Raw genomic sequence first — 72,089 nt, 5'->3', positions numbered from 1 at the left:
TTGTTAGTATGTCTGGTGGTATCTTGTTAGTATGTCTGTGGTATCATTGTTAGTATGTCTGGTGGTATCATTGTTAGTGTGTCTGGTGGTATCATTGTTAGTATGTCTGGTGGTATCATTGTTAGTATGTCTGGTGGTATCATTGTTAGTATGTCTGGTGGTATCATTGTTAGTATGTCTGGTGGTATCATTGTTAGTATGTCTGGTGGTATCATTGTTAGTATGTCTGGTGGTATCATTGTTAGTATGTCTGGTGGTATCATTTTAAGTATGTCTGGTGGTATCATTGTTAGTATGTCTGGTGGTATCATTGTTAGTATGTCTGGTGGTATCATTGTTAGTGTGTCTGGTGGTATCATTGTTAGTGTGTCTGGTGGTATCATTGTTAGTATGTCTGGTGGTATCATTGTTAGTGTGTCTGGTGGTATCATTGTTAGTGTGTCTGGTGGTATCATTGTTAGTATGTCTGGTGGTATCATTGTTAGTGTGTCTGGTGGTATATATGTTAGTGTGTCTGGTATCATTGTGTGTGTCTGGTGGTATCATTGTTAGTATGTCTGGTGGTATCATTGTTAGTATGTCTGGTGGTATCATTGTTAGTATGTCTGGTGGTATCATTGTTAGTATGTCTGGTGGTATCATTGTTAGTATGTCTGGTGGTATCATTGTTAGTATGTCTGGTGGTATCATTGTTAGTATGTCTGGTGGTATCATTGTTAGTATGTCTGGTGGTATCATTGTTAGTATGTCTGGTGGTATCATTGTTAGTATGTCTGGTGGTATCATTGTTAGTATGTCTGGTGGTATCATTGTTAGTGTGTCTGGTGGTATCATTGTTAGTATGTCTGGTGGTATCATTGTTAGTATGTCTGGTGGTATCATTGTTAGTATGTCTGGTGGTATCATTGTTAGTATGTCCGGTGGTATCATTGTTAGTATGTCTGGTGGTATCATTGTTAGTATTGTGTCTGGTGGTATCATTGTTAGTGTGTCTGGTGGTATCATTGTTAGTATGTCTGGTGGTATCATTGTTAGTATGTCTGGTGGTATCATTGTTAGTATGTCTGGTGGTTTTATTGTTAGTATGTCTGGTGGTTTCTTTGCTTTGTACCTGGTTTCGTCGACTCTCTGTTATAACTTGATTTCATTTTGATGTTCATTTGCTGGTCAACCCGATGAGACAATAAACACTCGTTGTAAATGTAAATATCGTTTTTGTTAATATGAATTGTTAGTTATAATTGCATTTGTTTAACTAATAAGGTGTTCATTATCTTAATATAATTGATAATTCATAATTCGTGCATAATATCTCTTAGACTATAATTTGACCGAACCTAAAGCTAAAATCGTGTTTTTGGAAACAAGTAGGTATATTCTGTGCTCTAACAAAAGTTAGATATTTAGATTCCAAAAATTGATACATGGCTGGTTTTGATTTTTGCTCATTATTGCTATCAGATTAAAGGCAAAAACTCTGTAGATGATGAGTGTAATAGATGATTTCCCTCCGAGGGCCTTTTTGATTGTTTTTCATTTTTTTTGGCATTAAATCGATTTTGTGTTTATGTGTTTTGGATTCTTTTTTCACCGAGCCTGTATCAGTGACAAGTGGAGATATCAACTTTACTACTGCTGTCGTCAATCTTGTTTCTTTTCTTTTACTTCGTGTGCTTTGGTTCGAGTCAATCGCTTTATTTGCCTTACAGTTCGAATACGTCATAACCCATTAAAACTATCTTTTTCACTTGCCGTCTTATACATCGATTAAACCACAGTCTTTCTTGTGGTAATGATCTCGCCTACATGTGTGACATGAAAGTAATTACACCCCAGCGGTGAACAGCTGTGACGATGAAAGTGGTATCTCTTTTTTTTCTGATCAATCACAGATTCGAATTCAGACATGGCTTAGATAAAAGTAGATATAAAAAAACCTGTCTGGATAAAATAAAATAAAATCCGGATATATTTGGCTTCCAAGTGTGAACATGTATGTGATAAATTAGCTGTGTAGGGGTGTAATTCAATTAACATTACGTGTACATGTTAAAAAGTTGATGTATACTACTAAACACTTTTAAAGGGAAAACATATCATTATAGAACTAGTTAAAACAATAAAAAAAACATCATGATCAACATTATCGTGATCCACACTCAAGTTTCACAAATCATGGCAAAAGATGAACGAAAAAGGTTTACACGAAATCTCCTGAAGACGTACAAGGAGAATAAGACCAGGAATTCCGGAAGAGTAAGCGTATTCTGCTTCAGCTTCGGCACCTATCATGTAAACATTGGTCAATCCAAGTAAGTAATTTCACGTTCTCAAATGAGAACAATGTATAAAGCAACGGAACCAACAGGTAAACTGACGAGCCTCAAACATGTCCAACTTCATATCGCGGAAATAATTGAATATTTCTCAATGAAATCACAATGATGACCATAAAACTTCCCCAAATTATATTCCAAATCACTTTACTGTTTAACACTATAGTGTTCCGTATAGCATGAGCTATCCAGATCCAGTTTTTTTCTTATTTATCCTGTTTATATTAATGCACTTTATATTTTTTTCCCAGCAACTGCTATAAGCAATGATAATGAGTGTATCAAGAGAGTGTTATCCTATAAAATGATGCACTTCTGTGGTTCACGAGCACCCACGCTATGTTACGTGAATAAAGAAGATAAGAGTTGAAAAGATGTCTTAATGAAATATTCCAATATTTCTCATTTTTTGAAAAAAAAATTAGGTAAATTGAGGCCTCTTCTGAAAAAAAAACTAATTTTGCAAGTCGTTGAAAACAGGTTATATATATTGAATAATTAAAAGCATAACTGAATGATGATATAGCTATGAGACGTGTCAGCGATAGGAGAGTTTTATTTTTTACTTTTATCAAGTAAATGTGTTTTAAATTTTGCACTTTTAATACATTGACGAGGGTTCATTTAGGCACTGTTGATATGAAGTATAAAGGTAAAGCTGAATGGCATGACTCACAACCTATAAATCGATATCAGTATGAGTTTAAATAACTGGACAGGTACTATATATATAACTGAATTGAAGATTCGACTGGCAATGTATAAGTAGTAGTCAGGCTACGTGTAAATACACAATGCATAATATTCTGCATAGGTGAACCTCACTCCCCTACAGGTGCTAGACACTGCCACTGTCTGAGATTTACCTGTAGAATGTCTTACATCAGTTATCTATATACTGATAGCAGTGTCAGTAACCGCGTGTACTCTTACGTATTTGAGAAATGAGCGGGCCATGACACTTAATGGTCATCTAACAATCGATGAATGGATTGACAAACCAGAGAATTTGCAGATGGTGGTCTGACAAATCTAATGATTTCCCACAATGATATTTCAAACGATATTAAAAATAAATTCATTCGAGCATTTTGAAACCTCCGGGTCCCTAAGGGTCCAATCAACTATCTATGTGTCAGCAATGATAACCCACATGCAATAATGTGTCAGACACAATTTGGTTGAAATCTACCCCGGCATTGAGAAGGAGTAGTGTTTTGAAGCAAAATATTGCATTCCCCTCACACACCAACTCCAACCATCCCTCGACTCCAAGGGGTCAAATCATGATTCTGAATTTAACAAATGATAAACCTCACCCAATGATGCATCTGATCAAATTTGGTTGAAATTCATCACGGTATGAAAGAGGAGTAGGGTTTAAAAGAAAACGTTTACGCACGACGCATTAAGAAACCCTCTAAAACTTGGTGTACTTTAAATTCTGAGCACGTGAAGATTTCTTGGAAATGTTAAATCGTGTCTCTCATTCTAATATAAAACTTCAAATATCAGCATTTTTACATTCAGACATTTCATTGATATATGAGGTAAATGACGTCAGCAATGATATAATTGATCTTTTCCAAAAAGAAACAAATACTAAATAGAATAATGTGACGTCATAATTACACATAAAATAATGGTAACCTACCATATAGAAGAACAATTCGCACAAATGAAGTAATTTCCCCAAATTTATTTTTAGATTGAAGCTATTTAGGGCGTGGAAATTTCCAAGGTTGACTAGACAATAACTTCTTTCTCTCAATGATAATATTTAAGTACCAAGCTTTAGGAAACACAATAGTCTTACCTTGATTCTACAATTGAATGATGAATGAAAGTGCGGAGGCGTTTCTCTGCAACAGGATAAGTATGAGAAATGGCAAACACTACTGTTTCTTAGACTATCTCTGCCAACGAGTCACTTAGATTATTAGTCTTAAATGCTAATTGGGTAATTTGATATCCTTACTCAGTAGTTACAAGTGATGACATATAGATCTGTCTATTCGACACATAAAGACACACACACATATATATTTAGAGTTTGTAGCAATGTAAGGACATTACAAGGGACATTATGATTAGACCCCCACGCGATATGGTTTAACCATATAAACGTATATTCATTACAAACATCTACTTGGGCTGGATTTATGAAACGTTACATATTAAACGGTACAAAATAGTTACTGCTAAAGAAAGAGGATAGGGTTATGTTAAGGAGGTATGTTGGTACAACCAAATTTTACCTGTTATTATGTAGATTAAAGAAGGCCATCAAGTACATACAACGTTCACGTTTTAATGAAATAAGTAAAGACTGATTGTGAATATTGATAAATAGCGGTTTATATTTTCTGGTATTTTTCAAGCAAAAATCATCGATGTACGTTAGTGTTAAATTCTGACTAATTATTTGTCTTGTATAATTAGGCAGTTAGAGAAAGCGAAATTGAACCTGTCTGTCAGGAGGTGTACATGTCAAGTTATGCTACTTATTTTATAACGGTTTTCTTAAGAACCGAACTAATAAAATTATATATTATTGTGAAAGACCTTTAATCTTCTATATAATACATGTGGATGTTTACATGATATTAAACGGAAAAGTCGCATAATATTGGGAGTTCGTTTTGTATCAGCCATACTAAACAGAATGACACGTGCTTAATGACTCATCGTTAACTGAATCAATATTTTAATTAACATTTTTCTTTCTTTTTTAATGCATCTGAAACTTTTAAATGTTATAAAGTAGAAAATAATCCTTACAAATCATTTGAAACAGAACTGCCCTATAAAAGATTTACAACACTTACATATAAGGTCGTGCTGACAGAGGTAGAATTAACAAAGTAAGTAAATGAGAGAGATTGCGTCTACTTTCAGAAGTAATACAGCGGAACCAAGAGAAACTATTGTCAACCGAGATTTATGATAAGAGTAGTGATTTCGATTGCACTATAAGATCCGATTTGCTACAGATATACCTTAATCTTCATTTAGGTATGAGTTATTTCCCTTTAAAATAACCTCGTTTAGCGTGTCGTTCGTCCGATTGTAGCACGATTGTATTGTTTTTTCTATCGTTCTCACGTCGTGCTAACACCGCGCATGCAGGATGGGCACATCACGTAACGTTTCGCAATCACTTTTATGTTTTTGGTGGTTGCATTGCATTTTCATGAGAAAATATGACATCGCTTTCATCATTTGGCCAAGATTTGCATGGCAGATATCTCCGATAAAGTAGAAAAGATATCCCTAGTTGTTATATCTCAACTTATGATTTGATGTAGATATCAACGCGACTGGTCATACTGAAACAAATGTAGATGAACAGGATTGACAGCATGTGTCGTATTCATGTCCTTTACTAGGGACGTAGACCAAAAACATCTCACGTAACTGTAAAATGACCCATTTTCGTGGTTCTCAATTTTCGTGGGTTTTTCCCTCAAAACGTTACTCTATCGTTGACACTTAGTTGGATAACAACAGCCCAACAACTGAATTTTGCAAAATCATATTTTCGTGGGCCTCAATTTTTGTGGTTTTTTTCCAAAATATTACTATGTCATGGACACTTACATGTAGTTGGATCAGAACAGCTCAATAAATGAATACTGTAAAATCACATATTTTCGTGGGGCTTACTTTTCGTGCTTTTTTTTCTAGAAAATATTACGATATCGTGGACTGTTCAATATCGAAAAACTTTGGCGATGATTTTTTTAAAACCCGAACCAACACCCCTCTGTCATTTGGGTAAAATCGTGAATTTTAGGACCAGAATACATGATATCTTGATTGGTTTGTTTAAGATTAGAGTTCGGCTACTACGTTAGGTAAAGACTCATATAAGGAAAGTGATTTAGTATGAAACAATAGATACCATAAGAATATATTTTGTTTTTAACTAACAGTACATATGACCTTTGACCTAGACCACAACAAAAGTATTAACTTATTACAACTATAAATTAGAGCGAATTTGCTACCTGGTTTGAGGTCAGACTCATCAGCATGGACGAGTCTATATTATTGTTGAAAACACGAGAGCAAGACGAGAAGAAGTACGAATATCCCTCAGACTATGTTCACGTAATGTCTGAGATCAGCCGGATGGATAACGCTGATATATGTATATATAATTTGTATTCAAGTGCACGATATCTGTAAAAGAAAATATTATCATACGCAATATTAACTCTCAGAATTTAAGAGGAAGAAGAAAGCATATAGATAATTCTTATATATGAAAATAACCTGATAGACGCACCTGTTGTCTCATTAACTGACAGACTGAAATAGATATTATTTTAATTTTACAATGATTAATAATTGTTAAGTACTAGAAAATTAAATTAAACAGAAATAATTCCGTTTTATTATTTTGTATCGTAGAGTTGTTGACTTATATAAAGCTGGCATGTATATGTAAGATGCTATGACGTGATAAGGAGCGGATAATGAGGTTTACACATGCACGTGTCTACAACTATAACTATCGAACTTGTGTGAGGAGAGTCAGATCCATAGAAATTCACAGAACCTTAATAAAAACACAAGGACGACATGCCGAGCTGTAGTGCTTATTTTTGATTCTTAACAATGTTTACGTATGGTCGCGCAAACAAAACATCGGTGCAACATCCAATCGCGTTCTATAAATAGATTGAGATCCCTCTCGACCATATGGTATATTACGAGAATGAGTTGGTTTGATACAGGGAGGCTGCGTATGTGGAAACGTGTAGCATAGTGATAGATTTAACGGTTGGGCCCTTACTTCTTTTCTGTACACTTAAATTCCCAAGTCTTACCGTGCTGAAAGGCAAATTCTTTCTTTTTCAAAAAGTCACCTTTGAAAGTAAGATACTCGTAAAAACCTTCGCAATCGTCAATTTTACGTTTTCTATCAAAAAAGCAGATGAATTTATTTGCTAGAAAGAACAGAAAGCGTTCTGACGATTAAAAGGTACAGAGTGGATATCAAATAGAAATAGGAAATGTGTATAGCTTGACAAGAGCTAAGTGGCAAAAAACCTTAGAGTGCATTACACAAGCTTGCTGTTTTAATGTCAATTAGACAGAAAACCCAGCAGAAAATGAAAACAAATATATATTTGGTTTTAGGTTGGTGTTCCCAGAGCTTTTGACATTTCACTTCTTAATTTTGAAGTGTTTTTGTTGGTTGTTTTTCAGCATCAACTTCGATGTCGTTAAACTGTTTCGTGCTTTGCCCTTGTTATTGTTGCAGGAAACTTTTACTGGTATTTTAAGAAATATTCGTTATAACTATATATGTGTGTGTTCAAACACGATGCTGTGTCCAGGGACAATCTAAAACGAAAAGTATTCATCAGTGCATTTATAAAGCGATGAATGCTTCAGAGTGATCGGTTCTATTTTTAAAGCTACCACAATTGGATGAAATTTAAACAACACTAACAAACATGAACATGATTGATTATCATATCAGATAATATCTTAGGGTTAAAAATCACAAAATAACGCAGACAAATTTTACCAAACAAATATTTGGCGACAAATAAAACCAGTTAGTTTATCTATATGGCAGAAACAAGGGCATCATATTTTTTTAAGCCGGGATATATTTATTAATATTATGTCAGTCAATCTGTCTCTAGCGTAGACTAATGTTGAGCTACAAGCAGGCAAAAACAGGACGCCTTGTTTTAATTATTACCAGAAATTCGGACAGCTGGACAGCTTTCTTATCATCAAAGTTTCAATTTGGATTTAAAGTGAAACATCTCACTGCGTAACTAGCTGATTAACAAAGCCAAGCAAAGGATCTATAAATAAATCTGCGGTGCACGTTCGCCCTTTAAATCTAACTCCTTGCAGAGCTTATGAAGCGTAAGATTTCAGCAAGCGTGCTAGCTATTGTAGTTGTTCTTTAATGTTAGATTTTCATATGTCATTCCATACAGCTTAATCGAAATTATTGACTGTAAATAGTCCATATGATACTCTTTGACGAAGAAAGTTAATGTGTGACGTAAGAGCCTCAATTCCAGGTACACTTAAACATCGACTTGAAGACATTTGTGAGTCTATATCAGATAACGATTCACGTGTGAAGTTCACGCAGTTTGTAAAACAGAGTAATTAATGATGTGCTTGACGTTTAGGCGCGTTATGAAAATATATAGACACACTTCGCACGTGAATACACATGCAGGACTGCTCGTATTTGATATTGAAAGATTTAGTAGGCCTATTTGTAGTCTTTCACCAAATCATTGATAAAGGTATCATACTAGTTAGCTAGTGATAAATTGCCCCTGTCATGGGCCACAAAAAACATTAGTTTATCACAAATCCATCTTTCGGTTCATTCCATGTTGCATATGTTTGAATAGGGGTTGCTTTTCTTGACTGTGAAACATTCTCAGTAGCATTGTTAGCATAACGACAAAGATTCATGAAATAATTTCGATTTTTTTTCAAAGAAAAAATAAACAGAAAACTTAACAAAATTATAAGTGAACATTAAGTCTGCTTCAATAATTAAGTATGTCAGAAAAAATTCAGTTTTAATTATATTATAATTGATAATTATAATTTTGATTAAAATCATTACATACTTTATCGATTCATGTTAAGCTGACAATACCATCATAAACAGTTTTTTTTCCATGCACGCTCACTATCTGTCATCAGGCGTCTGATCTGTAGATAGGTGTGTCTGTAACATGTACATATCGTTTCTTCTCCAACATAAATTTACATCAAATAAGGAACTCTGACATGTGTGGCCCGATTTTTGGTTGTACACTAGTCGTTTTAATATGCGTTATCAGCATCTCGCAAGTCCTGCACTGTTTTTGTGTTTTCTTCACTGTTCATGTGTCGGGGATATGCTTTCATTTACCAACGCGTTGTACATCAACATCGTATACATTTCGTAATGGTAAAACAGCTAAATGTTCATTAGATTGGCAATTTGATTTCATTTGATTGCAGATTTGTCTTCCTGTGCTATTGATTGCAGTTATCAAAAATGTTTTAACAATAGAATGAATCAGTTATCCATATTATGCCACGAAATGGTATAGATTGCACATGCGGTTAGTTATAATCTGCAGTTTTTTATATTGGCGTGTTGTCTTTCTCTTTTCTATGTCTGTATGAAAATTCATTTCCTTTGCACCTGATGAGAAACGTTCTGCGTTTCTTTTTTTTCTCGCATTGTTCCATTTGCTTTGAATTCTAAATCCGATAAATCATTTTACCGTTCATTCTTCCCCGTGTCTGTCAGTCATTACTTTGGGTGCCAGCCTCTGTATCCAAGAGAGCAATAAACACGGGAATGTGTTCCGGATCTTAGCGACCCGTACCGACCCAGTGGTTGCACAATAGCTCTGTAAGAGAGGATATACGCCCTATCGACACTCCTTATAATGGTCATTACAAAAGTAATATTCTGGTATACTCAGACCATGTGTTAACACTCTGGCGATAATCAAATCTCCATCAGAAGAAGCTGAGGTGGATGAGCCGTCATACCTTCGTTTATTGTTTCGACACAATGTGGACTATTATGATATCTAGGTGGCAGAGTTTAGTTTATGAACCGTTATTACAATATTGGTGGCAGCGTCGGGAGCGATTTAGCTCGCGCTCCCGACACTGACTGGGTCGTCAATCTGTTTGTTGTAGGCGGTATTAGAAAAGCGTTTCCTTGATCCAGAGTGGAAACTGATGAGATGCTTAACTTCGTTGTAAGTGGTTGTACGGTTAAGGTGATATGAAGGTTGTAATTCTCGCCAAGCAGTGCTTGACGAAAACAATCCAGATGGAGACACGTTGAATATAGGCCAAAGCGCACGTAAATGTTCATGATAGGCAAATACCAATAGAACGTTTTACTTAAATGTTATTTATATCATCCTCATTGTTGATAACAGTTTGTCAAAGTTCACTTTTTCTGCCATATTTGTCATTTCAATAGTATACTTCCTTTTAACATTTTTTTAATTTCAAATCAATGTTCTGTGTGTTTAAAAACAAAAAACACTAAATATATGGATTAACGTTTAACATTAAAAACATAATTTTTTCCATTGCGTTGCGAATATTTATCATGGCTTCGATAAATTGATAAATCTATCAGTTTATAATTTATTCAAACGTAAATGACAGCTAAAGTAAAAAACGTAAGATAAATCTGAAAAAAGTGGATGATTTCATTTATTTTTTGTCTTTGTCACACTGAAGATGTGGGTATTTCCGCGGAAGATAAATTTCGTGATTTCAATAGGCAAGCTGTACGCGCGGACGTTAGATGCGAAAATTAATTTGGCGATGAATTGACCTTTGCATACCTAAGTCATATTTTTATATGAGTTAAGATACATTTACACGTCACAAATGCATACGCGTGGGAGAAACTTATTCGGCCGAATGACTTCCGCATAATTTGTGCAAATATACCTCACGTTTACTGTAAGTAAGTCTGTTATCTGTCATCATAATAATTGATGTGATTATGTTATGTTTATCCATTCGGACTTGTAGATGGTTCATGTACTTGAAGACATTAGTACGAATAATTATGTGTAGAATTTCTAATGTGTTTTAAATTAAATAAATAACAATAAAGCACGCGCTCTCGATAAACTTGACAAACAACAACTATAGTGTATGCTATTTTGTTTTCAAGTTTTCAACACGACTGTAGTAAACATAGCTTCCATTACGCGGTCATGTTTTGTTTATGGTGTTCCTTAAAATAAAAATTTATCTTAGAATTATATGTTATATCTTTAACAAGATTAGTCTGCACTTGTTTTTGACGATATTTGAATTACACCATTAGACAATATGCCGTAAGCATCCTTCACCAATACACTTAAGCAAAAGGGGGTATTCTATCCATTACAGCAAAGACGCACAATTACGTGTACACATGCTCCTTAATTTTGGTACTTTGTATTTCAATTTGAGTGACGTCGTTGCAAATTTTGTTATTTCTTTTTATTTCAAATTGTTGATAATGATGTTTTCCGTGATTTTTGCTCCCTTCATCCTACATGTTAAATGATGCTGAAATCTACGATCTTTTATTGTTCAGTTGTTGAATGATGAAACACATGGTGGAAACCATTCAGTATCGCTTCCGTGTTGTTGTTGATCGTTCCTTTGTCAAGACGCTTCTCTCTACTCCCACATGATTAGCTTCCAAGCATCTGCTTCCCTTTCAGCAACCCTACTATGTTTACATTGTCCAAAAGTCTCACTTTCTATCGCCAGGTTATGTTTACCTCTATCACGATGTTGAACAGTTATATTTGCTTTCGATACAAGTTTTTACTTTTCAATTGTTGCTTTTTTCTTACTTTCCCCTCCTTTCTTGTACTACAGAGCTATACAGGTCTGATACTCTCACACATAATGTAAGTTATCACCGTTTTCAATAATCCTAAAAGCGTTGGCACGAAAACCATTCAGTTTATAGCTAAACGTGTTTTATTTCGCAGTCAACTTTCTAAAATACAACCGTGAATAAAAAAACATCAATATCAGAAATCTATATATGATTTGAATTCTTCAATATATTTTTCAGAAGAAAAAAAATCAGATCAGCTGAGGGTCCTGTGACCCCATTCTAATATGCGGTGTCCGGCCGCAAACATTTTTGTTAACTATTGGATCAACATATCAGATTGATATAATGCTGGATTTTGTCTTTTGGAAAGATTTTCGGCTGATTTCAAGATGACAATAAGACGTGTTAAAACCTTTCTAGTAAATAAGCCTAAGTAACGAAGACCAAAGTCAGATAGGATATTACATTTTGTCAACAACAAAATGTTATTGACGGTTTAGATGAATTCAATGGTCCATTGGTTTTGTTTTGCTGTTTCGGCAAATATTAAACTGTGGTAGAAATACTCATATATATGACTAGTACTACGACAGGACATCGTATTATCTCTGTGATACAATTTTAATTCGGTTTTCTAGAAGTATCATTTCCTGGTCTCATGTACTTTGTCCAATTTTCGTGCTAAACACTTATAAATTATCATCAACATCCTTATATTTGGAATAATCTTATTGTTACATTTTCAAGCTGCTTTCCAGAACCAAAAATAACTTCTTTTAAGCGAGGAAAACACTAACGTGATGTAAACATTTAGATAATGGTAAGTAAACATGGCTTTGATGTTAGAAAAGCTATCTTTTCCAGAAGATGTATTGTCTTTGAGTACGGCTAGGTCAACATATACATATATAAGTGTTAACATATTGTTGCGTTTAGACCTTATAGAATTGGTTTTTTTTTCATATAGTTTATTATTTTCTGATCGAAATCTATTTTCCCTGTTGTTTATGTTTCATGTTGAAGGCAGTCCACACTTGATAAACAAAAAGGCATTTTTCGTCCTACAGGATGGTTGTTGGTGTTATGCAAAAACAACAAAGAAAAAACTGGCATATTAATAGAATTTCAAAATTAAATATAAACAAAAATAGATTAACTGCAATACCCCAGAAGAAGTACAAAGAGAAAAAATACCAAATGTTCCGAAAGGGTTAGCGTCCTCTGCTTCATTGAGGACAACTGTCATGTAAACTTTGGCCAATCCAAGAATATAATGTCACATTTTCAAATTTGAACTTTAAATATATTCAACTTTATATTGCATACAGAAATAAAATGTTAACTAATGAGAATATGATGGCGACCAGAAAACTGCTACACGAAATTATTTTGTCTTTTCGTGATGGAAAATCATCTACTCGTCTAAGCAGGTATTGACAGTTACGTTATTACTTCGCGTGAGAAAATTACGTGGTTTTCTCATGACGTTACACTCACGAATAATGTAACAGTCAGTACATGCTGACAAGAGCAGATAACTCGAAAAGACGAAATAATAGACACAGATACCATATATCTATCGACATAGTTCTAATACATATGTGTACAAGTATATCGTAATTGGGACATTGTCTTACTTACAAAATCTATAACTTTAAAAGATAAAATAATTCAACAAAACAAATACGTATGAAATGTAAATGGTTCTCACAGACATTCATCTTGACATCTTATTGGCAAAATATCAGTAAAATATCAACCATAATATTTTTAATAGGTTCCTCGTGTTTATACATGCGTCCATACCCTACAAGTTATTAAGTATTAACATTTAGAATGCAAGGTGAATAAACATGTCATATACTAGAGTTTGTATGTGTGGAGCGAGCACTCTGGATGTTTTTTCTCGCATGAAGTGAATCGGCCATCCATTTTTACTGCTATTTCTTGTATACTCATTGTTTTATGTGGTGTTCTTAGGGATCCGTCGTCTACCTCTGGTTGCCTTTTTTAAGTGACCTTAACTGTTGCAATGCAATCATACTAACAATAAAAAACGAAAGAGAAAGATTTAATCATGTGCAAATCTATAAATAGCTTTACTGCGTCAGCTGTATATACAATAAAAGTCGAAAACAAATATGTTGGTGCAGGAGTTACCGATTTGTGTTATCGTTATTCACCAGAAATGATAACAAAAGTTGATCGACGAACGAACCATTCAGACATAATGACCAGTAATTTTGTTCTTCTTGTATATTGAGAAAGAAATTCCTCTTGTTGAGGAAAGGGCACGTTTTCTCGAGCTGTTCTTGAAGCTATTTATAAACTAATGTAATCTTGTTTTTATATAAGTGTTCGAAACTAGTCAGGTTTATTTAGGTTAGGCAATGCTTCTGAAACACTTAGTAACTCTTTATATCAATTGCAAAAACGTTTTGTGCACAATAATGGCCGTCTTTAAAATGCAATGCTTGTTTGCCACCGGGACAATTATATCATGGAAGGTCGGAAGTCAGTGTTTACATTACTGATACATACTAAATGAAACAAATATTGATTGAGCTGTAGATAACATCCCGAACGAAAATGCTGTCCAATTCCCTAAACTATGTACCATTTTCTTGATACATTATTCAAAAGCAAGGAACAATGACAACCTTAATTTGGACACGTTTAATAGTCCCGCCAATCACGTTTGATCTGTCACTCAATCATTTCTATCCGACGATCAGTAGAAAATAGTTATCTCTCACAAATGGAACAGTTGGCAAAAAAAGAAGATAAGAAAAATGCGCCTTCTAGGTTATATAAAAGACCCATAAGTGAATATCACAGATATAAAATGCCCCATACATCTATTGAGATTCTAGTACTTAGTAGTGCTAAGAGTTTAAAGTGCTGAAACTTTTGAACATTTGAGAAAATCTAAACTGCTCAAACCTAAATGTTAAAAACCAGCTGAGGAGTTGTAATAATTCTAAAATTGAAATTTCTTATTTTTCGATCTTTAAAAAGAAACATAAATATTAATTGTTATCAGTAGTTAAAGCTGTGATATTGTTTCTTTTCGGCGCTGAAAATTTATAATTTCATCCCTGTTGTACTTAAACATCGATACAAAACTACTATACCTAACTGTAGATAATACAGTAACGTAGACTGCAATGTTCAAGTAACGAACTCATTTTCACATATGTACACGGCTGAAGCAGCGAGAATCTTTGATGTTGTAAATCCCCCAAACAATCTAGACGCAATGTGCGTCATAGAATGCACTGTCACGTGGTAAAGCTTAAAAATGATAGGATTGTACTGAGAAATGGAATACAAAAGGTCAGAAAGGTCATTTCATCATTTAAGCGGTCAATTAGCCAATGGATAAATGTCAATGTGCACGTGCGTCTGTGTATATACATGTACGAAAAATGCGAGCGGATGGTTCATGTCACATAGCGGATATATTTACCGCTTTCTGTACTAAGCTGTGAGCATTATGCCTTTTGTTTATTATATAAGTGTTTTGTTGTTCCGTTAAGACAAAAATACACATGCACTTATGCCTGTTTGTGATACTGGTCAGAAAAGCAATATGGCGGTAATGATACTTTGTCCTAACAAAAGCAAACTCCTAATACCTTTCGCGTGTAGTTATAATTTACAGACTCCTGTAGTGGAATTTTCTTATGTGTTATATATTGCTTGCTTCGGATGTTGTGAAGATTTGAAAAAAACCGAAAAAAATAATTAAGCGATTTGTTGTATATATTCTCTTAAGGGTGCACAATAGAATAGATATATTTGAAAGTTAGATTTGCTCTAAATAGTTTATATACAATAACAGCACAAACGTCTCCTGTGTTAGACTCTCTAACGCAACCAAGAGCAGATATCAATTATCAACCCCCATTGCGCATGTTTCAAATTGAACCTGATTTCTAAAAGTTCTGCTAGAATAACAAAAATACATTTTGTAATCTTTTAAAACAAAATGTCGCTTCTTTGTATTTATGATATCATCGTACTCGTCAAATATTTTAATTTTCCATGAGAGTGATATCGTAATAAGTATCATATTAATTCTCTAGTCTGTGTTTGAGACGACCCCTTTACGGTCCCAGACAATACCTATTGAGAAGGCCCGCCATTAGTCTGAACTAACCAATTATCCTGCAAGTGTACTAATTGGTAATTGTCCAAATTATTTTCTTGTGCCATACCTGTGTAAGACTGTGTCCATCTGGTAGAGATTTTCTCCTATAGCCTTATCTTACCTGCCAAATGCACTGACTGTCGTTTAGTCACATATACTCCACTATAAATATAATCTGACTATCATTTTCATGTTCCGTACCGTTTCCAAGAATCATAAGGATATGGTATATTTTAGAAAGCGGCGTAAGTATTTGTTAATAATAGAAAAAAAGTTGTTGCAGGTTCGTAATCTGGACGTTTTAAAAGAGTTACGTTTTCTTAACAGTACTCTCAAGCTACCTTGGTGTCTCCAACAACGAGATGTTTCTTAACATTAATTGTGTGTTTCATGTTTAAACATTACAAAGGTACATTGCTATTTTAAAAGTTTTCAAAAGAGTGCTTTGTCTTATTATCATTTGCATAATCTAGTAAAGAAATAATAAAAACAAAACTAAAATTATGTAGCCAACCAGAGAGAGCTTGCTTCCAGGAGAGGAAAGTGAAGGGCCGATCATGCAATAGCTACGGGGATGTACTTTAAACAGTAACACATGTAGAAAGGGTTAAACTGTCCTTACTGTCCTGTAAGAAGCAAACTGGGGTAATTTATGTGTTGCTAGCTGTGGTTCAGAGCTTGCTAGCTCTCAAGGAACAAGCTGTTAACAGTTCTCGTCCTTAACTTCTTTAATCAAGCGTCTACGCATCAATGGTGGTTCTTTGAAGAAAGAAACATATACATGGTGAAGTTTACTTCATTATTTTTTTATCATGAAATATCTTATACTCAATCTGTATGAAAGATGCTATTTATGTACGTGTTCGTACAACCTTTATCAGTGACAAAACAATAATACTTGCTTGTATGCTTTAGTTTAGGCTAAAACAGCGATTATCGTTAACAAAATACATTAATGCATGTTGTCATTTTTGTTGAATAAGATATGTTGGTGAAAATAGAAAAGATATTTCTGATTAACTGAAATCTGACAGCTTCAGGGGGACTTTGCCCGTGGACCCTCTCTTGCAAGAATACTCTCCTTAAACACATTTGCTACGCCGCTGTTTTTGATTACATGTGAATTTATAGGCCTCGAGGTTTGACGTAACCTGCAGGCCACAATTCATTCAAATAGTGGCACCCACATTCTTTTGAAATCATTCAATGCTGAAATCGAAATTATATGTTTAAATATTATTCTGTGTTAAATGACCTATGTAGTGTTTAATACAGCATGGTTTAAACTTACATGGTTCTTACTTTGATGACATGATATGGTACATTTATACTGTTTTCACAGGAAATTTCATTCGCGAAAGGAAAATATCATCTCTAGGGACACCTTCTTCATTTTAGAAGATATTGATCTATTTTTTCTCAAATTCCTCCGTTCTTTCAAAAATCGATTTGAAATACTTTTTTTCTAAAACAAATACAAATATGCTTTTCACAAATTTGCTACCTGTGCATTACTGGTAATCATGAAGGATTTGTATTAAAGCTCTGAACATTGGCTCAGTTAAACATTTATAGATCTTATTCTTGGTCGTCGATAAATAGATGTCATTTTGAGAAGACTCATTAATTGGCAATGATAATGGAGAACATGTTCAAAAAATGATTTTATGTATTTAAACTGAAACGTTAACATGAGAATTCTTGCACAAATAATCACTACAATTTTCACATCTTTCACACTTAATTTGCATATTCACACTCATTAAATTGGTTTATATATAAATACATGTTCATATATACATGGACAAACCATTGGAAGCTGAAAGACACTGTTTTATACTCGGGTTCCACAGGGACTTGAAATGAATAGTATATTCTGAACATATATTTAAAAATTATAATTAGCAATGAGATTAACTAATACTCTAAATACATCATTCTCTATATCTAAACTGCCAGGAAATACACATCTTTTCAAGTCCTTGTGTGGTAGCTCACTCTTGTTTGCAGAAAAAAAAACACCTTGTGTACATATATACATAAACATAAGTTAGCGGTGAATGATATACTTGCTAATGTGATCTCACCATTCATTTAATATTCAATACACCTTGTGACCATTTTTTTTGTCACCAAACACTGTATTTGCAGTGTGATTGTCCTCCACAGAGAAACACATTTTTTCACTGTAGCTAAATGCAAAGTACATAATAAGCCCGCATATGTTTTAACTACAAAATTGACAAATAACAGTTAATATATATTCTTAGTTTGCAATAGAAAAGGTATTGGGGTTTTCTTTTTAATCTGTTTGGCAAGTATATATTGAATACATATCCAACCTTTATGATGGCTGACTTCGATGCAAATGTTTCATTACCATATCGATGCTTAATATTGTATGACTCTATGTGCAAGCAATTGCACTCAACATCGATCGTTTGTCAAACGAGATTGACAGTGTAGCACCAGAACGTCACACATACACTTATAACTTATTTATGGTATATGAACATTTGATCGTTTTTTAATACCCCGTAGGAAGTCTTCTAATGAATAAATGCCAAAATTATTTTATGCCTGTGTTGAAAGATTCAATACACACAAACTTATGACGTCACAGATACAATGACGTAATACTATTATAACCATTGATTGGTTCCTCATATTGAACAAAAACTGGCGGAGAAAGGGGTCTGTTATTACTAAATATAACATATTACTGTCTTTTTCACCTTTCAAGTTGAATTTGTTCTTTTTCAATATCGCTCTTTTCAAGTGAAAATTGTTTTTGTAATCCGAATTAATCACAATTGTCAAAGTACAAATCATGGATCATTTATCAATAGTCACATGACAGGAAATGGTCACGTGCTACACAATTTGAACAAGATACTAAGGATACATTTCATAATCTTTCATTCTTCTCATTTTCAAGTTAAATACAATGTTCAACGTCAAAACAAATTAAATGCGTTGGTATTTTAACCACACGTGTTCTAAAAGCATCCCTTCTTTACAAAAAATAATTGTAGAGGTTTATAACTAAACTTTGCATAAGAAAATAGGCGAACAAAAATATTTTTTTATCGCATGATGAAAGTACACTAGAACTTAACATATCCTTTTATCTAAATGCAATTATATTTGTTGGATAACGTGTTTGTTCGACAAAGAGTGCATTCGATTTGAGATTAAGCAGACATTCTCGAAGTATACACTTAATCTTTGCCTCCAGTTTAAGTAAGACATGCTGACTTCAACAAATGTTATTAACCAGAGTCTTGTCAAAATTTATCGCTGATTACTTTCCATACAGAAACGTGTGGTGTAACACTCTGCTGATGAATTTTTTTTCTTTTTTTTCTTCAAAGCTATTTGTGTGTGATTTTCCTATTTGCAAAACGTCCAAATGTAATATGAAAACATGTTATCAATTTCTCAGTTCTTGAGGTCGCGTAAACTTCTTATGTATATTATTTTGATGATATGGAGGAGCTCGTGATTTTCTGTTACCCCAGAAAGTTTTGGTACGTTTTGAGGCGTCAAGATAATTATAAAACATGAACTACGCCATCTCACAATCAATTTAATACCGAAAATGCATAATTTGATTTATTTCACCCAGATGCCGATTTTCATTGGAACTTCCATTGTTATTTCATCACAAAATAAAATGAAACGCAGTGTTTCTGACACTGTCTTATCACTGATGTCACATGATTATCATTTTAACGTTTGATCACGTAGTCCTTCAGCTTATCAGAAGGTTCATAACACCTAATCATACATACATTTTTACATACATTTACCATGTTACATTCTTATGTAAGAGTTTTGCACCACAATTCACAGAGTTGCGTCCCTTCGTTAATTTGATAACGAAGTTCTACCGCGGAGGCATAGGAACCGGGATCATTCATGGTAATTTTACTGTTGTTTTCTAATGATCAGGAATTATTATTTTGATTATACACAAGCCTAATTTAACTCATATAAATAATATATGTAATAAATATTAATAAATAAAATTAACCACTTAACAAATGATATGTCAATAACTGAAAACAATTGTTCGAATCAAATGGGCAGTTAATAAATTTAGAAATTATCTATCTAATAAAGACTCATTTCGACCTGTCCTATAGCCTATACAGGACTAACGGATAGATTTGTGACAGTGCTTACTTTTTATTAATATCTATGTTATCCCCTTTATGCTCTCTTTCTACTTGAATATTTTCATGCTGATTCTGTCACTTGTTTCTTAAACCCAATGGATTTTCAGTCTGTAAAGTCTAATTTTATCACCGGATCAACCATTTATGACACATTCTCAGGACAAATTTTTAATATCTTGTATGGGCCATATATGGACACATATTACATTACTCTGGATTGTCAACATGTTAAGCCCAATCGTCTACACTGTCAGTTTATCAAAACATAGTCTAACCCTCATGTATTGCCCATTGAATGAGAACAGTTTCATACCCGTTCCTTTCATTGTCTGTGTACTTGTTTAATATTGAGCTAGTCTAGCATACACTCCATTGCCCGGGTTTCTATTCACATCCAGTACACCTCCCATGGATAGTCAATCTGGTTATCCAGTTAATTTTTGTTCAGTAAGATATATTATTTCCGCTACAGACTGTCGTACTATGAAGACGGATTCCATCGTCCTGGACTATCAGTCTATTAAGACATATATATTCTAACCCACAGTTAATGCCTATTGAGTGAAATTGACCTAATGTTCGGATTAAATGCATACATGTTAAGACTAAGCTATTGAATTTTTATAACGGTTTCTTAGATGTTGACGAAATTAGCACAAACAGGCAGAAACTAAAAAAATCTGAGAAAAAAATATTTATGGAAAGAAACAAACACTTGGAACAGATGATCATTCAAACTGAATATAAATATGTATATTATGACTGAATACAACTCACATATTTGACTTAAACTATGCAAGCATTGCGAAAAAATATTGATATGCACACAGATATTTTTTTATCACTAGCTGAACAGACACACTATTTCACTCCATCTAGCAACAAGAAAAAGAAACAAAAATCATCTTTGACGTACCACAGTTTTCATTTGTATTATCTATCCGAATAGTGAAACGGTTCAGAATATGCACATTGTACGTGATGTTGATAAGAAGAAATGGGAATTCTACAGTAACTAGATGTAGACACCTTCAATCTTCGGTTATGTATTGTATCTAATTAAAAATTTGTATTGAATGGTGCCACAATCCGTTGTGCCTTAAGATATTATATATTTTATTCATATTACTATGCACAGTGATATATTAATTCAATAAGTAATTTGATGAATATCTTTATAGTTTTTTCAGGTGTGTATTTCCATTTATTATATATACTTCGGCTCAACGCTTAGATGTTTTCACTTATGATGACATGTTGGTATTTTCTTGAAGATTTTTTGAAAAAAAGGAAACTGCATACATTTTTGTAGTTCTATCTGAATGACTCTAATTAGTTAGTTGTTGTATTCATATTGATGACGATTAGAAATATGTTGTTCTCTCTCTCTCTCTCTCTCTCTCTCTCTCTCTCTCTCTCTCTCTCTCTCTCTCTCTCTCTCTCTCTCTCTCTCTCTCTCTCTCTCTCTCTCTCTCTCTCTCTCTCTGTTTATCTCTCTCTCATCCAAAAGCAGAGGAGTGTACACACTACATAACGATTTATTAAATAAAAAAGATACTCTTTCCATTCATGCCTAAGAGTGGAAATGAAAAACATAAACAGTTTAACAAGCGATGTAGTTTGGAGTTTAGTTTATATAACGTTGTGTTATTGCTCGTGACTGAGTGATGTACCGGGGAGGTGGTCATGATTCAATGTGTTAATGAATCATACGTAACGACTTAATCTCTACGCCACATGCTCGCCTTGTAATCATGAAATCGATGGACTGAAATGATGGTTGTGTTATCATGTACTTGAACGAACTATATAATTACCAATATTCACAGCATCCTAACATATATCGTAGGCCAGATTTACAAATATTTACAGACTTTAAAGGATTAAAGGATTGCATGACATGCACACATTTAAAGCCCATCCCAAAGTAATTAATGCGCTGAAGGAAAAAAAACTTACTTGAAATACAGAAAAAAAGTATACATATTTTCAGAAAAGTTTACAATGTCAAATCGTAATTCATCAAGAGATTCTATATTCGTTTGAGATTCAATTTTTATAATTCAAAGGCAACGCCCATTTTATTTTCTAAAGTGTTGGACATTTGGTAGTTTTTCTTTTCTATAAAATTTGCAGGCATCTTTACATTAGATATCAAATAGGTAAAGGTCAGGATATCATTTAAAAATGAACTTAAAGCATTAAGATTATATAGAAATATCAAGCGGACGAACTCATGTTACAAAAAATACGTTTCCATAATTGCAACCGCATATTTCAACACATTAGCTTGAAATAGTCATCCTCTGTTTTTTCTGCCTGTGAATAAGATTCCACACAACGCATCAGGCGTTTCAACGTCCTGAAAAAACCAAGTTCCATTTTTTCCCTTCTAAGATATTACACAATTGTAACTTCCAATCGTAGTTTCTTTAGTTTCACATGACGATCAACTGTGATGACATTTTTGTTTTGTATCTTTTTGTTTTGCTTTATAATGAGTTATGTCACGTGGAAAAACATTATTTGTAAATCATTTCCTGTATTGATCACATACCAGCAGACAAATGTGCAATTGTTGAAATATCAAAGAGTGACTACATATATAATACATTACATGGCAAGTACCTTTTCCCTTCTTATCTTTTGTTCAACCATTTCAATGTATGGTACCAAACGAAGAAAACCTTCATACTCTTCATTCGACATTGATGTTAGTTAGCCAAGCGTAATCTAACAACTGATTTGTAAAGTAAATATATTAAATAATGCCAATTTTGGCACCAAGCCACCGACATTTAGCTTTCACGTCCTCCTGAACTAAGTTGAAACACATAGCAATAAGAGAAAGTCCAAAAACGAGGTACATCGCACACAGGACAAGTTTCTGTTCATTCGCCCATTGGTCCATTGCAGTTCCCGGAACTACGTCACCAAAACCAATGGTACTGAGAGTAATAAAAGAGAAGTAAGTTCCGGTTATAACGTCCCATCCCTCCCAGATTGAGAAAAGAAGTGTTCCTAGTAAAATATATGCAGTCATTACTAGTATACACAATGACGTCGGCACATGTATAGTTTCTCCTGGTGTTTTCTCCTCACCTTGAACCACCATATCTTCTTCAATGCCTTTTTCCGGATCTGGTAGACGACGTTTGGTCGGACTGAACAATACACAACACACACCACAGCAAACTTTAGCATATAACATTCGGAACCCTGTGGCCATAAGGTCACCTATGTTTGTTAGACACAACAACGTCAGAGGTATTCCAAGCACAGCGTAACCAATTGTAACGATCCTACCATAGTCGGTCTTTGGAGCCACGTGACCATACCCTGGAAAAATAACAAATAATAAACATAACATATCAATACACGTATGACAGAAATCTGATAAAAAATGTTTATTCTAATTTATGCATTAGAATATCTCTATATAAAGCAAATCATTTTTTGTTGCGAATTCCTAAATTGCAAACGAATTTACAGAATATGACTTTTTTTCTGTTCTAAACGTATATATCGTCCTGCAATGGTTATAATGTTTTTCATCTTAGGCCTTGTCATTGCTACCTCATAATTCCTTAAAGGAATGATTTCATCGGGGATTATCAGAAACCTTAGAATATTGAATATATCTATTTATTATGTGTTTGTGGATGTCCTTGGGGATACAAGGATCAACGGGTGTCCTGGGAGATACATGGAGCGACGGATGTCCTGAGAGATACAGGGATGAACTGTTTATAAACATGTGCATAGATATGTACGCAACCCCGTTATACCAACGATCTGTCTATCTGCTTCGAAATTTATCAAGTGGACATGAGAGTTGACACAATTACTGATATAATTAAACTCCTCTTACACGACGTTACGACGTCAAAAGACGTTTTTATTAGTATGAATAGGATAACGCGTGACGTCCATTATCAGGAAATATTGTATCTTATCGGATTGAAATGGAAATTCAGAAACCTGCTCACAATCAGATCTCTTCGAACGTTCTCGCTTATCAACCGTCTGGGGTCTATTATCACGTCATTTTAATTTCATGAAATGTTTTTGATGTGTTTTCATCACCGATGTGATATCTTACTCTGTACTTATTAAACGTTTAACGTTTTATAACATTCCTTATCATGCTCCGAGTTTACATCACGCCCTTATATATTAAAATAATGATTTATTAATAAGTCATTAATCAATATGGGCATAATTTGTGGCATTCTTGTTCTGCACTCTAAATTTTACTTTATCTGTAATAAAGTTGAAGACAATTGTGTAGTTCAGGATGGTCATTATAATGTACTTAATACTTAATAATACTTAATAAACATAAATTGTTATTTGTAATAATAATAATAAACTTCATTTCACAACACTTGTGAAGCAAGTTATTCCAACTTATGTTCATCACTCTTTTGCCCGGATGGAAGAGCGCGACGGGTCTTACTGTTGGAGAAAACCGGAGTACCATGAGAAACCCCACTTAGTCGGGAAGGTGGTCCCATACCTTTTCACGTCCATTCCGGGAATCAAACCCCGCCCGGCATGGTGGAAGGCGAGTGCGTTAACACTGCGCCACCCGACCACCTGTTTATGGGATGGGGGATGAAGTCGAAACTGATAGTGAGTAATGTGTAAAGGATACCGATGTAGGCTATATGTAATTGTTCCATTGTAGATCAAATGTTGATCTCACCACCACACATAGTAACTAAATGTTTAAGTTACGTATATGCTTTCTGTCTCAACGAAAAAGCAAATGTCATATTTGTTTTGTTTGTTTATCAAAATTCAGTCTCAAAGGCAATTTTTTTTTATTTACTTAAAGTGCTTATATATATTATACTAATGAAAGTAATTTTATTATTGAGAGTTTACCAGTGATTATAAAATCTATTATCTGGGAAAATGGATAATTCAAGCAAATTGTAATTAGAGGTAGATAAAAAATCACTCGTCTGTACTTTTATAAGTTCGATAAGTTCATACAGGACTATATCAAATTATTTAGATAAACAATAAATAGTAAACAATTACATACATTATTTGTTGTTTGTTGTCGCTTGAATAAAACAAAAGCTTTTAGTGGATGAGAACTACTCTAAGGCAAATGGACTTGTAACTGATGTATATATATTAATAATTCAAGTGAAAATAAAAACAAATAAACATGAAATGCACAAACAACAAATCATAAATATCGCAATGAAACGAATTGTCATCTTTTATGGATCGTTAAATGAAACTAAATCTAGAAAGCATCGAGCTCTAGGGAGACGTTACTACACATATCGTTTCGTTGTTGTGTGATGACTAATACGTGTAAGCATATGATTTGTAGTATAAAATCATGTACTATCACAATCGTTACTATAAACTAAGAACATAACGGTGCAATAGTATAGTCCTGATTCTAACAGTTTGGCCCAGACAAGAATTCGTTTGAACCTAATCTGCTAAGATTGAACCTAATTCAATCCAGTTCTAAGTAAAAGCAAACTACACCTTGTTTTATTTCCAGGAGTAATTCGAAAAGCTCATTAATTCGCATAGAAAATTAAGCGCATATACACGGAAAACACGTGTTCGTTAATAAGAAAATTTGCATTATAGTGTACCATATGTATAGATATAGGTAGACAAGGCGAGTCCGACAAGTGTATATCACCGAGAATAGACATACTAAGATACTGACTATTCGTTGATGCACTACTATGAAAAAGAGAAATAGCTCGGCCTTGATTGATTTATACACAATTTTCTGACTACACTGTCAAACAAAAAATATCCTTTGCTAATGATTAGTGACAAATGGATACCGATAAGTGTTCCAAAGGGTTGATGCTCTTTTGATTACTTGCTGGGCGGGGCAAAATATATAGAGCACTTGGAAAACCTGGAACCTGGAATATGTCTGGCTCGTGTACCATGGGCCTAAATACAGGTTTTATTATTTAGATCATATCTTCAAATAATGCCAGTGTTTTGCACTATTTAGCTTTATTTTTTAAATAGTTGACCTCGTTTCATATAATATCAAGATGACGTCACATAATTAATTCGTATTGATTTAGTTTACTTTAGTCTACGGTATAGATCCATTTTGAATATACTTATTATTTCACGGGTGAAAGAGGAATAGATGCATTACCTATAGTTCATTAATATCCCATTATAGTTCGTCACAGGCACACACATGACTCTGTTTAACTTAATGTCTTGGGTTGGATCAATGTTATGTAACTTTGAATGTCCTTAAACACGTGTCTGAAGCAACTTAATTTGCCCGATGGTTTCATCGCAAAGAACCCATTAGGTACATGCTTAGGCAGTGATGTCGACTAACCTTGCAGCTTATGAACTCTGTGACATATGTGTGCTCTATTTATCTGCTTTTATCATTAGATGTATTGGCGAGGTTACAAAAGACAGACAACAGGTGACAGAGGTTCGAGGGAGGTGCGAACTACTGCTGAGTGTACTAGTGTGACACCAGATCCTGAAGTCAATTGTCCATCGCTTAGTAAGGTTTCAAGGTTGATGGTTACATCATATAGCTAGTGCTAAGTCCTGAATATTCTATTAATCAGTTTGATGACCTTGTTATAAAAATGGGAAACCTAGTGAATCTTGTGTAAATATTAACAAAATCAAACAAATACGGCGTATGATCATGTTCGCAATCAGACGTTGAACTGAATCAGAATAATGACAAATTCTGTTTTTAAGATATATTGGTTTCAGTCATAATTGACATAATTTCTCACTTTGTATACTGTTGCATAATACAAATCATGTAATTAATGTTTTTCCTTCCAATAACAAAAGGGTAACCTCCCAAAGAAATATATCAATAATTCATTTTGAACCCGTGCATTTGCGTTCCATAAAAGAAACAGTTCGAATGAAGAAATGGAATAATCTTCATTCGTTTCAAAAATGGTCTTTACAAAATACCTGTATGCTACCAAACAAAAACAAAAAACCTGCGTTTTATAATTAATGTATATTTAGAAAATACATCATAATGCTTGTATAGGCGATGTTCATCAACTTGGTTTCCTTTCTCAAGAGAATGAAAAAAAGCGATACAGGGTCAATTCCCATTGAGAAAAATGAAATTACCGTACTCCGACGATTGATAAATAGTTTTGAAGAACGAATATTATTAACGATTTGCAAGCAGTTCAAAAAAATGTTCTGGGTCTATGGTATTAGCTAATCTTACCAGTTAAAACACGTTAACTCCAGATAGCATGATAATGTACACTATACGGTGCATCGAAAGAATAAGCAGATACTGCGAAGGGCAACACATTTCTTTAGACATCCATTGATATACACATGCAAACCAATATAATACAAATAAAAGTCGTTTCACATGAATGATAAAGAAGATTATTTAATTTTAATATGAACGAGAATTGACATCCATATTACGTAAAGACTGACAAAAGTAGTTTCCAAGACAACAAGCAAAGAATTTGTTCTAGGTATATATATATATATATATATATCTACTGATATTTGTCACTGCACTTTTGTTTTAGATATAGTATTAATATCTATTTTACTATGAGGCTAGTTGGGAAGGCTTACTCCAAGCAGATCTGATGGTAATATCATGCTCACTGACGGACCCTGGTGCTAGTGAGATCTCACGTGTCAGTACGTGCATTGCTTGATTGTTGTATGGAACTATGGCTAAACACCGTGCAAGGATTCAGGCGCGTGCAATCTACGTGGTTGATGACAGAAGTCTTTCATCACATCGCGGTGTCAGTATCTACGTTGTTATATATATACACAGACACACAGGAAGAGGTGGTTGGAAAACCTGATCGCAATAGTAATGGGACATGAAATATCATCATTAGAGATAAAGAATGTTAAGCTTTTGATATTATCCTTAATTACTATCACTAAACTCTCTCAGATTTATTTAGGTTTTTTATTTAATTACATAGATACGTTTATGTTAAGTATACATTAAGATCTTTGTTTTTTGAAACAATACGCTGGACATATGCTCCAATATTAAATACAGTTTGATGTTTGTATATACATGTTTATATATAACAAAGGTGATAAAACATACAATGTTTGTCAACGAACGTCTTACTAATTTGTAACCAATGTGTTATCGTTGATTTTATTCATAAAGTTAATATATTTTAAGTTATATCGAAATGTTTTTGATCGCCTTTATTTGTACCTGTAACACTTTACCCTATGTTATATACAAAACGAGCTTCACATTCATTCCTTGATTATATATAATGGAATGATACTATATTACTTATAGATATTCATCATACCAACAATAGCACTTTATCAAAACAATTGATTCTGGTAGACTTTATTGGAGCGGGAAAAGTGAAAGAAAGTTCAATTATAAAGTGAAGGAGAAGTGGATCATTCAAATGTTGCTGCTATATTTGAAGTATAATATTAACTATTTGGATTTCAATCATTATTTATTTTTTCAGTAAGTGTCAGTAGTATAACAAACTAATATCACACAAATTTATCGGTCTTTCCTTCGCGTTGCCCCTTGTAAATCTGACTGACCACTATACTGTCGTTGACTGACAGTAATTGATCAAAACACTGCCGATAGTAACAACAACTGACGTATTGTTTTATATATAATTCGGACAAAGAAAAAAGTGAAACTGATCACAAGTGAAATTCAATAAAGACATAACTTTCTCGATTAAAGTTTATAACTTCGTATTTGATATATATTATATGTGAAGTAAAAATAAACAAAAGTAAAATGCCTTACAGTCATCATAATCATAATCCGAACTTAAACTAGAGCAAAATATGAACAAAAGAAAGTTTACACAGAGACTCGAAAACGTACGAGGAAATAGGACAATGTGTAACTTATGTAATGCTTATATCTTGATAAAGGAGCAGATGGCCTCGAACATTTGACAATTTTCTTGTTCATATTGTCATTATTACTTCATTGATATACCGGTCCCAGAAATATACATCTAACGAACATTTGTTTGATAGTATGCAGAATCAATATTGGACCATACCGTCGATATTACTCACTAGATTCTATATAAATTCTATGTCAAAACTCAAAAAAAAATATGATGAAATTGGGTATTGTAAATCAAAGTAACTGTAATGAGGAACAATATAAACTTTGACTTTTTTATTCACTTCATAACATCTACACTACGCATGGTCTATACAATAGTGTGCCGACTCTGCTTCGGTATCGAAGCCATTCTCGGGTTCCGCGAACATATGTTAAGCAATGTTTGACATTCTTCATGTAGAGTCGGGTCAGCACTTACAAGATATCTCTGTGCTGCCACGTTGTCTCTGTAAACAACGTTGTGTTTTGACAACATCGCTACAATATATATATACATTTGATCTGAGGTCAACACATTGTTTTCATTATCAATGATAACCGGCTATGTATAAATGCATTGGTAATATAGTCGGGTCGATAGGTATATTCTTGATGAAAGGCGAACTCTACCTCTATCAATATCAGTATGAATCATTGTCTGTTATTGATAAGAATGTGTCACTTTCCTTCCTTGGGTGGCGCTAGTTATTGCTTATCAATATGTTACATAACCTTAATTTAAACGTTTTGCTTGTACTGCAAACATACTGTGGGTTTACATGAAAATCCCACAGTTTAACAATATACGAAATATCACATTGTGAGTGTCATTATGGAGACACGTAACAATTTTTGAAGAAGGAAATCCTGGACAATGAAAAACAACAAAAGAAAAACGCTATTAAAATGGAGCAAAAAAACACCCAAAAGAAATGAAGAAGATCAAAGAACAAAAGATCCCGAGAAACAACAAACAAAATATAAGATACTCTGACCCTTTCTCCACCCCGCAAACGAAAGCAGATTCCCGGAAGCATAGTCTCTTCTATCCACATCTGGTGCTAATGAAATGAGAGCAGTTATCATCGATTTAAGACGCAGTAAACAAGTTTCTCCAACCGTATATTATACTGTTTGTCTTGTTGTCTTTCCTGACACCTATAAACATGTTGTAAACACGTTTCACTTGTTGTGAGATATTATCTTCTGTTCAGCTGGTCCTTATCAACAACTGTATTATGGGTGATTATTTGTGTATTTCTTTACTTGCAGGAGATGGTAAGGGGGAGGTTTCTCACTTTCTTTGTAAATATGTTTGATGTCGAATTAACTAAGATCAGAAATAATTTTCGTATTGTATGATGACACAACGTAAATGGATCAATGTGTCTTACAAAATTACATTTTCTTTAGTCGCCTACCACCGACGTTCACAGCATCATGGGCAAGACCTGCTACTGCAGCAGTACTCCTATTACAATCTATAAAAATGTTTGACAATCTTCATAATATTATTTTTGTTTAATGAGAAATATCTTCGGACATGATCTCATTGCCGCAATATGGACCAACCATTTCAGGTTTTAATTCGACTATTTCCTTTCATTTGTAGTAATAATAATGAGGCTTCATCGTCAAAAGTATAAAACAAAATAAACCCCAGGTTGTGAATCACAACAGTCATGTTGAAAATGTTTTTCAATATAAAGTAGTTATGTCCCCGTAAATGTTGAGAACATAATGTATCTATTCATCTTTCTCGTCAAGATATATCACGACATGTCATGTGCTTGGCATTGATAGATTAATATCATTCATAATTAAGGTATCTTCGCCAATTTTGTGAATATTGAATTGCTAACTTTTGAAGAGAAGTGTTTTTACTCATTCAAATTAAGATTACCATGCCCTAAAATCAAAAAACATATTTTGCAGTCAGGGGTTATAAAAAAGGGTTTATCAGCAGTAATGCTTTTATCTTATTCAGATAAATAAACTTCTTTCCTTGGAGTTACGTTACTTGAGCAAACAAGTTAAAATTATTACATACCACTTTCTCGACCTTGATCATGTAATAAGCTTACTGATAATCTTAATTTGATAGATAGATGAACGACATTTATTTTATTAAAATGTTTGAAATTTAATGTTGTTCTCTAGGATAGTTATATTAAAGATAACTTATAAAGCCCGTCGAAGGTCGATCACGCGTACATCTACATCAAATGATCTTTAAATGTAGATAAAATATATTGAAAATGGAGCATCAAACTTTTTATATTAGTTTTAGTGCAAAAATATCTTTAACCGTGGCAATTTGTTTAAAGAAATGTGATTACAAACGTTGTTGAAATCCTTCCTCCTTAATTTTATGATCACACTACCATAGTGTATGTTACAAATACCGGATGACGGAATGCAGCGCCGCCCAGAAAGGATCCTTGAGTAAACGAGGCAATCACTAGTGCATACAGGTCAAATGGAAATATATAAATTGAAGATATTGGTACATTTTTTTTTTTTTTACTTTATTCTTTTTTCCTGGGAATATGAATCTTTTTTTTTCTGACAAAGTCATTTCGATTTTATTTCAAGTATTGAAAAGAAAAGAAAATTATCCATTTTATTGTATACAAATTTCTACTCTGCAAGTGTTACATTACAAAGATATTGACAACATTTTGTATACGAAACGGTCAAATTTAATTTGTTAAATTCATGAGGGCAAATTGATTGTCACTGTTTAAGTAGACTATTAGAAAGTATACCGTGGGCTTTTAATCTTTCTACCTTTTAATGTCGAAGCGTTTCTGTTAATGATGGTCATTTGTGTTATACACATCCACGGGTACCCCGGTTCCTTCTCGCAAAGTGCTTCAGTGCGGGTCGACAGGGATGATTGATATAAGTCATGAGAATGTTTGGTTATTGTTGTAAAATGAATAGTTAATGTGTATCATTCATGCAATATAAATATGTAGAATAATCAGAATTTTGAAACATAGACAGGAAACAACGTATGGTGCAGGGGGATTAAAGAATAGGCTTCATAATCCAATAACATTGAAAAAGATTCGAAAGAGTGAAAAAAGTAAATGAGGGAATATATAAACAGAAAGAAAGTAATATGTATTCCGAAAAGAACCTAAGTCACTCGGAGGTGAATGAGGTCTTCCGTCACCTGTAGCATTTCTCAATCATGAGATATCCCATTGAAATTAATAGACGTGGTGAATGGGTATTCTATCGATCAGCTGTTCTTTTTCTTAATTTTTTTTTCATATATATAACAAAAATTCTTTTTCTTTTCGGTCAGAGATATTATGATCTATTGTATAAGAAAGTAATAGCAATTGAGCAATATATCGGCAGTTGGCTGCTCAGCGTTTCATAAAACATTCTATGTTTTAGTTGCTAAACAGATGATGTCAAAACGTTGTAAAACATGTTTTCTTAGAGAATGAGTTGTAAGTCGATGTGACTGCTTTTATCTCTACAGAAGTTGTACATTTTTCATTTTCTGTTTCACACGCGATACAAAATAAACGTAAATGATGAATACTTTAGTACCATTTAATATTGGTTTACTTTTTTAATCTTCATCATTTTCACATTTAGTGTACTTTAAAATGGTAGAAAATCGACGCATGTTGACGTTAATCGAGAGAGTTTCATAACACCAAAGAGGAAGTTTATCTTAGATGTAAAACATTTTTTCTCGTCTAAATATCTTCAGGGTTACTTCATTTTACAATTGCATGTAGTATTAGATTATTTCATTTGATACAAAATTTTTAATTTTGGCCTGTTCACAAGTTGTGATTTTCACCAAACCTCACACTTTTCCATAGTTTGTTTGACCATAGAGGTACAACATGGCATCACACAGGCTTCATGGTTAGAACTGAATCTGCTTAATATAGAAAGCAATTTCAAAAGTAATGCAACACAATTTTTAAAAAGTATATAATATCTTTGGCGTTCTTTCCAAAAGATGAGAATACGAATCTAAGATATCGGTCTGATGTTGAAGCATTGATTGCTCAAAATATCAAATATCCATTTACTATAAAGGATTTTTAGACATGAAACGCACATAAAACATGTGAATTATGAGACCTAATATTATGGTTTCAATTTTAACTTTAATCGCCCATTTTACCATCTTGTAAATATCAAAATATGATGTACTCTTTGTTAATGCATTTTCTTTGTATTTCATTTATTTATATTCTAAACATTATATTGCAGAAACATGTTAGTAACAGGTGAGAGTTTCAGGATAAATCGTTATCATACATTAGATATCATGTGAAGGAACTAAATGCTGCATTTTTAACTCTGCATTATCGAACGAGGCAACTTTCATGGTAATCAAGATATGGCTGATGGTCGTTAACATTTTAAACTAATGTAACTTTATTCTCTTTTCACTAGCCTTTAATGATTTTACAAAAGACACACAAGTGAATAGCATCTTCAGATACAAATAAATCTTGAGCTAGATACAGTGGAGCCGTACAATGTACTTAATTACATTATACAGCTTCTTCAAGGACTCGTTAGTGATACTTAGGGCCTGAATTTAATTCCCAATTCTACTTTACATTTGTTGATTCTCTATGATGTGGTCCTGTAAAACATTGCTTAAATGTTCTTCTGTGCCCCTAGATATTCAGTTCCAATTTTATAATACAGATCTTCCAATTTATCAATTTGAATATTTTGACCGTAATTCATGTCTTCTGATATGACCCTGAATGTAAAAGAACATGGTTCAAAACATTTTTTAAAGCTTTGCAAAAAATAAACAGTGTGTTAACATATCTCCAAAGAGCATTTTGAAATTTTAAAAAAAGAGTTACTTTCCTCGTCTAAAATATATTTTGCTTTTCTCTCCGTTCTATCACAATCTTTTTTTACAATCGTGTAATAAATATTGTCAAACAGTTGACAGATCAGTATTCTCTGAACAATATTTATATTAAAATAGTTCAATGATCATTACTATGAAATTATGCTTGAAATATCTATATTTATTAACCTAACCGTTCATGGTAAGTATCCAATAGCATGACTCTACATGTCGCGTTAGATTGGCTAGAAGAGACTCTACGAAACAAATGTAGTGTTGGGCTTTCTTGTTGTTTATATGTTACGCATCAGATTATTTTAGGCATCACAGAGCCATAATTTTGAAGAATGGAGTGCAACACTGTTTGTAAGTCCGATATTTACCACTATGGTTTTATTACATCCCCCTCCCTCCCCTCCAAAAAAAATATTTGTATATGTAAATAAATAAATAGATAAATTCTCAACCCGCCACCTGCAATTGGTCGAGAATTTAATCAGTTAAGTATTAGCTTCATTCGTCTGATGCAATGGATCCAACGCCTTTGTTATTGGTGGAGGATCATAAAATGGACGTTACAGCTGATTATAAGTAAAAAGATAAAATGTGATAATGTACAATTGTATTGAACCTATTAACGTATATTCGTCATCAGACAATAACCTCTTGTAATAGTCTAGATTAACAATAACCAGTACATAATATGATAATTATTTACAAGACTCTTGGTAAGCTGCCAAGTCTATGTTTACGGAATTATATAGATAACTAAAAAAAAACTAATGTTTATAGATGTATAGATAATATCGTCTGAAAGAAAACGTAACTATCAGGTTGGAACGACATTTAGAAATATATGTTCAGTCAAAGAAAACGAAATCTGAAAAAAATATTGAATTGTTCTTTGTTTATCATGTTGTTTCTGTAAGGTTTATTGAACAATTTTCTTGCGAGAAATTAATTCTAGAAAAATATAGATTTTGATAATGAAAATCTTAGATGTCCATTGCCCTTTGTATTATTTGCGCGGAAAATACATCATTTAACTTTGATGCCTTTGGCGTAAAAAGGCAAAAATATGGACCTTCTACAAGCTAAATGCTGAAATAAGATAGTGTTTTGTCACGAAACCCTTTGAGGCTAATTTAATTTGCTGAAATCTAGGACAGATATTCACTTTACATTCATTTTGGTTTATCAATGTTAAAAGGATATTTACACTGCAAAATTATCACCCGATAATAAATTAAAAACAGGCAAGAAATAATTATAGATCTGAAACACACCAATTTTATTTATAACCGTTAAAATATCAGCAAATTTATTGCAGCATTTATCTAATGTTAACGTTTCTTGTGGTATCGATACCTTATCACCGTGTATATGGACAAATCATTTTGACGTATCTACTCATCCATAATACTATAGGTGAATAGATGCGTCAAAATGATTTGTTCCAGTTTCATTATGATCTTCAATCTCTCTAAGATATGATCTATTACTCTTGGAGAATATGACTTTTATTATTCTGATACTTTCTTCTGCAACGAGGTAATTGTGAATAGTCTCATCTTCATTTAGGGAATTAACATCAGATTGTTCTGAAACAGGATCAGTGATCTCATTTTCAAGGCTTGTATAGAAGACGACAGCTGTTGTACTCTAATTTACAGAAACGAAAACATTGGCTATATTAAAGACATCAAATGACGAGGAAGAAATGTCATTTCTGCATGGCATCTTTCTATTCAGACGCCCTATTGTCTCCAGCAAATACAACAGAAATCTGGTAACACTCCGTACAAACATAGGATGTCTCTTTTGATAAAAGTGCCACTCATACTGTGCCATTACATCACTGCGCTCTTCCGCATTAGTGCCACTTCACAGCGGCGGAGGGACATTTTGTTGACGTCATAAGTAGCGTATTTACATTATAGTACAGATAATGACAGGCACTTTACATTGTCATAGTGGAAAATTATGTAAATATAATATCGTCTTCAGTGGATGATGTAATATAACCAGCTGTTAAAGTTATACCTTTGCTAGGTTTTGCTACTAAATATACACGTAAACGTTTGTAGTTGTGAATTATGATATCATAGCCCTGCAGACTTGTACTGTCATGTCACGAATACCTTACCAAGATATTATATTCGTACAAATCCATCAAAATGACATTTGTAGCGAAATTTTATATCTTTAAACATAGATAACTTTTCTCCTCTCGACGTAAACACGTGTAAATCATTAGATGTCTATTGCAATAGCAAGAGTTTACTCTTTATCTACCATTAAGAATAAAATGTTGTATGTTGTCAAATGTTCTTTTTGTATTTCATTTTTACGGCTTTAGATGGATAAAAATGCTTTAAGCAAAATACAAAAACTAAAAACAAACAAATTAAAACAAAAACAAAAATGCAAAAATTTGTAAAAGTTCATACATTGAATTATATAAATCTATAACCATATGTTTGAATTTTTGATATGGCCATAAACATTGCACAAATGTTTCAATTGCTTTTGAAAATAGCCATTAATATTAGTATTTTTGGGATGAAGCTAATTTGCCACTAAGTTTTCTCAAATTTCAACATTTCTTCCTAGCTGTAGGTATGAAATCTTTGATATTTTTGGTTTTCTTTACAGAGAATGATGACGTCACTATAAAAAGGTCGAGTTGTGGGTGGATAAAAGAAATAATTCGAACAACATAATGAGACACACATGTTACAAGGAACGAGTATGTTGTATATAATAGTTTTCTACCATCGGATTAGTTCAGGATAAATGATGCCAATATTCACATCTACCAATGGCAACGGCAGAAATAAATCGTATTGGCAGGATTTCATCCTACATCTAATCCGTATGCTTTGTTACATCTCAAACTAGTTCATGCTCTTACACAACAACCAGTAGAAGATTTGAGTATGACGTTTCGATGACTACACCGTAGCCATTATCGGACATATAACGAGTTACAGCTACAATGCATTTCATAAATCCATATGAAAGTGGACATAGTTTCACACGTTCAGCTCCTAGTATAAATAAGGAGTCATGGATGGATGAATCTTCCTAATGAAGCATTTTAAACCAATCTTACATTGAATGTATCTAGTACTGAATACATTTAAAGGTGCTTCTTTTTTGTATCATCCTGTAACACATTTTATTGTGTGCAAAGACTGACCGAGCATCTATTAACAGTTTGTGATGTCAATAAGAAAAACAGAAATTGAAAACATAATTATTCGGAAATTCTTCATGTCTGTGATATAGGATTGTATTTCTGATCTCAATTCAATTTGAACAAAAATTTTTTAAAAATATTGTTAACTACTATTGGTATTATTAATGCATATGACGTGTGTATATTCCTTTCCTAAATTTACACTGACGTACGTATTTTGTGCGTGTTAACACGCGACTTTGGGTACAAAAAATACATCGTTTATGTGTTACATAGTGACAAATTCTTAATATACGTGTATGATATGAAATACACGCATGTCTAGGAGACAAAATGATTACAAAAGGCTATTAAATAACGTCAGCATCGTTAAAAATTCAGCGAGAACGACGAAGATTTTCTTTCAAAAAACAATATCGATGTGCATGCATATAATAGTATAATGCCTGTGAATTCATGTTGAATGTAAAACAAAAAATCATAGGAATGCTAGAAACGTCAAGGTCATGTGTACAGACATAGTCAATTTCTAAACCACAGTACGTTTATATGCGAGCGAGACCATATGCTTGGCGCGAAATTAGCTCAGCGTCACCTGGCTTTGATTATTGTTAAAATGTGCATATCTCAATACCACTCCAAAATATGTCATTCCGTTAAGGTTCTTGTGATTTTGTACCTGTTTTATTGTCCATTTTATGCAGACTCAAAGACAGATAACTTTCACATTTTAAACAAAAATAAGATGTAAAATTTACACGAGTTTTGAATAAGACACGCTATGTATATGTATTAAAGGTATATACGTCACTCGAACTACTTCAAACTACGCCGGGCATGTTAAGTTCATGATAACAGACATTTCATTGCAAAACATATTTACTCTGGAATACAGCTTTCCAGCCCTAAACTCGACGCAAAATACTAATATACATCGATTTTTTTGGTCAAATAATAATTTCATTGATGTGATCAACGAAAAAACTGCGATACTTATGACGTAATTAATTTATCGTTTCGATTATAAATCATTATCAATCATGTTCGAGTTAAAGTAATTGATAAAATCGGATAATAATGCTGTCTTATATAATTACCAGTTATTAAAACAGAGGAAATATTAAATACTTCTCCTATATAAACTAAGAACAAGTTGTTCTCTTCCTTATCGTACATTTGCCGGTTTCACCGACATTTCGGAGATTCTGTGTCTTCTCTTTAATTAGTTCTATGAAAAACACATGCGCGAGCAGTAGTGTTCTATTAAATAGTGGTCTTCACAGAGATGCAAATGGTGTACAAACACATGTTTACTCCATGGTTGACCTTGCTGTGTCAAGACCGATTCCATGTTGTTTTTGCTCCTCCGCTAACATATAATTGTATACGTACATTGTACTTATCGGTTAGCTCTGAGATTTTGAAAACACAAATATCTGCGGTACAAATCATTTATTTATTTATTTATTTATCATCGATTATCAGAGTCACAATAATTAATTGTGTTTTTGTCAGAATTTTTATGAGTTAAAATCAATAACTACATAATAAAGTGCATGTGATTGTTTAACATTATTTAATATGTTTTAATGTATCGTAACGTTTTATTCATCACTTTGAACTTCCCATTTCCCCTGTTTTCAATGTCCGTATTATATGCTTTTTCCAAAACACATAGGCGAGAATTTGCAAAAATGATACTTACTATTAACCACTAAAGTCGCGAAAAATAAATGTAAAACCTCGCCATGCGCAATAGAAATGGTTGTTCATAAGGACATAAAATCTCCTTATCGAATAAAACGGCACAACACAGCAGTAATAGTGACATTTCCGTCTCAGTTAATTCATTCTTTTATTCTTACTTTAAATTTATTGGGAGTTTACCAAAACGAGAAATGTGACTCTCATGTCCTCTGACCTCATCGATCCAAAGCCCTTGTTATGTCACGTAAGGACATACAATTTTTAAACAGAATTTTTTCAAGAACTGAATCGGTGCCGTTATTATAAGAACTCGTTAATATTTTATAAATCTAATATTATTTGCAACCTTTATGATATAATACATGATATGATATATGATATAATATGATATATGATATAATATTATATGAGACCCGCTCGTGCATGTGTATATTCTGAACGTGCCACTATTCAAATGCTTGAAAGTAAGCTGATCAAAAACGAAAACTGACCGCAATTAGTGTCATTATCTCCAAGTGTGTTAAACTCAGGTTGATTCATCCAGATATCGTTTTGCCTAATGCCCATCTTAATGCTCTTACACAGTTCCTCTTTTACATTATGCCCATGTTTAACGCTGTATATGCATAACACCTTACCAGCAATACCGTATCATTTCACAGGGGACCGATAAATTAATTAATAAAACCTCGGCATGCCTTCTCCTGTAAGCTTGCTACAGCAGCTGTCTCTAACAACGTCTCGTCTCTGTTATTTACCCATCAAGTTATATACAAGGACTGTTTGATCCATGCAATCGGATACATCTAGTTACAAGAGTGCTTCTACATAACGAAAGTGCTACATTTGGAAGGAATAGACGGGAAATGGAGACTGATTCTCTTGAAAGCTGCGAGAAGACATCACAGCGTGTACTCAAGATTTATTGAAAATGCACTTAATAAGTGTTAACATGATAATCATTACAAATTAAGTTATATATAGAATGTATATAAACTTGTTATATTGAAAGTCCTTAACTATGATATGATAAAGTCTTTTTCTAACCTTTACGAGTACTCTAATGTTATTTTTATAACTAAAATGTAGTATATCGTACTCAGACACAGGATATCATGATACATTCAGTGCGATAAAATTACTAAACAGTTCCGTAAGGATACATGGTATGTTAATAAACCAGTGTTTAATGTTAATAAAGAACTTTTTATGATTTTTATATTGAACTTTTATGTAACTCTTAGTGAAAATAAAGCAGTTGCCACACAGATGATTTATATGGTGATGACTTGGTGCTAGATTATAAAAAAGTTGCTGTGTGGTTCTTTGATGGTTTAAATAACCAGACTTTCAGTAGATCTTTGTTATGCCGCGAATTACTCGGAACATTTCGGCCGGTATCATACATGATCAGGAAGACATTAATTTAATATTTTGGAAGTGAGTTATTATGCACTGCACACCTGTGGATTAGGAAATGTAAACATAAAGTCAATTTGTCAGAAGCGACTTATGTGGCAACCGCCTGCAGGAAAAAGGGGGTATGTTATTGTGTACCGAAGCTCTCAAATCAAATTAGAAAATAGTTTTGAACACTCGAGATCTACAGAACCAATATTTCTCCATAGACATTTTCATATATTGCCCTATTAGATATTTCTCTAAATTTCTTCAGTGCATTACTGCATTTTAAATACCAGTATGGTTACACTATACGTTTTGAACAAATCTTCCCAAAATATGTTTCTAAATATTGATTATTTCAGGTTTGTATCAGCCAGTACATTGTCTGTATCCTCTATAGTAATATCTGTCACAAGATAAGTTTCTGGGTGACCTCATAGTTAACGATACCAGCATAAGCACATTATTCGAACTGCAACATGTATCTCAGATATAGGGTCGTAAACTTAATTAGAACCTGAAGATCGGACGACGTTTAGTCCGGCTGAGGAATGGCTACTATGACTGGAAGACTTATATGTACCAAGTGTCATACACTTGTGAGGCCTGAAAGGGTATAAACTAATTTCAAGCATTATTGTACCAAGGTCCATTTGACATTGCTTGTTTATTCTTTAAAATATTTATATATATAGGTGTGTGTGGGTGTGTTTATTTCAGTTGTTTTCGAGCAAACTCTTAACAACGTAGAATAATCAGTAGTAAGAAGTCCTTGTAGCACTCCCCACTCGATGTGCCTCTTTTCCTCTTGACTATTGCTGTCAATGTGTGGCATATTTCTGATCAGCTTATAATAGATGGCATTCTCTACACGTGCGCAAAACCTATTTCGCCTTATGGAAATGATGCGCGTGCTTTAGGTCCACGCAAAGGTATGTTGGTCAACGCTTGAGCCGATTGTGGTCAACATGTGTTAGATTACAAAATATCTTTCTTTGATTGCTCTTTAGAGGCTTCCAAGAAGACAGCACGAAGCGAAATTAATCATAAAAATGTCATAAAGGAGGAACATGCAGAAGTCCCTCGCGAGCCCCATCGAATGAATCAACCCTGTTGTACATGGTATTCCCTATATAGTCCTTTGTAAATTGAATTACATTTACTTATATATATTGGGTATTAACGAAATGCAAGAAAGAAAAGATTATGAACAAACTTCCATCACCACAAAAAACAAACTAATGTATTGCTTATGCTTTAATCGATGCATAAAACACAAAAAGTCCTCCAAATCACGATAACAGCCCCTAACACGATCTTAATCAATACATAATTAAATAAATAAATAGATAAGCACCAACAGAAGATTACATATACGAGGTTGACCTGATACAAGTCAACCGGTGAACACAGTGAAAACTACTGGATTATAGTTCCGCTCAGGGTTTTTTCCATGATTACAGATAAAAGAAGGGAGATCCCATGTGGGGTCATAACCGTAACTTTTTTTTCTTATTCCAGTGTCACCTAAAGAAAATGTAAAAAAAAAAAAAAAAAATACTTGAAAAGACGAACCATCTAAGCATTTCGAAGGATACACGAGGACCTCGATATCCGCATATGTGGCTGATTCTCAATTTGTTGTGATCGCATTAATAACGATAAGTACCACATCTCATTTGTAATTGTATATATACATTGAAGAGGAGGTCAAATTCTGTATTGTTTTCGTTTTCCTTCATATCAAATACTCGTATTACTAACAAAAAGATATTGACATCTGACACAAATTATTATCACATTCACATTCCACAATAATAAAATGCAAACTTCAACATTGATCAAACGAAACGGAATAAATATTTGTTTTATAATATAAAATCTATAAAAAAAAAGAAAGGCACATTCAACGATTGATTTCATCATATTACTACGTACAGGGTTACATAGAAATAAACTTTATCGGAAACTAAAAGTCTGTAAGATTACATTCAAGTATTGGAGGTATCTGATAGAGATGAGAATCTGGATTTCTCTTTATAATTTGATGGTTATAGGTTGATGTAAGTGTGGATAAGTTAAAAATTACAGATGTTTAAGTAGTATTTACTGCACGTGAAATACTTGAGAAGAGATAGCGAGTTTACTGCTGACGTACATAGCAAGGATTACCTATTGCGATTTTAGAACACTTTGTTAGCTTGCGAGTTATGTTAACACTTCAACTCCATTTTTTATCGACTTCATGGTATGAATGAAAAATATACATCATCACAGATTTCCGGGGATTCATCAAATGTATTTTCTCAACATTTTTCACCTATATTTCACGTTTGGCTATCGGTTCATCATCTCCATCCACATATTTAATGCTAGTAAGATACACACATTTAAACACTACTGTCAGCAATTCAAATTCAAGCTGCTATATCTTTACTCGATACAATAGCAAGGAAAAAGGAAGTGATTTACATACACTAACAGACAAAACGGGAGCCAGTTTCCTACTCCGGATTTTTAACACTAACTTATATATATGTGTGTGTGTAAGTGAGTGTGTTGTCTAGCTTCAATTGTATTCTACTTCATAGGCGATCCACAACCTGCTGGATGCATTCTTTGTAACGTGAAAGAATGAAAATTCAATGTTCCTGCCTGGCCTACAGAACTTAACTGGAAACTGTATGGTACATCTTGGCTGAGTACTCCTTCAAACAGAGTACAGTTTTAGAAGGAGGAGAATATGTATGAATAAGGACCTGTTCGTATGTTGTTCTGTATTAATATTACTGAATCTGTTTTCAATCTTTTTCATATAGATTACACACAAATATTTTGCATAACTCATAAAATAGTTTCACACTTTCAAGTTAAGTGACCAGTATTTAATTCAACATATTATTTCAGTAAGCTCAGATGCCAAGCATCCTCACGACCGAAGTTCGAATTAATTATCACTGGGTGAAATGTCATTCCTGAAAATCACAGAAGTTCGAACTAGCAACCTGTCAGATTTATGGTAGGCTGTCATTAAAAGTTGAAAGGGCAAGCGCTCAGACATCAGCTACATGTTATTAAAATCATATGTGTTTTATATGTAATATGTTATATATATATATATATAAAGCGGCATTAGAATCATCTACATTACTTAGATATATCATCATCATCATAACCTAGCCATTTAAAGTTAATTATCATATACCTACAAAATACAATAAGAATTATCACAAAATGCATAAAACTATTGGTTAGTGGGCATTAGATATAATATCAGTCAGGAATATTGGAAAAATCTACATAAAAAAACAGTTATCTGTGATTCAATGTGACGTCATCAACTAATGATGGAATAGCGTCACCAGGTACAAGAATATCTCCTTCCATGGTATTATACTTGAAAACGAGACGAAGCGAACATCATAGTATTTTGTTTTAATGCACATCAAGTGTAACGTTGAATACATATATTGAGCATTATTGCTTTAGATCATTTAACAAAACATAATAAATCATACTAAGAAAAAGCAAATCATAATAGAATTGAAAACCCTTATTAATGAGCTGTATAGATAGCTTGAGCGCGGTTCAACCGGGAGCTTCAGTTGGTGTGGTGTATCAGTACCATCATTTATTCAAGTTGGCTGCAAATGTTTTAAAAGCATTTGTAAAAGTCTGGAACGTTTGAGTGGCAGAGACCACCCTTTTGAGATAAGAAAGCTGAGATTTTCAAAACAATGACGATCTTTAAAAAATTGAAAAACAAAACATGCACTGTTTCTTAAATAATAAAAGTGCAACAGCGATAATAAATTTTGAATAAAAAATCAGTTCTGAAATAGAAGAAGAGATAGTCGTTTTTGACCTTCACACAAAGCTATATAATCTGACTCACATTGTAAAAGGTTGGAATTTTTTCCAAGATGTGTAGATAGAAAGGGGTGTGTTTTGTTCTCCTATCTTCCGCAATGAAGTAGAACATTTAGCGAACGTAAGGAATGGTGCTCGTTTGCAAAGTCATCAATTCTCGAAGAGAATGCAGCTAGCATCGTTTTTTTTTCGAATGGTGCAACAATGTAGGTTAATGGTACCGGTGTATTTCATAGCAATCTACACACTATTAAAGAGGTCGTTCAAAGTAGGCAAAGTACGATGTACAATAGACAGTTCTTTTTAACCAAAATGTGATCTAAAACATCCAACCTTTTACTTAACAGTATCTATCTTTTATTTGTTCTTAGCTATTGTATGTGTAAGAGATAAACAGCAAGAATAATTGTTTACAATAGTGAACAATTGTTTCAAATGCTTTCATTGAGGACCGCAATTAGCTTTCCCCTAGAATATAATATCATGTGTGAGTTAATAGATTAGAAACATTTTAGAACCTTCTCCATCATCTGAAACCTGTAGTCACCAATAGAGAAAGAGAGATAACAAATGCAGAACAACTTCTTTATTACCTGTAACTTTTTTCACGTTTTCCTTTCCTACGAACTTTCCATTTCTTGATAATCATACACCTGCTTTCCTTCCTTGTCTACGGGATTTACGGTTGATTTGATATAAAAAAAATCCATAGTGATCTTCATGATTCATGAGGAAATACTCTTAATTTCATAGACACTAAAAGGATTTTTTTTCTAAACTTTTCTCTTTTTTTGTGACCATTACAACCTTTCCTGGAAACCCTGGACTACATATCCTTGACTTAAATTAATCATGGTTACTCATACTAATATATTATATCTTATTCTCGTTATATCGACTTCAAGTTAAAAATTTTGCTGGATAATTGACTATATGTCTACATTGTCAATAAGGCTAAAATTGTATTAAATGATTCTTTTCGTGTTTGTGTCTTTTGTTTTGTGAACAATATCTCGTATGTGCCGCCATATCATAGAAATCTTTATGATATTTTAACTCATTTTAGTTGTAATATATTCACATCTCCTCTCGATAACAAGAAGAACTTATGATTGCGATTTTTAAATCATTCTACCGCTATTCCTAAAACTGTGTTATTTTGAATTGCTGGGATACAACCATTTCACTCTCTGAATTTGGAGCAATTAGAGGTTAATTATGATGGAAACTATCTCCTGACGATGAGGATATTATCGTTCTTTAAAACACCACGTACATCGTCTTAATCTTAATTTAGAATCTTTCAGTGCTGCATATGCCTTCTTTGTTTGCTTAAATCGGTTATTTTTCATTAATGATAATATCGATAAGTCTCCTTGTACAATAATTTGTTTCAGCAAACATTTTCCGTGACGGAAGACATTAATCAGATATGTAAGTAATATTTCCACCTGTAAAATGCTACCCAGCGATGAAGGCTAATTATCTTTTTAAACCCCTCTTTATTTAATTTTACACTATACAACGGATAATATTCATTTAAAAGTTTGCACCTCCGTAATCAAATTATAAATCAGATATTAGAATACCGAAAAAGAGTGCAAACAGAATTCCTGTTTAAAGTGTGCAGAGTTTGCATACACTGATGACGTCATACATTCTGTGGTGTAATGAGGATGTCGTCACCAAAAGGACCCCATGCCGCCCTGACAGACGTTTATCCATCATAACTGCCCCCCACTTAAATGCATGCATAACTCGCTCAGGGCTGTTGTAGCGATATATAAGACCATCAACTACTACAGAGGATCTAAGGATGACAAACACGCAACCTATGACGGGAGTCAGGATTAGATTGATAAGAGACTTACGTACGAATTCTCCATTGAGTATTAACATATGGCCTGTTTTAAGAAATCCTGACTGGTGTTATAGTTATGCATTTACGTAAGAATCGGCCGTATGTGGGATGCAATATTTTCTCTGTAGGGTTTATATACATGTACGCTAAAACGTAAACGATGTAACTTTGTGCTTTTCAGCAGAAAGTATAAATATGATAAAGATCAATGTGAAATTGCAAAATAAAGTCAAAGTTTGACAGATTTTTAAGTAGAACTGTGGTGGACGAAGTTAATATAGGTAACAATTTTGTTGTGCCATTTTTCATTTAATGACGTAACGTCATTGTCCATATCATCACCCTCCATTTCTGAATAAACATCCGTGTATATAACATTAGTGATATGTATGCAAACGAAATGCATAGGCCAATTAAGTTAATATGCATTATGTGATATATGCATTAGTATTTTGGACCTTGATTTCAATATTTGATAATACAACCTAAAAAATTAGTGAGTTGGAATGAATTATTGATCGAAATGAACAAGGATAAATATAAAACAGCAACGACGAAATATGGTTTGATTTACTTCACAATAAAGGGGTTACTTTTTAAATGTAATTCCACAGGATTTGGCACATCCTCCATACAAGAACCAAATATGTCCGCAATGTTCATTGACGATAACCAAGCCAGAAATGATGGCTATGTTAAAATTTGCGCCAATACGCATAGAACGACACAAAATGATGACGTATCACTCAATTTCAATAGAATGCAAGACAGCATGACGTAAATTATCAGGTATGCGTTGTCAATTAGAGTTTTGGTTGCCGAACGCTTGTCCCACCTCCTGTCAAACGTCTCCGAGGCCATGACAAAAGACATGCCTATTTATCATACAATTATTTATTATTACATCCAGACGTGTGCAATGCTTACAATCATGTTTCATACAATACGGCATACCAATATTTTGTGTCGAAAACATCACTATTTTGACAAAGGTCTGGCGTCTTTTTTTTTTCTATAGCACATTCACCTGTCAAGTATTACTTAATGTGTTTTAAGTTGTAAGCGAAGAATTGAATTTAAATATTCTACTCCGATTTTGTGAAAACATTGTGAACAGTAGCAGCAACAACAACTTACATCGAACTTGAATGATTCATTAAATTGTATTGATAATTCTATAAACATGTAGATATCAACCACACCTATTCTATTTGACATTAACAAGATATTATTTAAAAAGAAGAAAAAATTCAATAAGAAGGAAAAAACAATGTATTTTATAGCATGCTCTAAAATTCATTATTTATCCTGTTTGGCATCGCGTTATTGAGAATTTGGAGGCAAGACACGCCCACCTCTGCGCACTTTTGCATTCTATTTAGTAACCGTCTTATATCACTTTCTTTTAGTATGGAAAGTAATATATGATAATATTATGCCATCTTATGACATCTGTTTATCATTCCTAGGTTTTTATTCTACAACATCTTATTACATGTCTCGTCGCAAACGTGCTGTCTAGAAGAACCCCAAGCCCAAAAAACTCAGGAACACCTTTACTTGTTTGTTTATTAGATGCGATGAACCTCTGTGTCTCCATGACACTTTGAATTCTTGTGTTTTTACAACATATAACTCATAACTGTATATTCTGGGACGCTACAATGCCAAATTTTCGTACTTAGTATGTTCTCGTTAATCATTGCCATGTACAACACGGTTTGCTTAATAATGCTATTTATTAAAGTTTTTTCTTGACGTACGATATTCAGTACATACTGGAAAGGTAGACCGAATTTCAGTAAAGTTGATCACGTACTTTATGTCAAAGTTAGATTGTGATATTGCTGTTTGACTGCGATCAATTTGATACGTGCACAAAATATGGTTAAACAATCCAGTTTAAGGTTTATGTACCATTTCGATATAACTGCACCATATATTTTGTTCGAGATATGATGCCACTAAAAACTGTCCTCTGGAGAAAAAACAATGCACTTTGGGAATAAGCAGTATCCTTAAAATGTATATCATAAGAAATATTATAATCCCGATTGAAGATTCATGATGATCTATAAACTTGCAAAAGCAAGTTCATTGGTTTGAATCTCTCAATATCATGTTTTGTATGTTTATAATATCAGCATGCATCATTTCCTGGGTTATGTAGGTTTGAAAACTCGGGGTTACTATCTAGAAATGGGAATTACATTAGTTGCTAACTGAAATCAAAGGGATCGAATAATTGGCAATGACAACTCATTTTTTTTATTACAAGCTATTTATTTTGTTAAATCTATCAAAAGATTAATTTTGTAACGAACCGTAAATTAGAATCAAGCACTTATACCAGTCCCTGTTCACATATATACCAATTAACGTTTGGTTTCTGCTGGTTATTTGTTACTTATATGTTCATATATAAGGAAAATTATCTTTCTATGAAAATTCTAATTCTGTTTGTAAGACTTATAACCGTTGTTTGATTACCTCCCATTGATGAGATTTTCTGGAGTATCAATTTTTTACATGATAATAGAAATATCGATTGATTATAAAAAGTCCGGAACACATAACGGGATAGCAAAACAAAAAATGAAAATGAAGAAAATCTTTAACGCACTGAAACTGAATAAATCAACCAAACAAAGCTGTTAAACTAGACATGTATCCATTTGTTTTAGGAATTATGACGTATAAATGCCGAAACTAGAGAATCCTTCGAATGTCGTCTGCAAGATTTTTGGCGCGTACCAGTACATCACAGGGCGAAGAAGCACGTGCTTTGCCAATCGAGCTAAGTGATTATCAAGTTCCGCCATAGATCAAAAGTCATAATTTCACTTCTAGGAGTAAACATGTCTTCAGAGATTCAGCAATATCAACAAATAAAAATTCATATTTGGAAAGGAAAAAGCATATTCCTATTAACATATATGCGTCATTTCATTTAACGGATTTGTAAAATTTGAGAGAAAGCAACATAATGTCGGTTGCTTAAGGATAGCGCTCCTTCATCAGTATGACATATTTAGTTTTCATTACAAATATGCCACTCTTCCTAAGGAGATATGCTATCTGACTATTTTCACAACTTTACCCGAAATACATTCCTCCAGTGCAAACCAGTTTATCAGTCGTCATACATCCAGGCTTGTGTATCATTTCCATTTTGCATGTTATTGAATTTAATTACGCATTGTTCTAGCAACCTTTATATATAACACAATATCTAAAAAAAAAGACAATTTCCTATGTTCCTGTGATCTTTGTTGGCATATAATATCTATATAATTTCTTCCCAGACAAGATATTTATTTATATACATGCAGTACATATATTTGTATAAAAACACAAACTAGCGTTTATTTCCTTGTCTACCGCAGTGCTTCTACTTATATTAGGTTACGTATCTCAAAACAAAAGACCAACCCGCAATGACGGAGAACAAGTGTTGTGAGGATCTGGTTTGTATCATACTCTAGTGCTGTCCGAACCACTTGTCCCAAACCATACTAGACCGCATTCCCGCGCCCATATTGTACACTGAGTCTTTGGCATCAGCACCATAATCTCATCGTTATCATTACTACGCATGGTCCCTGTCATAGCGAGGATGAACTTTGAGCTAAAATCACTTAACATTAGATATTGTTTCAGAATATTCGTTACATATTTGTATACAGACTGTCGTTTTATCATTGTTTAAAGACGTCAGAGACCGTTTATACCATTGCAATGTTTACAGATGATGGGTCCTTTCACAGAATGTTTTTGCATCCTAGTTTAAAAAATGATTTCAATTTTTCTCTTTATTTAAGTTCCAAGTTCAATAGAGTAACGTCCTAGCTTCATCAACCTATGCCATCATGCAAAACCACTTTTGGCGATAAAGTATAAGACACTCACACTTCCAGAAAACCTGTTCTAAGTCTTGCTAAATCTTCAGTTTTCGTTAACTTTTTGTAAACATGTCAATATTATTGTTATTTTGAATCAAGGTCAGACGAATCACTCAGAAAATATTTCAAAGTGGCTTGAGAAAGATATGTCATTATTTCGAAATAGATGTATGGTAATTTGATCAGAGTTACACATAAAAGACACAAAAGGCTAGTCCGAGTTCTAAGGCATCAAATAGGATCCTAAAAAGACACCTTTTTACAACAGGGCCAAGAAAGACCACAGGTTAACACAGGTGTCCAGAAGCCGACAAGAAACTAGAAGCATGACAGACTAATCAGGTATGAGACATTATAGTGAATAAAGCCGACCAAATGACTAGAAACATGACAGATTAACCAAGAATGTCAAAAATCATTACAGCTTACAGCAGGTGCTCAAAAGCCTACAGGGTGACTTAAAACTTGACAGATTCATTAAGGTGTCCAGAGACAATCCAGTTTAACAAAGGTGTCCAGATGCACAAAGTGTAGCTGCAGGTTAACACAGGCTTACCAGGACATTCCATCGAAGAAAGTTGAAGTTGACATAGGCATTGTTACGAGAGAAAGACTATTGATAAGTAATACTTCCAACAAAACACTTTTCTAAGACTGTTTTCTAGCTTTTTTTAGCTTTTAAACACCTAATTTAGTTCCATCTACTATATTATGAATTTTATTTCAAATGGTTATGCTTTCGTATCTGTAGGAATCGGATCGTTTGACAATTTGACCTCTAAAAAACCCAGGTGTGTATCGTTACTGTCTTTTTACTTCTATATCATATTTAGTTATACTTTTTCGCGTTGTATTCAAGTGATAAGGTATATATGTGCGTGTGTGTGTCCACGTCGACATTACTGAGATAAGCAAACACTATTGTTTCTTTATAGAATCGGTAAAGGTCACATACCAAGCCTGTATCCTTCAGTTTCAGTCATACTGCATCCATGATTACAGACAAACATGATACGTTCTACTAACGTAGAAGAGTTACAATTTGGCAATGGCAATTCCTGCAATGTGTTATTCCTAGTTTTCAAAAAAAAAACTAGTATGTTTATGGTTTTTGTTCCAAATTGCATCACATGATACTTACACCCTTCACCATAATTTTACACAAATTTATGATCGGAACACAAAATATATCGAGAAAAGTAGACGGAATATCACCTACACAGAAAATGTTTAACTAGCAAATCGTGAAATGAAAGTACATTTGTCGCTTCTATCAAAACGTTATCAAAGGGAGAATAATGTTGAGTATTTGTACATCGGATAGTAGCACAAAAGTTATTTTACATCATAAAAACAAACGCGTCATTCCTTGTGTTCATTTCTTGTAATTCGGATATTATCACATTTTCAACCAGAAATTCATAAGGAAACTGTTGTTTAGTACGAAAACAAGCAACTTTCCTGTATCAATATGAACTGAATGATATATGATACGTTAGCACATTTACAGGAATTAGATTTTTTTTAAGTAAATGCGTGGTACAAAATTTTGGCAAATTGCACATTGGTAAGATTGACGAACTGACAAAAAAGCTGAGAAAATATTAGAGATGAAGCAAAGGATTTCTCAAGATTTTTGTACAAAAAAATGGTAAGACGGTCGGAATTTCTGGAAAAACCTTGTAAAACAAAATATACGCCAACTAATAATTTGAACTGAAGTCAGTGTCAACTATGATGTCTTTGTACTAACAAATGACTCCTGCATTATTACATAAGTTCTAAAAAAATGTAATTTGACACATATATAAGCACAAATTATCCTTGGATTACAAATGGTTAGGCACTGCCAAAACAATCTATTCTGACTCTATAAAACCATAGCAAATGTCTTATTTTTTAACCGATTATCACGTTCATACCTAGATAACCAAACGGATTCCGTTGCCAAAATTGTAAATGAAGACAAATATACGGGGTGTTTCTTTAATGTCAATACCTTAGCGATTCATTAGCAAAATTATGACTTGACAAATTACTTGTAAATAATGTGTAATGTGGCATATGATGCCAACTCGTATTTATCAAGAAGCGTAATTATATAAAATCCAGGTACATTTATATAAATTGCATCAGCGTTTTTCTGCCTGAAAAACTACATGCAGTACACGTGAAAATGTGTTTGAAAATGATGGTTACACTTGTTAAGTGCCACGTCGAGCGTTAACACTACCTAGGAAATTTAAAGACTTGGGAGCATATCGTTATCACTACATTAGAAAATATCAAGAAAAATCCCAAGTTTCGTCGGTGATATAATTTCGTCGATTTCATGGGTGCTCTAAATCCATACATATTTTAATTACAGGTTCATATATTCAATGATGCATAGCCCTTTTGATGTAATGCAACAAAATTATTCAAATGATTTTCTTAAAGACATAAGTGCCTATATTGTTTATTTTTTCTGTTGCAGGAAGTAGGGGCTCTGGCTCTGCTTTTTTTGCTTTTCTACACAATCGAGCTCAAGTTATCGATCAATCAATCTGTATCGCTGACGCAAAACGTATTCACGAAAATGCACGAATGGCGAAAGTGAACTAACTGCAAAAGTAGCTCATAACCATTCCGAAGTAACATTCACAACCTTACAAACTATGAGCATTGAACAAACAGTTCAGCGTGAATATTTGGCAGTGTTATCACAACGTTCATGCGTTAATCACAGCCTTATATATAAATCACACCCGACATTGTGTAAAATGAACTCTAGGACTCTAAATGTCTGCTTAGATAATCAAATGCTCTCTTCTTTTTCATGGGCAATAAATATTTCCCAATAACCCTTCTTGTTTTCGTTTCCCACCCCATTTTCATACCTTGGCCCCATAATCGCTCTTCGTTTGACAGAATGCCCTACCTAGGCACTATATAGGTTAAAGTATAGCCGGGATCGCTCTTAAACGAATATTACCCAAGTCCATTAAGACAAAAATGTAAATAATCCACACTGTATAATAGAAATGTCAGTATGAACTCTCCGTAGAATCATGTGTAGTGTAATGGAAGGGATGTCAATCGTCACTATACAAAGGAAAAGTACCAGGTATGTTACTACCGATTCACTGGTAGTAAAACGAGAGGCGGAATCTTCTCTCAGAAAAACGTGGATCTCTACATGAAAAGGTTTCTTTGCGTAAAAAAGTGTCCGACATACATAAATATGACTTGTCAGAACATTTTAACGTCGTTTTCTTATTACGACAAAATAGTTATAGTGGTAAACACTGCTAATGGATTTAAGTCCCCAAGGTTTCCCGTTAACTACTTGTCACGAATAGAGGCACGGTTCAGAAAATACACATGTACTTGACATTTTTCTAAAATTATCTTGTGTATGAAAATTTCGAAATTTATCTAATTTAAATTTCCCTTAGTCGTCGTCTAGGCTTCATCCTTCAGGCCCTTAGCATCACTGACAAGTCTTAGAAGGATGAAAAACTTGTATGTTGTAGTTTAATTCATTGTTTGACTCTACTGTGTCTCAAATTATGAAAAAGGCGCTATTCACTTGTGTGTCTTTTGCACAATCTTTGACATGGGTTGAATTCTAAAACATTGATATTATTTAAGAGTCCACTATATAGGGCTTTGTTAATCTATTTTATATTATATTTGTGTTCTGTGTGCAAAGCTCAATGTGACTCTGTCCAGGATCTTCGTGCAATCAAATTTATGAAAACATGTTGAAAATCAAATATCAATACCGTCGCTTTTTTTAAGAAATCATCTGGTAGGGATCTATGTAATCTAGTTTAAGAAATGCAGAATTCATGTCTTTCATACCAGCGTCACAACGTTACCAATTTAGCATTCATTGTCATTGTAGACACAAACATGACAATGCCACACATACCAAGGAAGAAGAATCGTCCAGTTGGCATTTATACAAATTATGAATGCCAACTGAGCATTCTTTATCTTTTATTTATTCGAAATAAGCCAATTGGTTTAATTTGGAAAGATAGACAGAATTGATACAAAGAGATGATATGGTATTATCTCTAGGAAAACAGCGATTAAACAACAATATAACCAGACAGTTGTGACGTCAGCATCATGTAATTATCATAATCATGTCACAGTTTGGCCATGACATTCTTCAGTCATGTGATTGTTTGCCAGTGGAATGCTTGTTACCAGAAAGCAAATATCATTCAATAAGACAAATATACTACAATAAATTGCCTTATGACGTATATGTATTGTTATTCTCTGCAAAAATCCAATCAAACATCCTTGAAATTATTATAACTCATAACTCAAAAACTAATATTCTTACAGCATTGGTATGTAGGGATTTCTGCTGTGTTACATGTATTTGGCATTCAGGTGCGTGAATAACTGGGTGCATGTGTGAAATTGTAACTATGATAACTTTTGATATCATACACATGAAATCGGGTGTTAGCAACATACAACCGATTGTCAATCAAATATAATTATTGAACTGGAACATGTTTTTCCCAAGAAATTTGGATTTCAGGAAAAAGATGGTTACAATAAAAAAACCACAAAGGCCCCTTTATTACAACTTAACTGAAAAAAAGTGAAGGGGAGATAACATTATCGTTAGCAGTATCCTGGCATTACATTTATGATCGTTTGTTATCAATCAAATATGTGTAAAAGATTTTTTCAAAACATTAACTTGCATTAAGAGCTGGTATAAATATTTTTACAAACATTTCCTCTTTACAGTCGTTTTGTCGTAACCCGTTTGGTCATTTTGTAAAAAGGAAAAATTAAAAATGTTCCTTATGTATTACGTATGAGGTCATAATGTCGTTACCAAGACATCATAATAAATGTATCACCTGAAGATGGTTGTTAGGCCTGAAAATTTTAGCGGAATACATTTGTCGTGTTGATTTTATCATATATATGTCATCCTATTTCCAAACGACACCTTAGAAAATATCTCTATTGTGCGCGATATTGATGAATTGCTGGGGGGAAAAATGATAAATTGATATATCAGCATCTAAGATGTTAGATTACAGTAGAGCGCATCAAAGACGTCTAGACGTCAGAACATTATTCACAACACTCTGCAACATCACGGTACCATTTGCACATCAGACAACCTACTTGCATTATAAATCTTATCGGGATTGTTTATATTACGGTTCATCAAAGAATAGAAGGGCTTCACTGTAACCGGGATTTCTTTTTTTTAATCGCCCAGGTGATGAATATAAAAGTCTGCCAGCTTTCGATGAGAATGTGTTAAGCCGGGAAATAACAATATAATTGATCTATTAGGGTTTTGTATGTCAAAAGTCATATCCTAAAAGATACATTCATAATAACATTATGGACGTAAAGCATTTTCAATATCTACATACGTGTGTTCGTTATGCCATAACGTTTGGAAAGTGAGACAACGCTTGTTTTTATTTTCAAGCTAGGTTTTCTTATTGAAATGTAGGTCATGCCTGAATTACCAAAACGTCTGGTTTATGTAAACTAAAATATCAGCACATCCAAAACCAATATTATTCTATCGGCTTGCTGTTTAGCGTCTCCTGTTTTCACTTTCCGTAGGCAACACTAGGTTGTATCAAGCACTGCATAAACCACAAACTGTATATCTAGCCTATAAAAAAATCGTCACGCTTGCAAGGAAATAATATTGGAATGTGCCTTAAAGAAAATTATACTGATATATATCTACGAAACGCACATCTACTTGGATGTGAAACTCTGTAACTGTGAAAGTATTATAACAAAACGGACATGTAGAACCAATAGATTACATTGGCTATTTATGACTAGCGATGAATTACATTATATACTGCAGTAACTTAATATGTCGAGAACATAATTTCGCTTTCAAACGATTCATTACATATTTCAACAATTACATCTTACATGGAATTTGCAATTGATCAATGACATATACAAACTGATGAAACACGTAACCCTACATAAATGCAATTGGACATTTAGTCCTGAAGGTCTGTCGTAACGTGTTTTAATTAATTCAGATAGTGGTCCAAACTATACACATACAGTTGAAGTTGTTCTATAAATATCTCTGATATACACAAAATACGAAATATGTTGACTCATGGGGATAGTCACATTCCAATTTAGAATATGATATTTCTTTCAAACACTTAGTCGTCTTCTAAGCTTCACAACTTAGGCCCTTAGTATAAGTAACGAGTTCCACAAGGTTGAAACACCTGTATGATGCAGTTTAGTTCCCTGTTTGGGTTTACTCGACCTCGCTCCTGTGCATAAATATTCATGCTTGATACGGTGACCTTGACCTTGACAATGGAACACTTCCTGATCTCCCGTCCTATCGTTGTATAATTTAGTTTGATGATTTGATCAATATTCCTTATGAAATGACTAGATTATTAAAATTATATCGTTCCTACTAGTGAAAACCTATGCTGTAAAAATATATTGCCTATGTGATGACTCCAAAAAAGTCAAAGCATGCTAGTATCCATGGTTAAAAAAACACCATTCTTACATCATATTGTAAAGAAAATGTCTCTTGCGCTATGAAGAAATTTAACAATAAGACCTGGCTTTCCGGGAGAGTTAATCGATATTCGATAACAGTACTTGAACAAATATTTCATTCCAGAGAAATTGTCGTTAGTTCAACAAACTTTAAAGCAATTCACAATAAAGATTTTGCCGTTCGCTATATATTTACGTCTTATATTCTGCACAGAAAGTGTTTTGATATAATCAGATGCAAACCAAACTTTGTTTAATAACTTGAAAATATTTGCACACAATCTGCTGTGAATAAATATTTGCTGATCATGTTGACTAAATCACTTAACAGCAGGTATGTATTTCATATATTACATAACATACAACTATATCTAGGTCGGTAAAGCAACCGCACGGTACATGCCAGACGGCCGACTCACACAGCTGCTCTTGGTGCCCATAATACGGTGCGCACTGCACAACAAATAAAGAATTTCAGCAACACATATCTATGAAATTTTGAACTTTTTTCGAAATCTTCCGCATGCCATATTTTAATTAATTCGAAAAGTGGAACGGTTCGGAATATACACATATACTCTTGACGTTCTTTTTCGTAAATCATCAGAAATTAATTACTAGAATTTTCTTAATAATGGGGCATGTACACCTTCCCTTCAAAATTTTAACATTCCTTTTTATTACTTTTTGACTTTCCGAAGTCGCCCCATATGATTAATATTTAGTTGCCCCATATGTTAAACATTTAGTCGCGCCCTAGATTAATCATTTAGTCGACCCCTACGTTCAACATTTAGTCGTCCCCTGTGTTTAACATTTAGTCCCCCCCTATGTTTAACATTTAGTCGCCCAATATATTTAACATTTAGTCGCCCCCTATGTTTATCATTTAGTCGCCCAATATATTTAACATTTAGTCGCCCCCTATGTTAAACATTTAGTCGTCCTCTATGTTTAACATTTAGTCGCCCCCTGTGTTTAACATTTAGTCGCCCTCTATGTTTAACATTTAGTCGCCCTCTATGTTTAACATTTAGTCGCCCCCTGTGTTTAACATTTAGTCGCCCTCTATGTTTATCATTTAGTCGTCCCCTGTGTTTAACATTTAGTCGCCCTCTATGTTTATCATTTAGTCGTCCTCTATGTTTTAACATTTAGTCGCCCTCTATGTTAAACATTTAGTCGCGCCCTAGATTAATCATTTAGTCGTCCCCTGTGTTTAACATTTAGTCGCCCTCTATGTTTAACATTTAGTCGCCCAATATATTTAACATTTAGTCGCCCCCTATGTTTATCATTTAGTCGTCCTCTATGTTTATCATTTAGTCGTCCTCTATGTTTAACATTTAGTCGCCCAATATATTTAACATTTAGTCGCCCCTGTGTTTAACATTTAGTAGTCCACTATGTTTAACATTTAGTCGCCCCCTATGTCTAACATTTAATCGACCCCTATGTTTAACATTTAGTCGCCCACTATGCCTAACATGTTTGCCCTATGTTCTTAAAGGACTGAAAAAAGGACTTAAACTAAGCTAAATCATACTCGAGTTTATAGGGTTTTTTATTAAGATGTTTAATACAATTTAAACAGGAAAGTGTATGATTGTACTGTAATTATCACAATGCAAGTCATGGATACTTACACTATTAATGACAAATGATCGTTTTACCAAATGTTATCTTGCATTATACACATATATGTTTAAACAGAATTACGACTTACATAAAAATGATAGTCAATACATGTATAAACCTTTCCAAGAGTGATTTATATCTATATATGTATTTTAACAATGAAATTTGTTTTCATTTGTTTATCCGTCTTTCATGCTTTTCACCTTGAAACTAATATTCTATTAAGTGGATTTCTTTGATTCATTAGACAGACAGGAAAACACTACAGATTATACAGCGGTTAAATCTCCAGACGCCGATATCTAACAACACAGTACATTAAAACAAGATAACAGAGTGCGTCCTGTTTATAAACCCATCCTTAACATTAGATCAGAGTAATACTTGATGGTATATCATGCAATATTCTTTAACTTATATTATATTATATTATATTATATTATATTATATTATATTATATTATATTATATTCACAACAATAGTGAAAGAAGCTTTAAGCTTATATTAATCACTCAATTGGCCAGGATAGAAGCGCGCGAAGGGTCTTAATTTGGGAGGAAGTCTTAGTACCCAGGAAAAGCAAACGTGGTCGGGCATGTAACTGCCATACCCAAGAATAAAGGCAGAAAGGAGAAAGTATTTTATAAAAGTTGAATACATTTTTTGGTACTACCCCCCTATAAGGTCATGGTGTTTCATTTTCCTCGCATTATAATATTAAATCATTAACAACGACTACTTCATACATAGAAGCTTCTTGTTTGTTACATATATAGATACATATTTCCTTAGTCTTTTTACAATTTACTATACTAGTCCTTACAAGTCAATTGAATTAAGATTATTAAATGTTTTATTCTATAGAGAAATATCGATTGTAGATTGTTTCAAACAATAAACAAAAAATAACAGGAAGTTAAAAAAATTAATGAAAATAATGGTAAAAACACGCATATTACATAACAGGCCAATGTTGAAAGTTTCATGTCTGAAAATATAGTCATTAATGTTAAGGGTAAAATTCTATATGATATCATTTCCTAGTTCTCTTGTAATATACTTGACGTCTTCGTATCAGCGGTTGAGATATAACCCTGCTGATATTCCTATCAGATAAAAGATTTTCCATAAACCTATCTTCTTATAGATCACTCGTGTTGCGCATCAAAGAGTAATTATACACGATATAGGCGGTACTGTGAACACTGACAATGATTCAAGCGAGGTATCTGGTACGGTAAAGGAGTATGCCATCTCCTGTGCTAAACTGTAGGACTGTCAGTGTGGGGGACAGATATAGTTTGCCAGAGGAAAAAACAAACAAATTCGGCTTTCAGATTACTTATTTATTAGTACCAGATGGAGAGATAAAGAACAATAAGGTACATGGGAGTCGACATGACGCTGTGAGGATAGCTCTATCTTCTAAGTTGGCGATCACTAAAAAGCATAAGAGGAAACGATTACTGGAGAAGTGTGATTGAAAGACTGTCTACATGCCACTGTGATATCGACACATAAAAAACGACATGTCTTTTATGATACCCGATTGTTCAACAAGTCCTCTCAGGCATACAATATACAGTAAAAGCGGCACTGAAGTACCCACTCAGTTGTTTATAGTTTCTATCTGCTCCATGAAACATCTTCGTCTCCGTCCGCGCTTGGTACTCTTCTGATAATTCTGGCGTGTTAGAGTACAAGTAGATACCTACAGAATATCCTTTATTTTTGAACACACAACTTATACATGAAGAGAAAATATGCGTATTCGTTACATAAAGACTGTTTGACCTTGCTCCGATTTCAAAATCATCCTTTAATATCCGGAAATCTATTAACATAAATTGTCCATGAAAATACATTACAGGACATTAAAGAAAACATCGTTCATTAGATTCATTAGTCCTGTCCATGCTTTATTAAAGAATTATTATATAATCTGACCCTGAAAGAAACTACAGAGAGATGGATACGGTTCTACAATAAATACTGAAAAGTGAGTCTAGTATTTAATTTTTTCACTATACCCTACGAGAGTATATAAGAAGCCGTTAACTATTCAACGAATAGCAACAGGAATGATCCATATATAATGACAGACATAGGGTATTAGTATACTTCATGACAGGTCAGACATGAAGTATGAGTGTAAAGGGTTGGTTTTAGTATACTTCATGACAGAACAGGCATGAAATAAGTATCCCAGATATATGTATAGTAAAATGTCCCGTGTATATACAGGATTTAGAGTATAACAAAGAATTATCTCTGTGTATGAACAAAGCTATGGTTTTTCAATAAAGTCACATGCCCCCTTGCCCCACATACACCATCCAATACCATGTATGATGATGGATACAGTCCTTGGTAATACGGAATTTCCCCGGGCTTTATAGACAGACATAACTAAATCAGAAGGTAGAAATAGCATCATAATACGTACTTAGCATTACTGTGACTTGTTAGAAGTCGTTCATTCTAGGAATCGATGAAATCAACTAATAAACTACTTTTCAAGGGCAACACATATTACGTGTGGTCTGAATTAATACAACAAAACACTCCGAAGACATCTGTTTCGTAACTAACGTCTCCAGCGTTCACTTGTAGTGGTGGAGAAGCAACAAACAATCCAGAATTATGTAACACTTTCTACCTCATTGAAATCTTGGATTCAAATGACAATTGAATTAATTTTATCATTTCGAAACGAAAATATATGTTCTGGGGTTTTTTTTTTTTTTTTTTTTATAAAGAGCATCGTGATTTGCACCTGAAATTCGATGACACTATAAAAACGACAATGACAGAACTATTGTTTGTAACATTGCAAATGACATTTCTCTGGTGTTAACACGGTTATAAGTGCGGTGACATTACATCCTGGCTGTTCTATCTGAAGTTTCGTGTTGATCGTTTTTCGTTGAACTGCAGAATTATCATATATGGCAACAACAGCTACCAGAAATGAAATAACCAAAAAAATAATTTTGTAATTAGAATATGCAAACATAACAGCAGCGTTTGGCCTAATTTGAATATTTTGACGAATTCTATATTAAAAGTATAAATGAAGTTAGTCCCATATGTTAATTCCAACACAATACTTTGTTAAGAAACAAATATTTGAACAAGTATTAACAGTGATTGACTGATTTAATGAAATTAAATGGCTACCGCTTAGGACCTCAGTGATAACGTTTCACAGCAGTATATCATTATAGCAAATTACAACATAACAACAACGGAAATTCATAGGAAGATGGAACTGAAGCGTCGAAAGTAATATCGAGTAAACGTAGCAGGAAGTATATATAAACAAATCTTTTGGCAAAATCTCAACTGGAGTAAGGAAGGAACTAGACAATTGGTGCTGCAGGAATTTCAATTAGCTTAGGAAATAGACAATGCCGATAGCACCCCAGCGCCTACCTGATGCTTGCTATACATGAAACTATCATATGTACATTTTAACTTTGATACATTTGTCCTAAAGAAACCGGTTGACCTTCGATCTGATTGGCTTTACTTAAGTATGGTTAGAAATTCGAAATTAAAAGGCAAATACGGTGCCTGAAACTGAAAACATTTCTTGGATACACCAATTCAAGTATATTGCGTCCATATGTAAATGTATTATACCAGTAGATATTCGAAGACATCATATGAGGTAAATGTTCCTTCTTTGGATAAGTTTTTTGTAAAAATATACGTTACTTTGGTCAAAGGTTATAAAAAACATGTAAAACACGTGTTTAAATATATTTGGCTTTTTACTTATTGTGGTTAACCAAAACAGTTGAGAGAGATTGTTTTTATTATTTTTCATTTTTATTTTTTGCAATTAATTGTAATAACATTTCTATTTATTACTTACCTAAATTACGTCTAAACTTTAAGTCTTAGTTATTATCTTCACTCGGTTACAAATAGCTATTTATCAGTTATCCAATTCTCAATCATACACAGCATACAATGATACTAGCATACGCGGGACGAGCTCAGCATTATGTTATCTTTTGAAACCTATTTCCACTAAGTTAAAATTGCATTTCTAAGTTGTTTTAATTTTGGAGATATTCATTCTGCAACGATATTATCCATAGGATTCATAAATGATTAAATTTTAATAGCCGTATGATGCTTTTATTTTAATTATTGTTTAACTTATTTACTTAAATATTAACAAATAATGTTGATAGATGTAAACTCATGAAACAATAATTTATTTGAAGTGTCTGTAAGTATCCTATCGATAGGAAATCGCATAAACACAAGTGAAACAGCAATTCATTATAAACTTGGAAAAATATTATTGTAAAGCAGGTGCAATATGCCTACACATTTCGAAATAAAGGATTATAGCAGAAACGCTTTGAAAAAATAAAGAAAACTAGGTATTCATAAAAAATGGAATTTGAAATGAAGAGCTATGGGATGTATACTACCGGAAATAAAGGAGAAAGACAGTATTTTTTACGTAAGAGACTGATGAAGAGACAATAGACATTTATGAACGGTAATTACTACTCTAACAGTGGAGAGATTGATCAGGATAAAATAAGATAGATTGGTGATTACTCCTTAAAAAAATGTGGGGGACTATTCAAAATCGTTAATATAGTTACTCTTAACTAGGAAAACGGAACAATCTTTTCCGGAAAGGATCATAAATATCTACTTCACAAGAAAGAAATTGGAAAACAGAAATAGGTTTCACAGGTAAGAGAGAAGTGATGTTTAATCAACCGCTGACAAAAGCCAAACTTTCTGGATGGTTTCAACAGAATATGACATCTTGTGTCTTCATAATTTTGTATCACGAGATTGTGTGGTGCAGAAAGCTCACGACACTTGAATGGCTCTACAAAGTTGTAAATGATTTTATGATGCAAGTTTACTAAGTAGAACACGATGTCGTGGTTAGCATTATCTGTTGTGTTTTTATTCTCGCTTTACTTAAATGTGATTGGTCTTTCAAAACTGCGTCGGTGTTACATATGAACAACAACTAAAGACTTAAACCAAAGTGAATTAGGTCGTTAATGGTCGACTTTAACAGTCATTATCAGCAACATGCTGTAACGGTAGCATAATATTACCTCATTTTTTTCATATCGTTATCAGACTAGATAGTGAACAGTGAACAAAGAAACTCCGGAAATATAACTGACAGCATCATATGAAGTCTTTCATTTCTTATACGACTATCCGTGTCATTTGAGGAAACTATTTCTGGAACATCATATCAGGCTTAAAGAAGACTAAACCATTATCTGAAGTGTTGAAGAACAATTAGACGCTAGTATATGAATAATATCTACTCAAAGGATGAGTCATAGACTAGGGATTTCTCTGTATAAATATGCGGAATGATAAGTTCGTCGGATTCTATTTCCAGATGTGATTTATAAAGTTATACGGTTTTATTTTTTCACGCTTTCCCAAAATCCTTCATTACTTTTGTCTATTAACAGGAGATAAAAGGTAGATAAACATATGTGTTCTACTTATATACATTCCGCCGATAATTTATGTTTCGAGTAATTTTGTGTTGAGAATCGGTTTCGAATTCAATAGTGACCATAATGTGTTTTGTCCTGATATTTATCGATGTATTATTTATGAAATAGTCCATCGATAATTCCCGATTTCAAGACCGGTCATATGTATAATATTATTGTAAAGGTTACCAATTATACAATTGGGTAGAGAAACATTACTTAATCTTATCAAGCAATACTGACACGTGAAAGAAAGAATGCTGATAGCTACAGGTTTGAGGGCTTTTTCATAGATTTACAGTCAACGAAATCAACAAAGAAAACCCCACCATGACAACAAAATGATAGTCCAAACTCATATGCAAAAAGGGTGAAAATATAAGCAAACGAAACGTTTAGTCGGATATTCCGTGACAACTACACGGAGAATAAGACCGCATGTTCCGGAAGAGTGAGGGTATTCTGCTTCATCGTTGACACCCGTCATGGAAATCTTGGTTAATCCAAATAAGTAATGTCAAGTTCCCGAATGAGAACCATGTAAACAACAACGGAGCCAGCAGGTAAACTAAGGACATCAAACACGTTCAGCTTCATATTGCATAATGAAAATAAATATCCCCCTAACGAGATCCTTATCATAACCTTAAATCTTCCCTGTCTTTGATTTATATCAAAATAACATTTTATCTAGCAGAATTGCGATTCCGTGTGAGCTGTTGACCACATTTAATCTAAGTCAAGCAAACAATTGTTTTCATTAAATGTGTTATATCATATACCCTACTTAAATGCATTAAAAGCGCATGTGCTGACGTAAAAATAGATTTTCTATGAGTACTTTTGCATACTTAAAGACGTCATTGAATCTTAGCTCCCTGTATGCTATTAAGCAGTGTACTATATTTAGCTCTTCGGCGCATGTTACTAATTAAAGGAAAGAAAAATAATAAACATCTACAGGGAATTGTAAACCGGTGTTAACAGAAAGTAGTCTTTGGAATTACAACCAAATCATTTTACACAAGTTAGTAATGAGCTAATATGACGCGGTTCTAGTTTAAAATATGTATTTAAAAAGTGACAGTGAACCAACGTTTGGGGTTTTATGAGTTGTAAGGTAAATACGTTACATGTTTCATAACGTGAATACAGCATGATTACATCTAACCCGAATATATCTGTCACCATACTTATCTATGCAACTGACTTCTTTTTCCGAGAAACAAAAATGCGTATTTCCGATTAATTTTGTACGAAAAATGATCGAGAAATCAAAGAGGCGTCTAATGTAGATTAGATTATTGACTTTCGATACGTGCACCCTTGTTGGAGAATTGAAGTTGTCATCAGTTATCCTTTCAGAGGAACATCGCAATACACGTGTTTAAGACTGGTTAAATGCTCTTTGTGAATAGTTGTTGGTTCTTGGTGGTGACAGAACCATGAACATGAGAATATAACTAGATGGTGTGAAGAAATGGAGAAATAAAGAAAAAAAAATACCGAATATTGCGAAGTAACAATAATAATGTTTAAAAAAAACTAAATAACATCATGGATAAAATGTCATTTTATCACACACACAAAAAATGTTACTAGAGTGAACAGGATTCTGGCAGGTGTAAATACCATGCGCATACATCACTGATGCATTGCTGTCTAAACCAATTATGGTAAATACAAAACTATTTAAAGAACACTATGTTTACTCGTATTGTTTGTGTAGTAACAAGAGTAAGGATGGCGTTGATGGTCACCTACAACCACATCTGTGTTAAGCTCAGTATTTATTTGATTTTTGTCTTTGTTATTCTAACAAAAGAATACGCTATCTGTCTCCCAGTGATCTAGGGAAATAATACAAAGGGTCATTGTAGCAACTTTCGTTTTAGACGTGTCACAGGTATAACTGACAGTTTTCAAAAATAATGATGATACAATACTGGCTCAACGGTAACAGCTGATATTTTATACTATTCGAGGGGTTATAATGTCAATATGAAGATCGAAACTGTGAGTTTGATTGCTTGTCAAAACTGTGTATAATTATATATTGCAGTGAAGAAATAAAAGTAAACACCGACCAAAAATAGCAGCTTTAACATTTCAAATAGCTCTTCCGGTTGATATATATAGAATACAATAAAAGTGATATAGATAGGTTTAGGTGTATTATCGGTCCACCTATTAAAATGGTGTTGATCCTCTCAAATATTCACGTCAATTGAAAAATACGAACTTTTTATGGAGTTTATTGGTATCATGATGAATAAATATCACTTTGCTAATTGTATATGTCTCGAAACATTTTTTAAGCCATACTAAGTTGAAATGTAACATAATATTGGTACTTTATCTCAGTAGTATATTTCTTACTATACTGATTTGTCGCGAAATGAAGTTTTTGTGGCAAATCAGCATAATCAAAAATGAATGATGTGATAAGTGTTCATTATTTTTAAATATTTGATTTTATCGAATGGCATATCAACTTCAAAATTTAACATATTTCATCTTCATTTTATCTTTTCCTCCTTTTTAATCTATTGCGAGTAACTTTAATCTACTTACCAATAGTTGTCATCACAGTGATGGCGAAAAGAAGAGAACTGGCAAATGACCATTGTAGCTCAGATTCGCTTTGTTCATCCTTGTTATTCCATCCATACATATCAGTAGCCTTCCACACTTCTGTTTGAAAACTTTCAAGAAGTAAGTTAATCTCTTTTGTAAAATTTTCCCGGCTTCGTTTATTCATTTCTAACTCAAGTGCTAGTTGCAAAATCTGTGTTACTGCTGTTGTCCTTTCATTTTTCACACGAATTCTGGTCTGTTGCTCAAAAGGAGCTTCGAGAGCCTGGAAGATGAACCCACCGAGAATGGAATATGCTACCACAAGCGAACACAATCCTATATGAGAAAATAAGAATGCAATAAATTGCTTACAACAACTGATAACTTTCCGGCGTTTTTCTAGCATCCGACTTTCCCGTCTTGTTGCTAGATGCCGAGGATTAGGTGGCAAAGCAGGTTCGTCGTCCAGTGGTTCATCCGAAGCCACTGGTTCATCACCTGGTTCAAATTTAATATGCTTTTTAGGTAAATCATCGCTTAAGTCGATGACATCGTCAACGATATCAGTTTCTTGAAGTAAAGCAAGTTTACTAAGACTTATGTTTGTCTCGTTCTCTATGATAACTTTTGTGTCAACTTTGACGTCTGGTTCTTCGGTTTTATCCGATTTTTTCTCGACGTTTTTTGCTTTATTTTCTTTCTCATCTCCCTTGTCTGGTGACCTTATTGAACGCTTACTTTGCCTGTTTTTAGCTAGTTCTGATTGTTTCCGATGCTTTGAAAGGCGTCTTTTCATGGATATTATGCCCATTAGAGAAAGCTTTTTTGCAGGTTTGGAAGCAGTTTCATCTGTATCATCTTCTTTTTCATAATCAGCCCTTACCATAGGGTCTTCTGTTGCGTTCTTTAATATCCCAGAGAGTCTGGGGGCACTGTCAGGTGTGTCACAGTCCTTTTGTACCTCGACAGGTAAAGGCTGGATTTCACTAAGAGGTGGTAGTTTCTTTCGCTTTAAAGCTGGAGTTGATTCAGGCGTTTTAAAAACAGAATAGTCCTCAATTTCTGAAATGTCAATAGCCATATCGCTATCAGAACTGGAGTTCCGAGAAGATTTTCTTTTAGCTTTATTATTGACACTTGCAGATGTTGCTTGTTTCTCATCTTTTACATCTTTTTCTTCAGAACTGCCTACGTTTAGTTGTGATGCCTTTTTTATAATTCCTTCGGCCGCTGTCCGAAGATTCACTTTTAATGCTTTGCTCATTAATGGTTCATCCTTTTTGTCAAATTTGAGACTCTCAAGAGATGTTTGAACACTTCTCGATATAGGAGTGGTACCCCGTCGTTTCTCGATGTCCTCAGACTGGGTTCCTGTAGTGTATAATAATGGCTTCGCAACGTTTCCTTTACTTAATTTTCCCAACAGATCATTTGTAACAGTTGTATTCCTTAGAGATTCGGATAGTAATTTAAGGTTTTTATTCGGAATGTCTGGAGTAGATACAGTATCACTAGTTTTCCTGTTTCCTTTTTCTCTTTCTTTATCGTTGGTACTTTGTTCTTTTTCAGAATCTTTTCTCTTGTCATATTCTTTCTCTACAGCTGTTTCATCTTCTTGTTTCTCCATATCTTTAGATTCCTTTTCTTTCGATTCTTTGTCTTTACTTTTAGATAAACTCCGGCCACTAAATCTTCTAGGAGACTTGTATGTACTTCTTGACAGTTTCTTGCTCTGATCGTAAGCATTTTTCCCTCTCTCACGAGACACAGTATTACTTAAATCAGATTCAATTTCTTTCTTTTCATCGGCAGGAGCAGCAGTGTCATTCAATCTTAATCCTCTTTTCTCCTTTCTGATTGTATCCTGAGAATTACTTAGCCATGCTGTTACATTGTCACTCACTTGTGATGCAGGTACAGATTTAATGTCTTGTTTTGAAAAAGGATACCACCTCTTTTCTGTAGCTTTTTCATTGTCTTCTTTCACTACATCACTATTTGTGAATTTCTGTGATTTATCATCTTGTTCAACATTAGATTTGCCAAGAAGCAAAGGCACTGCAATCTTACCTTGAGAACGTACTTCCGCTTCCGGTAATGGAACTGTCTCCGTTTCACTTTTTACATCATGTTCCTCCTCACTACTGCGTTTCAATAATCTAGCTCCAGGTGAACCGGAACGTAGAGGTAGATTCTGACTAAGATTCAGAAAGTTTGAGAACGACTCTTTACGATTTTTTTCAAGTTGTTGGGCATCAATAGGGTCAACGTGAGCAGATGAACTAGGCGTTTTATCAGAGTTACTGTTCCTTTGGCCAGAGTAAGGGGATTGTTCGTTTGATACAGATGAATGTGGTGTTTCGGTTCTATTCGGGCTTTTAAGTCCATCACCCCGTTCATCAATAGATACGCCGTTAGTAACCGTTTTCAATAATGGTACGTTACTAGCATCTCCCCCAGATGTATCAGGTGAATCGCTTTTGATTTCAACCTCTTTATCACTTTTTGCATTTTCATCATTATTCACATTTGACTGCGTATGATTCACTCGATCTTTCTTTCGGCGTCCCATATCTGCACTCACTGACCTTCTGTACACCTTTTTGTCTTCGTCCGTTTTCGAAAAAGGTATGGAACCTTCGATATTTGTGAGATCCGGTAATGATGACGAATGTGATTCCATAGACTCTGATTTCCCTATACCTTCTAATGTTGGTTTCAGTTTGAATTTGTCCGCGGTAGATAGATCACTCTCTGGGGGCTTACTGGAACTTTTTACTTTCTTTGCTTCTCCAACTGTCATACGCTTGATTTTATCTCTTGGATCAGCTGGAGATTGAAGTTTGTCGGTTAATCCAAACTCTCCGACTGGTTTCCGATCCGGCGTGGAGACGTTGTCCCCACTCAACCTTGCCGCTACGGTGACATCATTCTCTGTAGAGTCCTGTATCCCACCAGTACTTCGCGATCTTTGTTTTTGAAGTTTTGGCTTCCGGAATAGATTTTTAAAACTCCGGCGTTCTGAAGTGCTCCTCGAACGCGTTGCCCTTGGCAGCGTGTTAACTCCTTCATTGCTAGGTCTTTTTTCAACACCATTATCATTAATGTCGTCAGATTTTGTCGTCTGCTCCTTTTTAAGTCCAATTTCATTTTTATCATCGCCTCCAGCGACAAACACCTCATCGTTTTCATTATCTTTTCCCGATTTAGCTTCATTTTCTTTTCCATCGTCTTTCTTTTTCTTTTCTTTCTTTTTAGAACCTTTTCTACGTTTAGTTTTTGTCGCTTGTTCGGTTTCATCATCTTCGTTCTTCATTATGTTTAATGACCTACATTTAGGTCCACACAATTCTAATTGCAAAAATACGTTATTATAGTCCCGGCGTTACATATTCAGCAAAGCAAGCCATTACTTACATTCCCGAAGTAGTCCGAATGTCGTATGAAGCCTGACCATGAAGCACTAAGAGATCCGGATTCCACGTTTTAATTGAAAATAATCCCTTAAGTGTTTTTCCTAACTACTGGCAAAAGATATCACATTTTAAAATCTTTCTACACAGAAGTGTAAGGTTGTTGACTGTTATTTATTACAAATTTGATCCATAAATAACTTCAATAGTGTGTCCCAATCGCACATCTTCATATTTATGTATTCACAACTGTTGTACCAAACCATGGTTTCTCAGCGCGACTGTAGTGGAGATAGGGTACCCTCGTGCGTTGGAATAGTGTCCTGATGAATTCTCCACGCGCGCCATCTGTAAATATACATACTAACTCTCTCTCTCTCTCTGCAGCAAACAGGCCGTGCAAGCATGTACAGTTAGTTAGACCGACTGTCGGCGCTAATATCCACGCGCGTGTATTACCTGGTAGACTGTGAGTGCCTGCCTTTTATACCGCTATTGTAATACCGCTGTTACTGACACTGATAGAAATTGTCTCATTTAAATGGCAGATTGTTATACTTTGTTCACAAATTTCGTTCCTGTCTATCACAATGTCATAAAATGTAAATTCATCCTATCAAAGTAACGAATTGTCGATGATTTACACATATTCAATATTATATATAACGCTTTGTACAATGTACAAGTATATCCGTTTCATCGGTCATATTGATATGTCCGAAATGTAATCCGCTTTCTGATTGGTTTATAGTGATAAAGCACGTGCGCCCTGGGAGTTAGATAGGTTATACCTCCTTCAGGCTTCTTGCTAATTAACACTTAACACGTATTAAGTGACCTGAGGGACCGTTCAAGTCATTTTACTTTATACAGCGCCACCTTGTTGAGTCACAGGCTTCGAAAACGAACGAAGTTGTTAAAAGAAAGTTCTAAAGTACGGGAAGCGAAACACGATTCCAACGGCACCTGTTGGTTTACTTGATTAAGATCAAAACTTGAAGATGCAAGCAGAAATGATTAGTAATCAGCTCATTGTTTTGATAAAAAAATACTTACAGAAGTAGCGGAGGAATATAATCGAAAAAGTTTTATTATTTTGAATAAATTGATAATGTTTGTATATATTCCTTACTCGCACTGTAATAAATGAGGGTGAGGGAAGAAGGGAGGGGCGGTGGAGGGGGAGGAAAGAAGGGAGGGACGGTGGAGGAGTAGGAAAGAAGGGAGGGCGGTGGAGGGGGGGAGAAGGGAGGAGCAGTGGAGGGGGATGTTGAATACGAAACTTCCGAAGCCGAAACTTGTACGTTTTATGGATTTCCATTTCCGATCGGCAGTCTGGTGAAAAAGTTAGTGTTATCTAGAGCCTGACAACCCTCGTTCTATAGTAGGCAATAGTAAGACCCATCGTAAGCAATTTAAACCTGTCTAGAAATTTTTACATGTATAATCTTTACTCCGCAGCACAAGATTAACTCTCTGTGTGTTTAAGTGTTGAAAAAATCGGTGCAGTTGTTCGTTTTATAGACACATGGCTATTAGTGAGACATTCGTAATGGAAAGGTTCTAATATACACAGGTTACTGGAATTGACAGGTATTTCACACCTGTTGGTGGTCGCGTAATTCACGCGGATGATACAGACATCAGGTGAGGAATGATTACCCCTCCGTTTAGCACTAAACGCTAAGGATAGAGATTGTGTTTATAATGCCTCCTGTCTACTCCTTTTATAACTAGTTCAAAGTTCAAAGTTCTTTATTACACTCAGGCACTTGTGTGCTACAAGAGGTCAACTACTATGCAGGATAGTCTAGTACTAGAACATCAAATATGCACTGGTAGCAACAATCCAATTACATATCAGAACAGAAGCTTATTACTATGTACTAATTGATACTAACTCGAGGTACAGGGTATTAGACCCCACCATCAACAGTAACAACACACTGTACGTTACTTTACTGAAGGCAATTAGGATAATTAAGATTATCTATTATTATTGTTTATTTATTTATTTACTTATTTATTTATTTCGGTTGTTTATTTATCTATCTGTTTATTTATCTATCTGTTTGTTTATTTATCTATCTGTTTATTTATCTATTTTAATTCATTGTTATTCTATTCTTTATTGTTCATTCATATTTATCTTTGCCATTCAAAGGTTGGCTCTAAAACGTTCACATACATGTTCATCATAAATTGTGTTATTCAAACTGACATTTAGCATGCAAAGAAAACACATCTTACAACTAAATAACGGTTTCAGATCAATAATTACATCATTTTGGCGTATAATGTTGATATTAAACCACACATACAAATAAACAAGTTTCACTATTTGACCAATAAAACTGCGACAGTCTATAAAGCATGAGCTAATTTTAAATAATTGAATTGAACAAGAAATGAAGCCTTTTTTTCAATCATTACTATTTATGAATATTATAGTAGCTGATATATTTACACTTGAATGTCATTGTATTCAACCCAATGGACTGAATATATTTTTTGATGAATATTGCAATGTATATATTTTGATTTCATGCATCGATTTGAAAATCAACGAAAATGTATAGTTACTTCACACTGTGGTCTTTTGTTAGTAAAGTTTACCTTGGTGCATAAATCCACGTATCGACCTCAGTGGGAGTCAATAATTGTATACTATAGACCT

The 72,089-nt window shown here is 33.8% G+C and overlaps 1 protein-coding gene across 1 annotated transcript; it reads right to left on the bottom strand.

Moving 5' to 3' along the window:
• Window positions 1-22,801: 22,801 nt before the first annotated feature.
• On the bottom strand, window positions 22,802-69,315 carry LOC132550948 (myb-like protein X). Its single transcript, XM_060215049.1, has 2 exons — window positions 65,997-69,315; window positions 22,802-23,379 (listed from the first exon to the last, which is right to left on the bottom strand). Exons 1-2 carry the CDS (start codon window positions 69,313-69,315, stop codon window positions 22,802-22,804), a joined length of 3,897 nt encoding a protein of 1,298 aa, XP_060071032.1.
• Window positions 69,316-72,089: the final 2,774 nt, after the last annotated feature.

Source organism: Ylistrum balloti, unplaced genomic scaffold, assembly GCF_031769215.1.
Source record: "Ylistrum balloti isolate Yb309-2 unplaced genomic scaffold, AGI_CSIRO_Ybal_v1 Utg370158, whole genome shotgun sequence".
In the NCBI taxonomy this organism is placed as follows: Eukaryota; Metazoa; Mollusca; class Bivalvia; order Pectinida; family Pectinidae; genus Ylistrum; species Ylistrum balloti.
Note: the sequence above shows the minus strand (reverse complement) of the source record. Positions and strands in the feature narration are given on the sequence as shown.

Bases quoted from the DNA above. Each gene is read 5' to 3' on its own strand.
- LOC132550948 (XM_060215049.1), bottom strand. From the start codon at position 69,315: ATGAAGAACGAAGATGATGAAACCGAACAAGCGACAAAAACTAAACGT. The intron at 23,380-65,996 runs GTAAGTAGATTA...TTATTTTTCCAG, and splicing joins CACTGTGATGACAACTATTG to GGTATGGTCACGTGGCTCCA.